Source organism: Molothrus aeneus, chromosome 2, assembly GCF_037042795.1.
Source record: "Molothrus aeneus isolate 106 chromosome 2, BPBGC_Maene_1.0, whole genome shotgun sequence".
Taxonomy (NCBI): domain Eukaryota; kingdom Metazoa; phylum Chordata; class Aves; order Passeriformes; family Icteridae; genus Molothrus; species Molothrus aeneus.
In genome coordinates, this window is record NC_089647.1 from 22,510,997 (window position 1) to 22,583,085 (window position 72,089).

At 40.2% G+C, this 72,089-nt stretch overlaps 1 long non-coding RNA gene across 2 annotated transcripts; it reads right to left on the reverse strand.

Annotated features, from left to right (window-relative positions):
• Positions 1-43,122: 43,122 nt before the first annotated feature.
• On the reverse strand, positions 43,123-48,150 carry LOC136571592 (uncharacterized). 2 transcript variants are annotated; one of them, XR_010785719.1, is made up of 4 exons: positions 47,527-48,150; positions 46,681-46,842; positions 44,798-44,971; positions 43,123-44,407 (listed from the first exon to the last, which is right to left on the reverse strand). It is a non-coding gene; the product is annotated as an uncharacterized lncRNA (long non-coding RNA). The 2 variants fall into 2 exon arrangements; XR_010785718.1 differs by having other exon boundaries at positions 43,123-44,971.
• Between the last annotated feature and the right edge of the window lie 23,939 nt (positions 48,151-72,089).

A 72,089-nucleotide genomic window follows, 5' to 3' on the forward strand; every position in this document is an offset into this window, starting at 1 on the left:
GATTTATCTTAATTCAGTATTCAGCTCTCTTCTGTGGCTTTTAGAGGCCTCTTCTCTGGTCATTTCAAACTTCTTTGAATGAAACTGAAGGCAGTTGGCTCTGTTGTTGGATAAGTTCTGCTAACGTAGGAGGGCTGTCTCCTGAGTGCTAAAAAGACCACTTGCAAATCTTCAGCGTCTCTTCCTTGACTGCAGAAATTACTATGCAGAATGGTTTAGATGATGCTGAAATTAAATTTTATAGGAGATCCACAGTATTCCAAGAGGAGGCATTGTAGGGAATGGCAGTGACTTGAGGGGACCTAATAGAAATTTCCCCACCTTTTACTTCTGGAAAGTGACTCTGTAATAAGCACCACACCAGTGTCTGAACTCAATATTTTTTCTTATCAGAAAAGAAATTCTGTGAGGAGGTGATTTGAGTTTTTGACTGTAGACAATCTGGCAGCTACCTTACTCCTGCTATTTTGTGACAGAAAATCTTATAAGAAAATGGCCCAGATGAACAAAATTATCAGGGCTCTTGCAGATATTCTGATTTCTGCCATGATCGGCAAGAAGTACCATAGGAGATGGATCAGGAATCTTAGCTGTAGGGGAGCTTAGAGCTATTCTAGTTCAATCAGATTTCACAATTTGCTCTAATGAAGAGTGCTGGCAGAAGTTCAAAGCTACTCCAGGTCTCAACTCTCCCTCCACATTACTATAAAAATGTCTATAGAAGTGTTAACTGCAGAGGAGCCAAAAGTTGTTTTGGTTCCAGTCTTTCCCAGCAGGAGTAACTGAGAAAATAGAGTAGGAGTGCTAGTTCTGCTCACAGCTCCCTCAGCCTCCTGCAGAACACCAGAGACGTTATGGGGAACATGGCAAAGTGTGCCCAATGCTGTCACCCCCTCACAGCTCCTGCAGCCTCAACCACGCCCTGCAAACACCATCAGTACAGATGTACTGGTTCAGTAACTCCAGAACTCTTTGGAATTAGCATCAGCCTCCACAGCTGATAACCTGAAGTCTGTTTGCAAGCAGAAGGTATCAGGAGGATGGCTGTGTTCAGCCAGCATTGATTTCTTTGGCCTTCTGTCTGTGTCTGCTTTCTGTCTCCTTTGGAGGTGGCTACTGTTACTACAAGTAGCACGAATCATGTCTCTGTTAAAAAACAGAGCTCCAATTGTCTTACATAACCTCTGGTAACTGCATGTCTAATAATAGCAAGCCATTCCCAGGTAGGGACTCTGTGTCCCAGACCCAGGCACATCCACATGCGCACACACACATATTCCTATTACTTTCTGTGCCTTGTTTCTGGTAAGGAGTGAGATTTTCACATGCAGTATGACAGTTCTGAGCTGCAGGACATGGCAACTATTATTTTAAAATGCCATTTTCACTTACTGCCTTGAGAAGCCAGTCTGGTATGTGCAATTTGCTTCTCAGGCCAAGCAGCAAGAAGGAGTGAAAAAAAAAGCCCAACAGTTCTGTTTGGTTTTGAGAGAACATTGAATGGTGAAGGCTATGATTGGATCCTGTCCTGAAAGCTCGAGTCTTTCTAGGTGTTAACTCTCCTTCTGTCTCTTAGGGAAGGCCCAAATTTTAATAAAGTACTTCTCATAGTTCTCAGAAACCCTTGTTTTTACACTTCTCAGTTTCCCCCTTGGAAAAGTAAATGACAACGTGCAACTCCCTCATTACTTCAAGGCTAATAGATAATGCTGCAAATCAGTAATGAGGTCTTCAGATGGAACTTCTCTATAAATTGAAAATATTATTCTTTTCATAATCCATGAGTGGTCTAGAGACAGAAGGAATTTCTGAAGATTACTCTGGTGTCACAAGGTTCTGAACTTTCATTCAGTAGGAGGTCATCCTTGCATGACTATCTACAACTAAATCATATAACTGAGCACTGTCCAGACACTTCCTGAACTCTGATGGGATTGGTGTCGGACGACTTCCCTCGGGAGCTTCTTTGCAAATGGAGTGGTTCTAGACTGTTTCACAAGGTTTGCCAAAGAAACCAGTTCCTTCTGACCTCTCTTACCATCAATCAGCATTTCTGGGCATCTAAACTTGAATTATATGCTATTACCAACGTAAGAGCGAGATTTCAGTCATCCCAAACCCCTGTATTCTCTCATTTTAAGAGATGTCTTGGAACCAGGGATTTGGAAAGTCAGTTCACTTCTGAATTTGTTCAGCTTTGAGAGTTCAGTTTAGGTTCATCTTTTCACATGGCGTGAATAGAGCACGTGTGAAGAAACAGCAAAAAACTTAGGTGACATAATAAAAAATATTCCTCGGCTTTTATTTATAAATCTATTATCTTTCTTAGTTCAGATAATCTTTCTTGAAAGTTTTTTGAGAGTACTTGAAAACATCAAAACTCAGTGGATCAGATGTTCAGACTCTGGTTCTATGCCTACCTCTGACCAAGGCATGTCATGCTGCATGCCAGGCAGTATCTTTGGAGAAATCCTACTTTCTGTTTTCTCGGGATCTATGGACAACAACTGACAATTTGGTATTGTTATTATAGGATCAAGTGTCTTACTTCTTATGAATCCCTGTATCTACAAATCACCTTATAGTAAAGTCAGACCTAAACTAAACCTAGACTGTGTTTGAACTCACAAAGTGACTGTTCTGGCCAACAACTGCAGATCAACTTTCATGGCTGCCCTCCCACTAAGTTAGTCTACAATACTCATCTGATCTCCCACAGATTTTTGTGGGTGCAATGGGGAAAAAATTGGACTGATACTTTTATTTGTTATCAAATAAAGGCTATAGTTCAGCAGCAATAAGACTGTAGTGAAAAGTCCAAAGACCTGAGCAAGTGAAAAAAAACTAAATCAAACAAGAAACCTACTGAGTTGTAAACTGTAGTTTATCAGTATCATGCAGTCATGAGCTGACTGTGTTACTGCCCTAGGGTAAGAAGTTCTTACCTTCTCTGTAGGAAGTCAAATTAATTTGCCTTCACTATCTAGTAATCCCTTTGTCAAGCAGTAAGAAATTCAGATATTGGCCTCTCTGTGTTACAGTGCATTCTTTGGAAAGTTGAAAGAGAGAAATGAATGGAAACCATAGAACATGCATCAGATGCTGAACTTGCAGCATTCTTGCTAGAAGAGCAGTATTAATATTTTAATTGCTGACTATAACACCATGTCCCAGATTCCAGCTAAGCATCTGAGAACACAATGGATCTTGTGCAGTCAGGCTATTTTTATTAGGACTGAAACTCCAGTAGGAAGCAATTTAACTGGTTACCCAGTGAAGGGTTAAGCAAAAGTTAGACTCAGGTTTCCAAAGTTCCATCTGAACTGGCTTCAAGAAGACATGAAACATCTATGCATCTGGAAAATGGAACTTGCAATTGACTTTTCTGTACCATCTGCTCTCAAGAACATTTTCTGCTTGGGAGATGCATAAGCAATGAAAAAAAAGCACACAAACAACTTCCTGTGCCATGTTTTTGGTCACTTGTAATGACGCATTACAAAGCAAACCAGCTAAATATGCACAACTGTGCCTCACTCCAGATGACAACATGTATTATATAAGAGCAATGCCTGACAGAAAGACACTTATTTCAAGATATTGCAACACAAAGAGCACCCAAGGGGAGATATTCACTACATGTGAGAATTGGGGGCAAAAGCCAGGGAGTGTTTTGCCTCCATCTCAAAAGGCCAAGAGTAGTTCAGAAAAATCAAAAAGCAGACATTTTTCAGTTTACAAAGTAAAATGATGGAACTTGTTGCGCCTCTTTCTGTAAAGGGGAGTTTAACTTGTAATGAATGGGTTTTTTTATTATTTAATGTCACTTTAATGCATTTTAGATTCAAAATTATTCTTATTCCAAAAGCTTTCAAAAACATAATTTGTTTAGACTCACTTTGTTTGTCTGTTGGGAAGCCACGGCCTGATTTAATCGTGTATTGTGGCATAAATAAAACAATATCCCCAGGAATTAAGAGCAGTTTAATCAGAATAAAAACATCTACCTCTCCAAATGAGTCCCAAGCTTTTAAAACTGTGCATGTATGTATGTGTTGGCCTTTCTCTTTCCAGTGACTGCACTAATGGAATTGGATGGAGACATATGGGGAAATCCCAGTACCTGTGCAAATGCAGGGAACTGCTAAGAGGGGCTCTAGCCTTGACTGAAGCAGGCTGTGCGGCTAAAGGAGGTAGTTTGCCTCCGCTTGGGGGTGTTTCTGAAACTGAAGTTGAGATGAGTTTCCTCACTAATGAACAGACTCAGCTCAGTCGTCAGCATAGATCTGACCTGGTTTGGGCACGGACACACAATCACGTTACTGTTGAATGATCAGGAGTTTGTGTTGCTGCAGGAGAGCAGACGATACCTAATCCAGCCTGAAGTCACAGTGGCGCAGACAGGTGACACTTGATCTGACATCCAGCCTGCGACATAAAGATAATCCATTTGTTCTGAAAACATTCAAATCAGTGTGTGAATTTATCCTAGATCAACATTTTCTGTTACACAACTATAGTGATTTTGATATGGTTTTATGACTGAGTTCCACTATGCAGTCAACCTACAGCTTCAGAAACTGATTTTGCATAGAAACAAACAATTCTATCAATCTACAGGGTAAATCTGGGGGCGCAAACAGCTCCAGGGGAGACAAAATCCCCCAACTAGGAAGCACATTGTCTTTGTAAAGACTAGCCATGGAAGAATAAAGGAGTTCACTTCCAAATCAGTATAGTATCTATTGCTTTTCATGGGCCAAGAGGACTTAGAACACCAAATTTTCTTCCTGCTTTCAAAATACAGTGGTTTTATTGTTAATATATGGTTTCTCTAGATAATGAACTCTGTAGTCTAGAATCTGCAAGATTAGATAATTCTCAGGAGACTAGTCTGTCTCCAAGAAAATATCTCAGCCTGTGGCAACAAATTCTCAGGTTAATGAAAACTTCCATGATTTCAACTGAATTAAGGAGGTGCACAGTTCATACCAGTCACCTCTGCACGGGAGGGAACATCAATATGTTTTCTGTGTCTGCTGTTCATTAACAGCAAAACCTGCATATCCTCTTTACTACAGCATTCTTCCCTTCCTGCCTAGCCCCCTTCCTGAGTTTAATGCCTTACACCTCCATCCATCAGAAGGACAGCATATAAAATTTTGTTCATAATTACATTGGCAAGTCTCCTCTGGTTTTCATGGAAGTTACATCCTCATAAATGAGAGCAGAATTTGGCCCTCTGTCTTTTCAAAAGGAAGACTAACGATCAAATAATTTTCTCACATCTCTGTTTGCACTTTCACAGTCTGGTCACATTGATTTGTGTCCTATAAGTAGACATTTCCTTTGTTGGTTACAAATCAATGTTATAGACCTAGCCTGCCTGCACATTTTTCTCTTCCCTCTTACAGTGAGAAAAACAAAGTGCAGCTTCAATTCCTCTTGCTTTATAAATGTGAACTTCCTTGATGAAGCATGAGAGAAACGCAGATAAAATTCCAGCTCTCCCTCAAAAAACAGGAAACGTCTGTGCTTAAATTTCTAATTACCAAGATGCTTTATGGTATGATAAACACTTTTATCATTCCAGTCCTGCCACTGCTTTGTTAACCTAGCTATAATCCTCTCCTTCAGATATCACAAGACTTCCCAGGGCAGCCCACTGTGATATCACAGACAGCTATGACTTCATGGCATGAGTAAGGAAAAAAGAGGCAAAGGTTTTAATCTGCAGTAGGACTGACCCGCCGTACAAATCTCCAGGAAAGGATGGAAAAGAAAAGGGTTTGCAATTGGTGCCTGAGAGGCAATGAGATTTTTGACTGCAGTGTGAAAATACAACAGTGAAGATAGATGGGTATTTCACTGCAAATGGATATACGTGATAATAGAAAAGGAGTAGTAAGGAACAGAGCCATCAATCATACCAAGTAAAAGAAGGTATAGGTGTAAATGTGGAACGTATCAGTTTGATTTTCCTTTATTAAAAGAGAAATAATAAAGTTAAAAAAGAAGAGCCAAAGCAGCCTCAACTCAATCTCATCAATTGTAATGCTATGAAGAAATTTAGCAAGTGATAGTTCCACCAATTTGATGGAAAACTCGTGACTGCCAAAATGGAAATAGAAATTCTTTAGAGCTGTCAACAACAACAACAACAACAACAACCACCATCACTACCACCACTAATAATAATAATAATAATAATAGTAGTAGTAGTAGTAGTAATAATAACAATAACGATAAGAATAATAATAGAATGTGAGATCAAAAAGTAAAAGAAAAAATTTATATATATGAACACAGATGCCATCACCATCAAAGAACATCCTCACAAGTTAAAAGGGAATTCTATTTATTTTAAAGAACAGAATTAGGAATCAAAAAATCTGGGTCCTACTTACACCTCTTCTGGGGAATCTATGCTTGGCCTTGAGAAAGATATTTCTGTGCTCTGTGCTTCAGTTTCTATGTAAGACCAATCAAGATAATAATAGATCAACTTCCCATGCATCTTAATTTATGCATGTTGAGCAAACACTTTAAGTTTTTTATGTAGAAACCAATAAATGGCAGGAAAGACAAAAAGGAATGTGAAGACTTGGGGAACATTCAAAAAAGAAATTCCACAACTCAACCACCTCCTCAAATCACAGGAACAGAACAAATAAGGTCCTTTTTAGCATTTTATTTCCAAAGGAAGAGTTAAGCTTCCCAGCCAGCTGAGCACAGAAGTTGCCCTTGCAAACATAATAATCTAGATGGTGAGAGGGAGCCCTGGCTGGCCGCAGCCTTGCAATGCTGTGTACATGTGCCCATTCCCTGTGAGATAACACCACACTGCTGGCCTGATGGGAAGGGAGATGAGGAGTTACAACTACTTGTAGAGTTGTTTATTCACACAGACTCTTGACACAGTTCAGGCAAGAAACCACATCGCTCTAAGACTTTGGGCACCAACCATTTGGTCTCTCTGTTCCACCAATCCACAGCCTCAGGCACCAACCTGTTTTGCTTGTGTTTAAAATAGGCCTGGCTTTCTAAAAATTTTGAGTTTTGTAATAGTAGATATGGTAGAATAGGCCTTGATGGAGTGAACTAGGCATTAGAAAGAAAGAGAGATACAAAATAAGAACACTAAAATGAAGAGAATTATAAAAACAAAACAATTATTCTGATTTAATATAACTTTGATACAACTTTGATAAACTTTTCCAAACTCTTTTATTTAGACATAAATGACAAATAGAAAATACTAAGATGTCACAAATCAGACGTGCAGAATCAAATATATTCATCAATGTCTGCTGCAACTTCTGTCTCTAGTAAAAGTTAAGAAAGAACTCAGAAAACAGAACAGCTAAAATCAATTCACTGACTAGGAATATATCTACCAAAATCCCTAAGCAGTGATGTGTTACCAGCCCAAAAAGACTAGCACAGCTACAGGACAGAGAGAACTCAATATGCATTTCAACACAAATATATTTATAGCAGCTTGTTTACAGCTCATGGTGCCTTCCACTGTATTCTGCATATTTTTCTTATCTTGCACTATCAAAGTTACCAGACAGTGGAGAGGTATGCATCTTTTTCTTATCTTATCCTGAACAGGATTCACTAGCAAGGACATAAATTCTGTCTTTACAATACCAAGCTACAATTAGCATAGAGGTCAGGACACTGCAGTGAGCACAAAGGTCACAAGTAGTGCTGCTACCCAGAGCTAAACATGAACCCAAAGCACTCTGGGTATATGAAAGTGCTAAAGTTTTTTTTTATATCTGCATATATGCATGTCAGGGGTAAATATTTAAGGAATGAGCAACATGATAACAAAGAAACACCCCCACATCTGTAAGCATAACAAAGATCAAAATATACAACTGACAGGTGGACAAAGTAGGTTTACCTGGTGGAGAGCACTGGAGAGAAATGAAGCCTTGCCTTTTACATTTTATACATTTTAAGAAGCTGCTCAGATTATTTGTTTACTTTAACCTGACATCCGTTCTTTTAACAGAAAGTGCCAAAGCAAAATTTGTACTGGAATATAAACACCTTCAAAATTCCAGAGTATCTCAACATGGCATTTCTTTTTGGTTCTTTCTATATAGTTGTATAGATAAACATCAGAAGTGAAATATTTAGGCTCAAGTCACCCAAAGACTGGGAAGTGCTCACACTGAGTGTGCATGTTACTTTAAAACCTAGTCTCATGAAGATTTATTACTGGCATGAAAATTTTCAGAGAAGGCTTGCATAAACTTAACTAGCTAAAGGTGAGTGCCAGCATTTCCTACACATTGGAGCAAGCTGCCTCAGAAATCCTGGCCCCACAGGATTGGCTCCAAAATCAGGTGGAACTGAACTGTTAACTAAAGTATTTGAAACACACCAGCCCTGAGAGGATTATACTGAGCTTTGTGACAGATACACTTGAGGAAAAAGAGGGAGGAAAGGGGCTTGAAGGAGCCTGAAAGGAAAATGAACAATTCAGATCAATGGAACAGGCCTGGAGGCATCTAAAGAGAATCTTTTAAAGAACCACAGACAATGGCCACAGTCTAGACTGAACACACAGAGAAAAGTCAAGACAAATCATCACCATTAAAAGCTAAGTAATCACATCACATAACAGCAAGATACAGCAATAGTCTCTCTGTCTCTGCTCTGAGGTGAAAGCACCTGGAATGTGACATTTGTTTCTGGGCACCTCCTCATCAGTGTGATTGGAGACAGTTCAGAGAAGAGCCTCATAAGCAACCAGTGTGTGGAAAAACTGAGCTATTAGGGAAAGAAATTAAGAGCTACATCTCCAATAGCCTGGTTACATGCCAGTGACTATCAGATGAGGGCAAAGGGATGAAAACAAGCTGCATATAATTGAACGGTGTGAATGACAAACTAAAAAAAAAAAAAAAGAAGGTACATGGAAAAAATTAAGACCAGTAACATGAAGCTGAAATTCCAAGGAGAAAAATATTATAAACCTGAAAAATAGTCTCCTTAGGGAAGGAACTGAAGTTTGACTGTGTATTTAAAACTGACCTAGACAAAACACTAGACATGCAATGCACACATCCTTCGTTGGCCCTGGGGAGATGGGCTGAGCAGGTTTTGATTGTTTTTCCAGTTTGATGATGATGATGACTCCAAGGTACACTGTTTTTCTGGTCTAAAAACCATCCATAAAAATATGGAAACTCATGAAATGCATTTTGGTAGGTTAGAAGATGATTAACCAGAAGGAGACTTAATTCATGTTCATTGGATAAGCCTGTGAATTAGGCAGAGTTGTATATGAAGAAAGAAGTAAAACAGCGAGGAGTAAAACCTACCACACTGAGGAAATGGCTTTTACCATCAGGTTCCCAAAGAGGAATAGCCACATAGCGTGGATTATCCAATGCATAAAAACAGAGCATTAAATATGGATCAGGCAACAAGATGTGATAATGGAGTTGGGGAAATGACTTTAAAGCATATGTGACCTCCTGAATCATGAGTTGGCTAGTCTGTGGAAAGGTTAAATGCTTGTGTCAAAAATCTAGAAACCTGAGTGTGCAAAAAAGGAGCTTGTCTCTCGAGAAAGTATCCTAAGAAAGTAAACAACAGACAGAGTGAGCTTTGCACTCCTCCATACTATTGAACCATGGATTTAAGCCTATAAAAGAAAAAAATAACACTCCACTTACCTGAGTATTGAAACACTGCAAAAAGCTGCACACACAAACAGAAAGTACGACAGAGACATGCAGGGGATGGCAGTGAAGGGAGTGCAAGTGTCTGGACACAGTGAGATGTAACATAGCTGTTGCTTCCTATCCGTAACCTCCCCAGCAGCAAGGAGTGCAGACAGGAAAACCACCAGCTAAACCCAAGACATCAAAGTTACTACATCAAATAAATCAGATCCTGACTGATTTTTCCCTGCATTGGAAATAATCCTTAGTTTTTTTTTTTTAACTGGAAAGTAAAGACCTTATGGATGAGAAGCAAGGGGAAAATAGAGACAAAGAAATAAACTTTTTATTGACAGTTTTCAGCAAGAAGAACAAAGTCTGTCTTTGCGGCAGTCCTGTTATCAAAGGAAAATTAGGTTAGTGATATCTTCATTTGAGTGGCGTCTGGTTTTATATTTTCTGGAAGCAAGGGGAAAAAAGACAACCTTCTTTGAGTCAGAGACACTAAGTGATTTAACTCCTCTCTGGCCTTACGTAGGAGGGGCTACTTCAGATTTTATGCTGCCATGTAGTCCTGACAAGGCAACACCTTCCTGACACTGCAGCATCTTCCTGACACTTCACTCAGCCCAAGGTCTCACGAGTACAGCACTGCTGACTGTTGGTTCCTCCCATGGTGTGAAGGGAGAACATCTCACAAGGTTTCAGGTGACACTATACAAAGATCACATTGGCATCTGAGTTATACTTCTGCTAACTCTCCTCACTGGTCAAGACATACAGGAAACTTTCCCTTTGCTCTACCTTCAGGTACCCAAATCCAAATTCAGCGTTAAGATACACTTATGAAGAAGTTAAGCTGGTTGTACCAGCAATGGTGCTTCCTGCACAAAATGATAAACGTAAATCCAGTACTGATTGCATTGCAAATCATACCCCAAGGCTGAAGGTCCAATGAAACAGTGATTCAGAAGCAATATCAGATAAGGTATTCTCATTACTATCCAGGCCATTGCTTGGGTAAAAAATGACTAGAAAATTACTCCCCGATCGCTCCAAAAATTCATGATTTAAAGAAAGATTGGTGATCACGATTTGTAGCTTGACTCTACAAACATCTGTGCTGAGTGGGAGAGTTGTACAATATGTTGGCAAATCTGAGCAGCCAAAGAGGGAAATTTATTCAACTCTGAAGCCCATGTATTGACCAACCACAGCCTGTGCTCTTATTAGCTTTCTGCAGGTCCCTGATAAGAGGATAATAGTAACCTGTCCATCTGCAGAGCCAAATATAGGTTCTTTTAAAGAACAGAAGGAATTCCTGCTGAGCCTGACAGAAGACAAGCCCACCATGCATCTGCCTAGTGCTGAGGAGTCTTGTGACAAAGGTGGATGCGGGCTGGGTGTTTATTTTCCAGCTGATGCGCATGGATAACCTGACATCTACACTTACAAGATTCCTGTAGAAATTCATGGCTTACCCCAGCTTCCCAAGGCCCAGCATCCTGAAGCCCCATGTATGCCACAGAGGACCTTCCAAGCAGCTGATAGACACTTCCAACATCATTCTGGCTAGGAAAATACTTAAATATGAGGATGAAATACAATGTTGCTCACTCCCCTAAGTGTGAGCTAATTTTAGAGTTCATCATGTGAGTCCTTATCGAGGGGATGTTTTAATTACCTCCAGCCTGTCCAAACCAGCACTCCTACCCCTATGTGTATTGCTGATATGACTGACAGTTGAGAGCTTTTCTAAACACCAAGAATAACATTGCAGTCGCTAGCGACTCAAACTGCCTAAAGTGGTGTGATTTTTATCACTTTGACAATACTTATGACAACTTTCTTTAAGTGTATAGGGATTGTTAAAATTTGCTAAGATTTATAAAATAAGCCTACCTAGAAGTTTCATGTGTGTATGCAAATGTTGCCTAAAATCATGTACTAGGAACAGTCTGACTTTGCCTCATACCAACATTAAAAAAGGCCTCTCAGCTCACAGAAACAATCTTGGCTCTCCTCTCCTCAGTTTACACAGCCTTCCACCCAAGCCTGGGAAAATAGATAGGGCTCTGCCCCCCAGGAAAACAATATTGGACTTTCCCCAAGGAAGGGTGCACCACTGTAACCAATGAGACAAGGCATGGAAGAGAATCAATGGCAGAGCTAATCAGACTAATTCAGATGTTAAGAAGGCAACCAAACCCCATAAAGTCCCTCAAAGGTCAAAAAGTATCTCTGAGATTATGCCTGAGGATGACCTAGAAGTCAGTGTTATCCAAAGAGCACAAAAATATTAAATTCTATGCAAGCAAGCACTTGCTTTGTATATGAGCTGAAGTTTTCAAACCATCCCCCACAGGGATAATCATAGTGGGATCCACAATAAGAACGATCTCATTACGATACCTCCCAAATACTAATGCAAACAACACCATGCTTCTATATTCAGAAAGCATCTACATCTCTGACAAGTTTAAGATTTCTTAGACCAGAGCAGTAAAAGACAGTCAAATGCAAGTAGATCCTAATTTCAAAATACAGCTATCTTAACATCCAAAAGGTGCAAAGAATTTTTTTTCTGGCTCAGAATGTATTAGGTACTAGAAACCTAATCTCTATTTTATGTCTGATTCAGCTCCTGCTAAAATAAGAAATGCTGGTGGACTCAAATGGGAGTCTAGGACATTTTAAAAAAATGTTAGCCCTTACTGGGCTTGGCTGGACATGATATATTAAGATGATTTTTGAGGCAGAAGCAATGAGCGTGGCTCCACCCAACACAAACTGTGGCTCTGCTACAACAGTCCCTTCAGCAGAAATCTGCAGACCCTCCCCTGTATACCTGACCGTCTGCATATTGCCAGGGTAGGTGCACCTACTGCTGGTGCAACACATGTTAAAGCAGGCAAACCTGACTCCCAGAGCAGAGGGATTAATGGGGCATTAACATCAAGGCCCCAGCAGTCGTGGCCATTTAAATGCTAGCAGCTTTAAGTAAGTATGCAGAAATCTCGAGTTTACTGTGTGAGCCACTAGCACTTAATTATAGAACATTTAGGGGCCAAAACTTGCCCCAGGGTATGTATGAAGTCATCTCAACGATGCTAATGGAAATCCATGTACTATATATTAGAAAAGCAACTGGTTCTAAATAGGGTTAACTTAAAGGTTTTATTTTAGTGAACATCCTTTTATTACTTACATTTACAAAAACAAATCATATGACAGTTGCCAGGATTCATCAGCTGGGCTTCAGTTTACATTCCCACAAAATCAATTAAAGAAAAGCTTGGTTTTAAAGCCTAGCAGATTGAATTAATGTTCTGTTAAATCTGACAGATTTTGTCCATGGTTCTTTATTGACCCTTGTACTTTTTTGACAGCCTTGTGATGCACCTTTTCCCAGCCAAAGTGTATTTCATGGTCTGGGGATGGTTTCTGACTGAGGGAAGAGTATTTTCACCTCCTCTTCACCTCCCAGAGCAGTATTTCAGTGCTCATCAAGAGGTGTGCCATTAAACCTAAAGCATGCTCATGGCTCCTCTGCATTGCAGCAAACAGATCTGTCAGACTTCAAATCTACTGAGCAGCAGTAGGTAAACACAGCTTTTGTTTTAGCAGCTCAGTTACAGCTAAGTGAGCATCTGCCCTGGCTGTACACAATAAACCTTCTATTTCAGAAGAGTATAATTGTCATTGTATTCTCTTGTCCTTTGAAACTTCGAGCAGGAGGCTTGAGCCTGAGGGGCCACTGCAATCTTTAGGACATCAAAACCCCCATATTCTTTGCCACTGACTATAATGTGCAATTACAGATACCTGTGTAAATGAAAGGAATATATCCTACTATGGAAAGCCTCAAACGATCACTTGGCTTGGGATTCATCTACAAGAGGCAAAGCCATACAAGTTCAGTATTTTTACATGGCTGTGGTACTTGCTATGTGCAGTATACTGTGTAAAACTCTTTAGAGTTGCTTTAAAGATTTTCCTATTCTTGTTAACAGGTTAGGGGGCTCTAGAGAAGTGTCTTATTAGATGCTGCTTTTCAGCTCTAATGAAACTTTTTGCTAAGTGGGAGCTGAGCTGACTCCATTTGCCATTTCTCTTGTAAGAATTTCACTAATGGAAATTATGGGCCTGTGTTCTTACATGCAGCCCTTTGCTTCCTCCAAAAAAGACATCTATATCACAATTTCTTTAAGAAATGCATCAGAACGTCTTTCTGGTTTAAGTCTCAAGGAATGGCATAGATGCAACTTTGAAAGCAAATCTGTGGTGAAATTCAGGACAGGAATGCAGCATATATGTGTTCAGAACAGTCTCTCCATGGTATGAAGACTGTAAAGTAAGTGGCAACTCATCCACAATCTTAGAATGAGTAATTTGTGGCAATTTCATCTATATGAAGTTATCTATAGCATGTAGGGAACAAACACATACATGCTTTTGAGAAAAAATACCCAACCTATTGCAATATACTGACATTGCATAGTATATGCATAGGAGTTTAATGAAGTGTTTGGGGCCCATGCTAGCTTTGATTTGTAGGGCTCTAAGTCATTCAGCTTATGCTGATGTTACTGAATGCTGCTATGAATACACAGAAGAATATTTAAGACCATCTTGTTGTGTTTCACTCACAACCCTCATTTTATTTTAATGTAAATTGTGTGTTTAATCTCTTTAGAAGGTTTCAAAGATCCTATCACCTCTATTTTTTTGGGCACAGAATCTCACGAGAGGATGCAGTATAAATGATACCCATCCATTCTATAGCATTTTTTCCTTTTCCACACTTTCCTTTCTGCCTGTCCCTTTATCTGCCTTTTTGGATCTCTCTTTACTCATTTCTAGTCAGTCCCTTAGCCTGCCACTTGTTCTTCACTTCCACATATTTAGTTTGTAATACTCTGTAGTACACATCTTTTTTCTGTTTCCCCTACTTACTTCTCCTGGCACCATCAATGTTCCACGCAATCACAGTACCTGGACTTTAATTTGTGTGCTTACCTTTGTAGGATAGTAGGACTGTAGGATGTACATTTAGGAGGATAATTCTCTTGTCTGACACCCTCACCTTTCATTAACTCTGGTTTCCTATCATCTTCAGTTCCTGCCACTCCAGAAAAGGCGGGAGGGGGAATGAAGTGCTTGCGGAGGCAGTGCTGGCTGTCACAGACTGATTGACAATGAGCACGGTGCCTCCAAGTGCTGAGATGTTGCAGTTTGTGGAGTGAAGTGAGACCTCGGTGCCTGGAACACCCTCCTTGATTGAACAGACATTTTGAGTGTGGCTGCTGATCACTGTTAGCCCAGTGACTCCCTACATTCTCCTCACTTCTTTCTCCCAAGCTGTCAGACTGGCAAGGCTCAGGAGAAATCACAGGTTTCCTAATTGCATTTGTGCCTGCACAGAGGGAAAGCTTAAATACAGGCTGGTCAGATCTGTACAGATGATGGAGAATGTTTCGCTCCATTCTGTGCTAGTGAGGGCTCTTCAATTTGTGCCTGGCAGCTTCCTTGTTCCTGAGGACAGAAAGATAAACTGTGGCTTTGTATGGATGGGAATATGACAAAGCAAAAGTAGAGAAAAGGAAATTCATTACATTTATCTGTGCAAACATATTCTCAAATGATTCCTGCAATTTCACATATCAAGCTCCCTCCATGAGCACATCTATCCTGGGTGGCTGTATCTTGGATTTATAGAAAAAGCTTGTTCCTATATCTACTCAGTCAGATTGGAACTCTTTATTGGTGCTGATCAGTCTATTCAGACTCTTCTGACTGTTTTTTGCTCAGAGCCACGACATCATGCACTGTTTTCAATGGCTGTTTAAGCATCAAGTGGGCTCTGGTAGCTAAGGAATCCAGAAAGAAAAGCACAGCAGCAGCCAATCTGGACTGTGACTCCGACTCAAAAGTGGTCAAGTTTTCCTTTGACTACACAGGATAGGGCTCATTTTTAAGAGGTCATTTTCTTGTCAAACAAAACACAAAAGTTGGCTAAATCAAGATGGCCCAGTGACTCCTGAGAATTCCAGTGCCTTTAGTGATGGAAGAGAAAGCAGGAGCCACAGACAGTCCTTCCCCCAGGTTAAGGGTGGCTCTATGGGCAGCCTTAGTTTATTTGGCTCAGTGGCTCATGATTACTGAAATAACAAGAAGCTTTCTTCTATTTTATTGCAAAGTCTCACGGGAAGCTTCATTTGCATACAGTGACTCAGAAAGCTGCCTGCTGAGCTGCACGTACTGGATGGCTGTCTGGAACAAGTCAGAGTAATTTGTCCTCTTGTTTACAGCAGCCTATTTATAACAGCACAGAGATGACCCATGGATACACCAAGTCTATCCCCCAAACACCCAGAAAGGGACTTTTCACACTCATCACAAAGCCCTGAATACTATAGCTCCCTCAACTCCTCCTTCCAGTGAAGATGATCTCCAAGGGCTACAGGGAGCACAGTGGATTAGAGCAGGTTTGGATGAAATACATGAGCAAGAACTTCTGTTGCATCATGATCTCAGTAAGAATCCATCTGCTTCAAGATGATACAAGGACCAAAGGATGGAGGACAGGTGTCCCTGAATACCTGTGGACTATGGTATCCATTATTACTGTTTTCCCCAAAAGAAGTTGTTCACAGCCACTCCAAGATGATCTGCAGATTTCAGGATTTTTTTTAATGGCTTCCAAGGCTGAAAACTCCTAGAATGGAGTCTATAAAGCCACCACCTTTCTCAATCAGATACTTTCAGCTCTTCACCAGACCAAGTTTCAGAAAGCACCATATGTCATGTGTGTAAAAGAAATAGCTCTGTAATGAATCATATACATGTATTCTAAATTAATTTTTCCCAGGAGTAATTTGAGTGTCCTACATTAGCATCTCTTGCTGGCTAAGGCTTCCCCCTAAGAATTAGATAAAGAATTCTCCAACCCATGCACCTTCAAACAACTTCTGCTTCTTCCCAGACAAGGAAACAGGTTTTTCCTCTGCTACAGATATAATATTCTTCATTAGAACCACAGAAACCTAAGGTCCAGTCTTTATCCAAAATTCTGTCTCATGTGCAATTTCTATTTTGCATTAGAAGAAGATCAATGTCACTGCTTTGGAAAAGAGAGTAGGTTTCTTAATCAGACATGCCAAGCTTATTTTTGACCCTGTTACTAGACTGAAATTAGTGACTATATGAATATATCTCACATATTTAACATATATAATATATATATGTCTGCACACACACCCACCAAACCTCAACAGTTATACATATTCATGCATGCATATATGCAAGCAACTATTTATTTTTTACATATATATATATATATTTACAGGCATGTTTGTATGCATATTTACACATGACATTTACACTGACATATGCAACTTGGAAGCATCTGACAGTCATTGAGCACTCCCTGAGCTTTGTGATGTCTTTTTTGTGATACCTGAAGAATTTGGCTGAAGATGAAGGGATAAGGTCAATTACTTTTGCAAGTATAGAAGAGAGACCCATTATGCCCAAAGCTTACCTAAAGCACTTTTCTGTTATATATATATGTATGTATGTATGTATGTATGTATACTCCAGGACTCCAAGGACTCCAAGGACTCCAAGGACTCCAAGGACTCCAAAACTTCTCCCTGCATCCTCTTTTATGTGGGCTGAGCAGCACCACTTGGAAATGGAGATTATGTGTATCCCAAGCTCATATCAGCAAAACCATCTCTATCTTATAATGAGTATGCCTGCCATTCCTACCACAGCACTCTCCCAAAACAGAACTACAGGAGGTAGTGATTTTCCTGCCTTCACTCACAAGTTTCTCTTCCACAGTACAATTTCTAATATCTCAAGTTTTAATGCTTACAAAGAAAACAACCTCTTCTCCTGCTCCCTAATTAATTTTTCTTCTTTCTTTCTTTCCTTATTTATATCTTACCAATATCACAGGACATAAACTAAAATGGTCCAAAATTGCCTTAGTGGCAATTTTGATTCCGGGAGCAATGACAAATACAAGGTGTGAATTTTGCAATTCATGATGAAAAGAAAGAAAAGAATTCTCTATTGAAGGAATACAATTCCTTTGATTTTCAATGAGGATATGCAGAATGGGGTTAAAGGTGGCTTGTAAGGTCCTGAGAGATCAGCAATGCTATTTATAGCAATGCTATGTACAGAAAAGCCATATATGCAATTATTCAATTTTTCTGACATATGTTTACAGCTGTTCCCTATCTCCAAGGCTGGTCAAGAAGGATTAGTAGAGTTGACTGTACAACTGATTCAGAATGGAAAAATTTACCCCCTTTTTATTTTTGGTAGCCGAGTCTTTATTTTTCAAGTGATGTTTTTGTTCAGTTGCATGAGCTCAGCAGTCTGGATAAATAGTATGTATCCCTTTGGCAATATACGAAAGAGTCTTTTTTTACCATTTGTTATTTTTATGATGAGTCTGGTCATCTAATTCATATACTTCCTGTTTTTAAATAAATGACAAACTTTTCAAGCAGAAGGACAGATTCCAAATGATGCATAAGTACTCAGAATCACAAAAATCTTCACCTGAACATTTTGAAAATGTTCATTAGGAGAGAAATATGGCAGAATAAAATAGAATATGGACAAGTATGCACGGATGCCATTTTGTGGCATCTTGCCAGGCCTAAGATTAAAGACTCAAAATATAAAAAGGTAAAATAAGGAACTCTTAATATTTTTTGCAAATGGTTTTACTTCACGAAGAATTGCATGTCATGAGTTAGAGAGTGAAATAGGGTGGGATTAAGGCTTTCTGACACTAATATGGGCAGATTTACAATACTAACTGATCGAAGACCTTACTTTCCAGGAAAATTTCCCAAAATTTAAATGTGTTATGCCAGGAGTCAAACATTCTCTAGCTATATCACAGCAGTGAGAACAGAAGCCTTCCAACTAATCACTCAGTGTAACCTGTGGCTGCACTTTGTTGTTTTCTGGCAATCCCACTTCAGGTCCTTGAGCCTTCTCAATCCAGAAGGAGTGGGAGAGAACTGGAGATTGTTGAAAGCAATATACAGCTCTCGCTTCCCAGAGCAAAGATGTATACAGCAGTATGTGACAGTAGTGTCAGCAGGGAAATACATCTTGGAGTGCAGGGAGTTTAAATGATTATTCCTTGGCCTTGTAAGAAGCAGCCTTGGGGCCCATTTGTGCTATGCTCCCTGAGCATTTCAAAGAGCCGTTTTCCCTCAAAGACCTCAGCAGGATGAAAAAGAGCAGTTTGTGGGGAAAACACTTCCCAGAGTGGGTATGGGAGGGGTGGGCAGAGGCAGCTGGCTCTGGTGCTTTGGACAGAGGAGTCAAGAGGGTTTCTGCTGAAGGGAAGCAACACCACTGCATCCATCATAAATGAAACCTGTTTCTTTATAGTTATGTAGAGTGATCAGATCATTTCCTTGTGCTGCTAATGCATCAGTGGATATTCTCAACAGAGCCTGTCTTAGACACTATGGCTTGGAAGGAAAATTAGGGAGAAAAATACAGAACATAAAGTCCAGCCTGTCAACAATGATTTCTTCTGTTTATGAGCAGTGCTAAGATCATATGCTACTGACATCAGGGGAATTTTACTTATGCCTCAATATCCATTAGATTCCAACATTCAATTGTCTGTTTAATGCATTCTGATATAAGTCAAATCCTTTGAAAACAATGCCTGAGATTGGGAGGAGAGCTGGACATCACCTTACACCTTATCATCATTCTCTTATGATGGAAGAGCATTTTGTACAACCAAATCTACATTCCACTGCTCTCAAGTTAGGTCTCACTTGTGATGTGAATTTTCAATATTTCTTTCTTCTCTAGAAGAAGAAAGGTTCACATACTTATGTGAGCCATACAGCTGAAGCCTCATCTTCACCTTCATGAAGACCTTTTTTGAGACATGATCTTCAAAATATTTTGTCTCCTAAAGTCCTTGTAGGTTACTGAAGTACAGACATTCCTAACTTCCAGGCTAGAAACTAAGGCTTGGAGATGATGTTACTTGCCAGGCTCACAGAAGAAAGCAATAAGCAAAAATCTGAAAATCAGGCTTTACAATTCCAAGCTAATGATTTAACTCTTGGAATAGTTTCACTGTCCACTTTGTGATTGAAGGCCCTGAAGACCCTTTTCCTCCTGCCCTCCCACATAATTAAATTTGATCTTGAAGCTTTTCCATTTCTCATTAGATTTTGTCCTGTGCTTTTACTTAACAAATATTTTGCTTTGAACACTACTTTTTTTTTCCTCCCAGCCACTTCCATTATTCCTGTTCTGCCTTTGCTTTTCCTTTTGCATCCACTTGTTGCAACTGAGATCGGTAGAAGGTGCTGTGTTACAAGTCCCAGGAGCCAGAAAAACTACACACGAGATTTTTAAACTTCTGGCCCTATCTTCTCCCTTTGCTTCATTGCAAAGTTGATTAAAATTTCATGCAACATGCAAAGCAAGTCTAGTTTTTCTGTAGGCAGCATAGACTATAGTTTGTTATGGCAGCATTTTCTGGGGCTGTTAAGGGGAGATGCAGACTTCTTGCTATGGAATTGCATATTTTTGATTTGCTTCTGAATGCTTAGAGGGCACAGGATATTTATTGAGTCTTTCATAAACCTGAACTCTTTTGGCTACATCAAGATCAGTTTCACAGACCAGTTTGGAACATGACTGTTCCCAGTTCTGTGTCTCCTTTTCCCCCTTCTCTGCCATTCAGTCTTCAAGAGGTCTCACTATGTTGTGTTTTCCCCTCTGCTCTACTGTTTTCTGCTTGGTGGCAGACTGTCTCATGCAGCTGAGATCACTCTGACCCCATAACTGAGCACTCTTGTTTGTCAGCAGCAAGAGCAGACTGGGAACATCTCAGTTCAGGTGTTGTAAAGTGTGTCTGGCAGCCCCAAACTTTGTTACACCCCTAGCAAAGGCCTTATACAAAAAGCCTCCTGATGCAAGAACCTAGACTTCCCAAATTTCTTTACAACTTCAAGTACAATCCTAGAGACAAATTCATAGCAAGTGAAAAGTATGCTGAAGGCTCTTTTCCTGATGGAAAGAAATTGTGAATGCTAGCTACTTTCAATACCATGCACACTGTGCCTTGGCATTTGGAGACATCTTTAAGCATGGTTTTCTTGGTTTCTATTGTTTGTATGTTCTGCCCCAATGCTATTTCAGTGTATATTTTAATGAGTGAATTTATTATATAGCTCACTGCACAAAAATTCCAGTTACATTATTAAAAAATCCCTAGTACTGATTTTTAGATCAGATATTTCCTGCATGTATTTTGAATCCACTGTTGGTTATTGAGCAGCTTTTCTCTCTATTTTTTTTTTTTCGTTTGGTCCTGTCTAGGAATAAAGCCTAATATGGGTCTGCCCTCAGCACTACTACCTTTTTTTCCTCCCCTGTATCCCAGACTACAGCATAGACCTCTCTTAAACCCAGTGAGACAAGATAAGCCTTTTCTGCCTGGCAGCATTTCAGAGACATTAAGTGTAAGAGAGAAGGTAAGTAATTCACCATGCCTCCCCATTTCTGTAATGGGGGAGGACATCTTGATACATTTACAATACTCCTCTGGGGATATTTCATCAGTTATGCCTAACTCTAATGGACAAGAATTGATTTGAACTTTCTACTTAGCACAGAGCTGTAAACAGTTTCATTCCAGGTCGCAGCAATGAACTGGTGTTTTGTAAAATTGAGAGAATTTTGGAAAACTTCTGTGTCAATCTATTAAGTAAGCTATCACTGAATGATGCAGGGTTTGCTAAATTGTCTTTTCAATTTTTTTAAAAACAGAAAGAGCAATTACTAACCTAGGTTATACATTTTTTTTATTCTAACATCTCTCCTCAATTTTTGTCAGGGTATTGGCATGAGCTATCTAGCTGAGATTTGTCAAATCATGATACACTTCGGGAAGGTATTTTATTGTTCTATTTAATGTCAGACACTTCTTTTTGTAGTTCTCAGAGCAAAAAGTCCAGAAAACTCTTTTCCTAATGTAATAATATCTGTTAATGTCTAAAGTCTTTCTATCAAAAAATAGCATACAAAGCTCCTGGGGTATTCCCCTACTATCAAGTTTTCTATTGGTGGTACCTTAGGCAGTTTTAATCCTGGGCACGAAAGCAAAATTCCGTAATTTAAAAAAAAAAATTGGCATATACAATATTATATCTTTGCCAAGGTTTGCAAAGTGAAAATACAGAGCTCTTCATAGCTCTGCTATGGAGCAAATAAGCAGCTCCTGTTATCACATGCTCTATTTTTAAAAGCCTGTTATATTAGAGATTATCTAGAAAGGTTGTAGCTGGGGCAAATGATCACATTAGTAATCCATATTTTAAGATCCCTATTTCCAACATACTCCATCATCATGGTAAGCTATGAAAGCATTTTGTAAGGCATTAACAATTTTTTACAGATAATACAAATAGTCACAGAAAACAGATGAGCCAAAGGAGATATGTTTCATATTAATTCTAAAGTTAGAAATCAGGCAAGCATAAGCAAGAAAAGACAAAACAGTGACCTTCCCAGCTCAGCCTTTTGTTCCTCTTAACTAAAGATGTCATTCTGCAAGACTGTGTTTCTGTGCTGTTCCTTTGCACTGAAGACAGAAAACTGCCCTTTTTTTGTGCATCATCATCTGGAACTGGTGCTGGAATGAGACACTAGCCTGGAAAGCTGTGCTCTGGGGCCACAGAATTGCCTCTAACACAGGCAGGGCAGAAGATGTCAGGTTTCAAAATCAAGCAGCACTAGCTGCCACCACCATCTGACATTTGAATGGGATCCCAACCTATTTCCAGCTGGTATGAACACTGAAGCCTAATCCTCACAAGATTCTATTATTTTGGTACTCTTACTGACATCAGTGAAACTGGCCTTTTGTTAACAATTTTTCTAGTTTCTAGCAAGAGATGACTTAGAGATAAATTGAAACAAAATGGCAAAAGGCAAGACTGTCACCAGACTACTGTAACTTTGATACTGATTGGAATAAATAATGGAAAAACAGCCTATATGCCTTCAGGAAGTTGAGAACCACAGTAGTGGATGTGTAACTTCTATATCTCTGGCATTTTAAGAGAGAAAAGCTTTTAATTTCCCGTTGGTCCCATGTTTGAACAGAGTTCTTGGCATTCATCCAGCACAGCTTTAAGGAGTTAGCAGCAAAACCTCGACGCAAGTCTAAATTTTACTCCCTGGTTTGTACTGGTACATGTTACAAACATGGCAATAGGGAAACTGGACTACTGCTGTTAACAGGTTGTGCTCTTGTCTTCAGTTTTCAAATACCTGGTTAATTTGGGTATTTCCATATCATGAGGGCCATGTGAGCTAATGTTGAATGCCAATATATTTCTGCTTATTACTTTGATGCTTTTGTTCTCTTAGAGTTTTTGTTATAGTCCAGTTTGATTTGATTTTATAACAAGAGGCGCAGCTGTATATTAAGTGTTTTGTAACAAGTTGCTCCAAGAAACACATTTCTTGACCCACTACCTCAATTTAGCATCTTTCTTGAGACAAATTTGCAATTTGGGAATGGCAGAAGATGAAGAGAGAGAGGTGCTAGCACAAAGGATTTCATCTGAACACTTCTCATTCCAGCACATTTCAGGGAGAAACTGCTAAAAGGAACTGGCTCTTCTAATACACTCCTTATCGTGAAACCACAAAGACAGACTGGAATAAATTTTTAACTTCTGTAGTGATAACATTTGCCCCATCTCTTCTATCCTCATGGATATCCTGGGAAATGGATCCTGGATGCAACACAACATTGGCTGCCAATTACTGCTTCACAGACCAGCATCGAGCTGGTAGCAGGAAGCGACAGAACCTCCTGGCATTTACTGCTTCAAAAGGTGCCCATGCACAGAGATGGCACCTGGGACCAGAGGGATGGGCTGTTCAGCACAGGAGGCACTCAGGCATTGAGGCACTCAGGCATGGACAGATTCTTCCAGCCACGTGGAGTCATTAAAGACTAACCAGCCTACAAAAAAATGTTTATGGTTTTAACTGTAATGGTAAACAATTTATAAACCACCGAAACAGGGTCTGCCAAATTAATTCATAAGATAATCGCTTGGTTTTTCAAAGTAATTGAGCAATTTTTGAATCTCCTTGTTTCTCTGTCTAACTTTCAGAACAGATTGTGTTATTTGGTTTGTTTGTTTGGAGGTGTTTAGTTTTGTTTTGGTTTTTTGTTTGTTTTGTTTTGGTTTGGTTTGTTTGTTTGTTTTTTGTTTTGATTTTTTGTTTTGTTTTTTTTGGTTTTTGTTAGCAGCACCAACACCACTCATCCCGGCTTCCTGCATGCTCTAGAATTCATACACAACATGATCCTAGACAATATGCCACTACACCCTCTGTGGAAGGTGTCCACAAAGACTCTTAAGTGGCTGAAAATCATAAAGGTCTTCAATACAAACAATGATGACAAATGAAAATAAATTCTTTACAATGCTTTAGTATTCCTGTTCTTATATCCTTCTTCTTTTCTTTGATAATGTCCCCATCTATTCCCCTTCAAACTCAAGTTAAAGCACAGAACCTTTTCTTTTTATGGGATTGCTTTTTGCTTTTCCAAACACTGTACCATTGTACCCTTTTCTCTGTAATTTTTATCGGAGATTCATAAACTTTTCTTAAGGATCTCCTTGTCCTAGACTTGAGCTCAGTGAAAAGTGCTTTTTTGACTTAAACAACCTCTCCCACTTTTGCCCATTTAAGCACACTCACCTTTCTGCTTTCCTTCTTGCACTTTGCAATACCATGTCTCTGGTATGTGTAAGAAGTCTTTGTGAACCTTTCAATTTTGTCACCTGAGTTTTGTGATCTTTCTTGTATTATCTTTCTTTCCTTCCTTTCTTTTCTTTAAGCCAAAATAAAATAGGCTACCACTATGAATCTGTTCTGGTATTCAGAAACATCAGAAGTATTCTTGAAGCAATTCTTGAACACTGCAGAGTGGCCTGGGCCAAAGAGCAGTTCTTAAAAGGCATATCATAAATGAAAACCCTCTCCATAATAAATGCTATTTGCACAACCACTTGACTTCTTCCTTCCAGCCATTCACTAATGAAAACAATAATATTTCTAATTTAACAAAATAAATAAATAAATATAGGTGCAACTTCTAGTTTCTGGCGATATTTCCATTCTTACTAAATCATATTAAAGGAATGTACTGAAATGCAGTGTGATGAATTCATTTTCATGAAAACACGGATGAGGACAATGAATCTGGTAGGAGAAGATGCCAGCCTCTTTATACACAACGTCCTTGAAAACTTATCTCTTCTCGTTCTGTATCATATACAAATTCTGCATTGTTATGGCTTAACCCAAGGTGCTATAAGCTTTGGAATTGAAACTAGATTACTACTTTTTCAAATAATACTTAGATACAAAAAAATCTTATGTATGGCTCCTAATCATGGACTCCAATATAACATCGCTAAAGAAAGCTATAACTTTTATTGCTCTCACTTCAAACCTTTTCCCAAGAGGCAACCCACACATCTGATCCTGATATTTTTCACTTGTGATTCTGGATACATGCAACAATTGTCTGGGAAATATTGCAAGGTCCCTTTACACAGGGTGAATTGGGTAAAGACTCAAAATAAGTGGTGCCAATCCCTTATCCATCTGGTTTATGACTGTTCCAGATGGAAGGAAGCTATTAGAACACCACTCTTAACTCCCAGCAAAGGCGGAATATGGTCTCCAAAATAATGATTTACCATATGAGCGACCTAAGCTTCGTCAGAAGGCCAAGAAAATATTTGGCCCACTCAAAAATTTTCACATCCATCTTGAAACAGAAAAGACCAGATTAACAGCTCCTGAAATTTAGTAGCAGAAGAAGCTAGGATATCTTGACAATGGCTGACAAAAGCAGGACAGAAGTCAGCCCTTCCACTGTTACGCAAGCTGAAAATGCAGCTCTTCAGCCTACAACATACTGTAGGACGACCATCCTCTCCTGTGGCAGAGTTTCCAATTCAATAATGCAGGGGCAGCCTCTGACATCCAGCTTTGCTGGAAATGAGAAAAGCTACCAAAATGAATTACTTTCCTTTTCATTCAACCTAATGTTGTGCAACTCGCGTGGACAAGCAATGTAACCACAAAACAAGGGAAGCAGTCGCTGGGGGGTGACCAGGGGACCCCCAAGCTGCTGGGGCAATTGAATGGCAGGGCAGGGCTCAGCACACAAAGGCATGGAGGAACAGGAGGAACCCAAAGCTTCTAGTGACACCTAAAGGCAGCTGGAATAATAGAGACCTTTAAAGCGGTCTTTGAAAGTGGAATGTGGAGCGGGGATAGCAGGGGTACAGAAAAGGCATTGCTGAGGATTTTTCTCTTCGTTAAGTGAAGCAAAATGCAGCCCTCGCTCATTATGGAGGCAGGCAGCCTCGCCAGGCTGATACATCTCATCAGCCTATTAATAAAGCTCTGCTCGAATCTAGTTTCACAAGGCAACCCATCAGAGTCTGTGCTTCCAACGTGTGCTACAGACACAGGGCTATGGAAAATCTCACCCTCCAGAGAGACCTGAGTGAGGCAGTCTTTTTCATTAATACCAAGTCTGCACAATGAATCAACAACAGATTCAATAAGGCCAGGAAGAGCAAAAATAGAGCTTCTGACCAAATAAAAGACATGTAATGAGATCAGAGTGAATTTAATGGGAACCTCTATTCCACTGAATAGGCAAGGTCCCAGACATCCTCTTTCCTGGGTCTCAGGAGCTAAGCCAATAGACTTCAAGTTGCATCATTAAGTTCAAAATCAGACGAACTGTAATTGAAATAAAAGTCTTATTTTTGGCTTGTTGATCAAAATGGAGCTCAGATGTGCCTGAGGGCATGATTTTCATCAGGACCTCAATGCAATCCTTGATTTCCCAAGCACTGCACCTGCAATGAATCATGGGCTCAACTAGTAGCATATTAATACCCAGTTACCTGGTGTGCAGGTGGAAATAGAAAATGCAATATTTAAATGCTTTAAAAGCACCTGCCATTTATAATGAACACAATTCTTTCCAGGCACAAAATTGCATCTTAACACACATATGCCATTACTGAAAATCATGCCCAGTGATTTTGAAATACTATATTCACATTTGTGCCTACATCCTGATAGCCTTTCATTTCCCCTCCCTCCAATAATTAGTCTAAAAGACCCTCTTCCTGACTAAGGAAGTTAGTAGAGTCTCCATATAGTGTTCATAGCAGGTCCCTGAACCTTCTGGGAGAGTATCACAAAGCACACAAGAGCCAAGCAATGATCCTTCACTACAGCTCATCGTTAGAGACCACTAGTTAAAAACAGCATGTGGGCTCTCCTTTAATATGTGATACAGCAGGTGATGGAGGACTGAGAGAAATGAAAAATCTCGTTCTCATGGGTGAAAGGACAGCCTGTCATCTGTCCAATTTTCCCCACACATGAGTAGGTAATAAATACCAATTAGCATCCATTGTCCTAATGTCTTGAAGCTTGGCCTCCAACTTGGTGTCACACACAGATTCAGCAAGTCCTGTGAGATATTGTGGTACCTAGGCAGAAGAGAAGGTAATTTGGGAGTTTGGAGAACTGGGGCAGACAAATGAAAGAAATAAATGGCTTCTATGTTTTGCTTGTTTCCTGCAGAAGAAAGCATCTGCATCAAAATGAGTTTAAACATAAGGGAATACATTCTCAATGTGTTGCACAGGGATTTAGCCACATGACTCCCATTGATGTTTATGGGAAATGAGTGGCTAAATCCCCATGTAATACGTTGAAATTTTAGCCCAAGGAGACTGACTGTGGAGGAACTCATCAAGGTCTCTGCTTACAAAAATTGTGAGCATATCAACCATTCTCAAATGCCATCTCTTTTTACTGGTATATAATCAAGTGGACCCCTTGAAAGGGACCAGTGAAATTAACTCTGTAAAAGGTTACTGAGAAACCTATAAAACTGCTCTACAAGCAACTGCATGAACATGATCTATGGGTGCAAGGGCATGTCAGAGGATGACTTTTGTGTTGATCATATTGCTTTTTACAAGCTTATACTCTCCTGGAAGACAACAAGGGGTTATTGAATAATTTAATGCTTCAGACTTCAGCAACAAAAGGTATCTAGCAGCTACCTGGACATCCTGCTACAAAATGCATGAAGAAGAGCTTCTAACCATAGTTAATCTCTGTTGGTCGCAAGAAAACAAGGAAGATGCTAAATCCCTTGGCTGTTCTCCTGCCTTAAGGAAGATGGAGATAAGCATCAGATTAAAGTTAGAGAATCTCTTCTGTCTTCCAATTACACAGACACAGGCCTACTGCAAGCCAGAAAATTTTCAGTAGCCAAAATTTACAACCAAATTTGCTGTATGAATATCAGATTAGAGGTTTAACCAGAAAATACATGTCTAATTCTTTCCTCAACTGCATGACAGCTACTGCTCAGGGTAAATTAGCAAAGGACTAGCCTATTTCTGACGAAAATATAAAGTCTGAGTAAGAGTGCTCCGTGAGACCTGCATCCTTTCTGCAGCAACGCCAATGGAATTCTGCAGATATTTCCCCTCCCTGCCCTCCTGTCTGCCCACACCCAATAGGGTTTTATGGAGATAATATGGACAAAAATGAAGGGTTTTAATGTCGCAGACTTATAGATTTTATTCTATCATCCAAGTGCAAGTTTAAAGGAAAACTAGTTCAAGTACAGTTATTATAGAAAGCAGGTTCTTCACAGATGTGCAGTCAGAAAAATAATTGTTGCATGTCTTTAGTTTTTTTTATATAGCAACTAAAAACCCCTTCCTAGAGAGGCAAGTATTCATGATTATTAACATAGACTTGAAAAATCTCTGAAGGTTGTGATTACACAATAGATTTTTTTTTAAACAATTATAACCATCAGTCAGTGTCGTTCCATGAAGTTTGAGCAATACACACCTATTCTTCTCTGGCCATCACACTACAATTTCAAAAGATAAACTGTATTCCTCTGTGCATTTCAACTCTGAAATACTCTATATGTGAAAATTAATCTGGCAGACTCTTCTGAAATCACAGGCTTCTGAGATGAGCAAATGGGTACAGTTTTCTTTTAACTGTTTTTTGAACCCCATGTGTTGAGAGAAAACAACAGAATGGAAATTGCTCATCAAAATGTTAACTTGTGGCACGGCAGAGCCCCAAGCAGGTGTGTGGCATGCCGTTCCCTGCGCTGACATGCCTACCACATGGCACCCAGTTCTGCCACCTCCGTCCCTTCCCTCTGGAATTCCTCCTGTGAGCACTGAAACGTGGCTTGACTCTGAGCTGCACAGAAGTGATGTGACCTTTCAGAAAGCAGGCGCTTTGGGAAAACCTTCCTTTAGGATAATCTGTCATGGAATAATCCTTTGGATTAACTGAGGCAGCCATGGATCTCCCAGCCCAAACAGAACTGTCTCAGTGAATGTGTTTGCTGTTAGGAGCACAGCTAGTCAGGAAAAGAACATGATCTTGCTAATTCAAGGGGAACAGCGAGGATGCTGACCTATCACAAATAACTGAATTTTTCAAATTAACAAGCAGTTCAACAGACAATTCAAAATATAAATACATAAAGTTTCACAGAGCATACTTTGTTCATTTATTTTGACAACTCCGTAGGTTTAAATTGTGAAAATACTTTGCAGTGTACAAGTAAATGTGCTATGATGAACTTTCTAAAAATAATGAAGGCTTCTTCATCTTTGAATGAATGTCTATCCCTGTAGCTTATAGCTGGAACTGAGAGCTAATGGAGAAATTACTGTGCAAAAGTGGCTTTTTTAGAGAAATTATGGGAGCAGAAATGTTCCTTTTGACTTGTTCTTCATTCTTCACACTGTTGTGTGTATTTCAACATCACAGACCTCAAGAAGCCAAAAGATATTCTGTGTCCCTTGGATTCTTTAACTCTCTACTAAACCATGGGGGAGGCTCACTCAGATTTCACCAACATCTCTAATGAAGAACACAGTATTGTGTCCTGGTATCTTATCCACCCCTATTTGCCTTGTGTAGTCTTGCTGGACTTTCACAATCTGATATGCTAAATTTCACATACTTGCTCCCAACCAGGTTTTGGACAAAGAAATTGATTTGAAATAAAACTCCTCATGAGCCTAGAATAAGATTTCACTTGCTCCAGAATTCCACATTTCTAAACATAGTACTCACAATTTTAGAAGTCACTTTTGAAATATAAGCTTAAGGGTATAAAGTGTTTATCTTCACGCTTTATTTCACCTCTCTTAAAATGCAAGAAAATGTTATATTTTTCTAAGACACAAAGACAATGTAGCTCCATAAACGAAAGAGCTATATTCTTCTTCCAGCCACATCTTTGTCTTTTTCTCCCAGTAAATACAATGGAAGTAGAGGATACCTTATTGATGTTTGGAAAGATGCTGTAAAACCAGTGCTATGTGAATAGTTGTCTCAGGGCTTAAACTATCCAGGAATTTTAAGAAAATCCAGATAATGTCAACTGGCTGCAAGAAAGTCTGTGGGCTACAGCAGCCCTTCTTTGGTGGCCCTGGTATATTTGCTGAATTTGTGTTTTCTCTTAGTTGTCAGTATGAACAACTACTGTTTCAGGTGGCAAAGAGTTACCATGCCAGGGCACACATGTGTGACACTCTTTCCTAATCTTCAAGAGGAAAAAAAAAACAAAAACCAAAAGTGTTTGGAGCAAAAATCCTCACAGATTCTGCCTTTAAAGAAATATGAACTCTCAACTGTTTCAGCTGCTGGGTTCCAGCAACTGCTGTTTATTCCTTTCACCCACAGAGTGAGAACTGAATAATAAAAGGTTAAGAGATGGAGTTTTGTGAGTGAGATGGTTTGAGTCAAAGAATTACACTGAATGTAAACAGACTAGAAATGAAGAGGGGAGTTGGTGGGACACCTTATGCTGGTAGAATGTTTATTTACCACAGTACAGGGCTGACTGAACAGGTAGCTGTCAGGGGAAGCATTCATTCATGGGACTGGGCTGGAGAATGATAGAGGGCCTGATCCAAATTTATTAGGAAAAGCATTGCTAGTAAAACATAATGCAGCAGTGACCATTGTTATAATAGTTATTAGAGAGTTAGTGTAGTTTGCTACTCAGATGTGACAATATTAAGAGGTGAAAAGGGGGCAGTTCTTGCTACATGGACAGCACTGATGGGATTTTTAAGTTTGCCATTTTCCTGTGGCCAGAGAGGTAAATAACTCAGAGACATAGCTTGATTTTAGCCATGGGATGGCAAAGGGAAAACCAAGTCATAGCTCTGTAGATACTCAGTTGCTCCACTGGCAGCCTCAGCCTTTCCTATCTTCTCAGGATGGAATTTTTTATGATAGTTCTGAGCTTTGACTTCATTCTTAGTGGCTGAATTTGTGTCCAAATGCCTCTTTTCTGCCTGCTTAGACTAGGTGGGGGAGGTATTGCCCTAGAGGATCATGCTGTTTGAGGACAATAAACAGCTCTAAAAATTCATTACTTTCTTTAACCCCCACCTTCTCATTATCATTTTGCAGTGATAAATACAAAGTGCAGATAAGCAGCGAAAATAGAAGATGTGAAATACCCATGACAAAATACAGCAGCATTAAAATGACACTTCCTCTGCCTTTACTTGGAACAGCAGCTAGCTGACATGACAGAGATCATAAAACTGAAAAGCAAAAATATTTTCAGCAAAAAAGGGTGATTTGATAATTTTTAAAGATTATTCATAGCCTGTACTTCACTGGAGAACCAAAGTCCCCAGGATTTGTTAGGATACATCCTGTGTGGCTTTCAGGATGGGTACCAACATCATACTGTCAGCTGAGCTGCACTAGGAGCCATATGATGCCCCATGGTCTAACAGCAGGGTTTGCAATGCAGATCAACCATTCCTAAATTTGGTGGGCATTATCTTCTCAGGGCAAAGCTCACTCACACCCACAGCATTATCCAAGACAAAGCTCAAGAGTCTTTTCTTCCCTATGACTTTTTAAAGAGAGATGCGTCCTTAGAGGAAATGTTGGGATGAAAATGTTTAAGTATTATTCAGTATGTTCCTGAAATTTTCCAGTGCTGCTCTTATTCAGGATTAAGTTCTACTTTATTGTGTTGTACCAACAAACAAATAACAAATCCAACCCCAAGGCATTTAGTCTTAATCCACTGGATTTTTACTGCACTACTGCTTAAGTGGGAACAGACCTCAAATGCTGCTACTCCTTTTCTGAAGGCAGAAGACCGTAGCACTTGAGCTCAGAAGCTTGACCATTAATTGTTTGTATTGCAGAGCCTATGACATACTTAAGTAGCTGAGCACAACAATAAACACAATAGCCAGTTCATTAAATCATTCTTTGTTAAGACTTTCCAAAGCTTTGGGCTTAAGCCTCTTAAAATTGAAATCATTATGCTATTTTTTTTAACAAATGAGCAAACATAACTCACATAAAAAGGGGAAAACACAACAGAGTCTTTGATGTATGCATCATCACTGTGATGTCTTACTGAGATTAAACTATATGTCTAACACTGCTAAGAGGTTTCAACAGCTCTTTCCAAGGAGAAGCTGAAATCAGGAAGGGCTATAAAGTGCTGCCACTGCTGTCACCTCTCCTGCAACAGCTTTCCTTGGCCTGTCACATCATGAGAGAGGCTATCAATAAACTTTGTAGAGTGGTGTTTGTGGTCCCTCTTGTGTCTGTAAGTTCCTGTCAAAACCTTGAATGTTGACACACCCTGACAGGCTCTGAGGATGACTAGAAATGACAAAAGGTGGAAGCAGGAATGGAGGTTTGCTGCCTTGGGTGAGTTTGTTCTTTTAACACCATATACTAATATTCAGGCTTAGAAAAACAGCCAAACTATTCACAGCCATGAGGTATTAGGCAGACATTTTAAACAAGGCTATTTAGATATGGATAAAATACCTTAATAAAACGCTACTGTGATGAGTGCACCAAGTTATGCTCCTTTTAAAATTAAATCATAAACCTCACCCTTTCTTTTGCTACACAGCTCTGGCTGCCTACAGCTCGTTTCTTTCTGTGCCAACATTATAGTCACACTGCTAAAGAACTTGGTTTATCTTTCTCCATAAAACAATCCTGCCCCTTTACTCACATCATATGCCATGTGCAGAATCTCTGCCTTTCCCATCCTGTAAACACTGTTAGTATGTGAAATCACATGCTATTTGCATGAGAACATATTCTAAGGAAAGCAGCAGAGATATGCAGAGCTAAGCAAAGACTAAAAAGAAGAAATTGCCATTCCCCCCCCCCCCCCACTGTTGCTACTATCTGCTTTTTCTCTTCCCTCACTTGAGATGGTTATGACCTTTGTTGTTAGGACCATGTCAGACTAAGGGCCAGCCTCTGATGGGTGCTGAGTGCTCCCTGGTTTTGATGGGTTACTCAAAGCTTCTAGGGCCCAGTTTCCTTTCCACAGGTATCCCTAAGCAGTTTTGGCCTGGGGAGTGTTGCTTACAGGCTTGAGAAGTGACATGTTCCTCTCTGGGAACAATGAAGACAAACAATAATGGGTGTGTTGAACATCCTACTCTATCAGGCCATTTTTTAATTGCTTTTTCACTTTTTTCATAATTTCTTACAATTGTTGCTAATACAAATTTCAAGACAGAGCTTACCCTGATATGGAAGTTACAGAATCATAGCCAAGGATTCTTTCTCTGTGAATTACCAGCCCCCAAGGCAGTTCTTCCTGACAAGATGAGGGTGAAGAAAAAAGGTGGGAGGGGGAGGAGGCAAAGTCCAGCTTCTTTTTTCCTATGTAAGGTACCTCAGCCTGAGCATAGGGCTGCAAACTACCTGCCTAGGACAGTCGTGGCCTCAGATCTAAAACTAGGGTCTCCTTTCTGTGCAGACACAAAGCACTTACAGCTTTAAAATACATGTATAAATGAATTGAGAGTTAAAAACTACTAGAGAATACTCCATGGGATTATCTGTACTATCAAGACAGGAAAACTTTGCAGATGCTACTGTCTCTCTAGAGGAATAAATGCTTGCATTTTAATATTCTCAGCAGCTGGTTCCTGTTGAATGCCATCAGGATGATTCAGCCACCCACCAGGAACACCAGTAGCAAGTGCACACACAGACAAATCTGCAAAACTTTCTGCTCCTGATGCCACTGTTGTTATTTTGGCAGAGTCTGATCTGTATTAGCTGTTCATTACTACCAGTGGCAGGTTTAACTTCACCCCAGGATGGTGAAAGAAAAACAACTAGTCCCTGGGGCTGACCTAATCAATCCAACTGTCTGCTTCCTATCAGTAGTGCTTCCCACAATCCACATCATTAGCAGCTTACTCTGTGGTTACCTCACTCACTTTCAGCCTCGCCACAAGTCACATGTGCCCTGCGAGCTCAAAGTGATGGCCCAGGCAGTCTGATGTCCTTCCCCCTACCGTGGTCCACATCTGATGAAAGGGACACAACCTTATAACACACTTGGTTTCTGCATGAGACTCAACTGCAATAGATTGCTTCCTCATCCCTGCTGATGAACAATTTATGTCTAAAAATACAAGGTCTGCTATCTCTCCCCATTTAAAAGGAAAAAAAAAAAATCAACCTCAGTGACGTTCTGTCTGTGGTCTGTGGACCACTTCCAGGTGTTTTATGGAGGTGCATCTGTCTAGCAGCAATAATGAGGCATTTACTTTTCCTCAAGCGGCAATGCTTCCTGACAGTTGTTGACTGGGTCAAATCACTCAATGCTTCCTCTAATCCTACTGGGACAAATTTCTGCCTCACTTTTGTCTGGCACTTCTTGGAAGTAGAGTAAACTGTGATGCCAATCTGCAGAGCCCTACCTGGACAGGCGAAACACCAGAGAAGACAGAACTAAAGAGCACAGACACTCCAGCAGACTTGTGGACCCATGACTATAGATCTTGCAGTAGAGACAGAGTCTCTCAGTGGTAATTCATGTGATGACTGACAGCCAGAGAGTGAAAATAAACAGCTCAAATGCAAAATGGTGGGAATGTAACAGAACAGCTGCATCCATCTGGTCAATAACACCCGCTTAAGTTTTCTTCCTTAATGCTACTGCCATTTCACTTGGCTTAATAGGAAAGATGCTACAGGTGGACAACAATGCTGTATCAACATCTATTCTAAAATTATGGGGTTTAATTCCATCATTACAGAGAATACTAATTTCAGCATTATTCAGTGCTTTGAAAAAAAATCATGCTTTCATGGAGATAAATATTAGCAATGAAAAAATCAGTGGTGTGTTGGCCTTCCAACAGGAATGACCTCAAATACTGGTGCCATACATATAGATAACTCCTCAAGTAGTCTGTCAGAAAAATGTTAGAAATTTAGGTTTGTCACCTGTACCAAGTTATGCTGACATGGAAAACAGGCCAAAATAGATAAGTCAGAAATTGTTCATTGGGTAAGTGACAGAAACATTATGAACACAAGTGTTCTCGTGTCAGATCCCTGATGTACCCATACAGCTTGTGACACCTACTGCTGACTGCAGTGATATTCATCCTGGTTAGAAGAGATGCTATAATATTCCTTACTTGCTTTCCAAAGCATATCTTCAAGGATTGATATAATTTCCAGAGTCCAGAGTCATCCCTACCATGATCTCAACTTAAATCAATGAAGTTATGGAACCACCACTTGTTCTCTCTAATAAGTGAACAGTTAAGAGCCATTCAGAGTCAGCCAGGAGTGTGCAGGAATATGGAAAAGAGAGACAGGAGGGCAGCAGAAACCGAGAGAATAATCTTTCATACCAAAACCAAACCAAACCGAAACAATGAATGAAAATTTTAACGGCCTGACAGTTTCCTGGTATTTCATCTCATGTAAAAAACAAGAACTAAAATTCACAGAAAGCAAAATCACTGAAAATGGGGATTTAATTTAATTAAACAATAAAAACCAGTGTTTTGCATTTTTTTTCTCCTTTGAAAAAAGAATGAGAGGAAGGAAAAAGAGAACATTCAAATTTTTGTTACTTTTCTTTTTTTTCCTCAATCAATATTGAGGTTTTTTGACCAGTTCTTCCAGTAAGCTATCTCACTGGATGCGATGTGGCAACAAGGATCTGTAACTGATTGTGGTTTCAGGGCTGAGAATGCATTGGATTGCCTTCTCTGTCATTTTAGTCCCAAAGTATGTTTTAAATAGCCTTAAAGAGAATGAAAATTCTTCTCATACCAGTGACAAGGAGAAATGGCTTTAGAAAGGACTTTCATGTTTCTAACAGTTTTTGGGTTTTTGCCCTTTCGAATATTTTTTCTTTGCTTGCACAGATTCAACAGGATAGCTTTTTAAAAAAAGAATTTGGGGTACGACACTCAGTAATCCATCCATCAACAAGAATATCCAGATATGTGTTTCTTTCAAGTGGTGAGTGTCATGGCATTTCCTTACATGCACTTTGTTCGCATCAGAGACAAGTCAACCTCACAAAACCAGTTTGAAAGGATGGTGCTTTTTTTTTTTAGATATTTTAAAAAGGATGTTATTGTTATACAAGTGAGTCTGAATGATCCAGACTGACCCCATTTCAGTGCTTGGCCTACAATGGCCAGTTTTGAAATCATCATTTCTCTTACTCTATTTTGCCAGATTGGTTAGGACCAGTCATGCGTTTTCACAAGCAAATCAATATCCTTGAGAAAAATATTTTTTCTTTCTTAATAAAAACTAACCAGATTTTACCTTGGCCAGAGGATTTATCAAAAGTTTTAAGAGGAAAACATTAATATCTTCCAAGCATGAAACCCTCATTACACTCACACTCAATAATAAGCATTACCAGAGATATTTCACAGGTGAAGGAGGACAGGAGAGAAATGCTACAATATTTGAAGATGCAAGAATTCTTCATACTGAACTGTGTGAAATCCAGAGACAACCTTGCTAATCGCACCTAATTATTTTGCAAGCATTTCACAGGCCATGCTGCTGCCATCTTCTCAGCTGCCCCTGAGAAAGGAAACCACCAGCTGGTTTTAGAGTTGGCTGGAGTAATTTGAAGCCAGGGGCTAAGTGACCTGTTCCAGGCTGCACCATGAGTGGGCAGCGGGTGAGGAATGATTCCATTCCGTGGTGTTCCAGCCACCAGAGCAAAGAAAGGTGCTGCCCTGGAGAGGGCTGGAAGAGAAACAACTGGAGAAAACGAACAGTACACTTACCGTAATAAAGTGTTACCCTATTCTTTGTTCCTTTGTTGGTAGGAAAAAAAAAAAAAAGAAGCAAAAGCTATGTGTGAGAGAAGAGCTTTCTCTTGCCTAATTAGGCCTCCCTTTCGTTATGCCCTGAACATTGGAGTTTTAATCCTGAGCACAGAGAGGCCTTGGGCAGAAAATTTGGCCAGTCTTTTTCACAAAGTTTGAATGTGTTCAGACCTTTCAAAACTGTACCAACCCCTCTCTAACCTTCAGATTAAGTAGTGTGTTTTCAATGCCATAATGAGCTAAACCCGCTGGCCTCCTGTGAGATGGGAAAGTACCCGCTGCTTGAGAACCCCTAATCCAAGGTGAATTATTGCTACTTTTTGTTACATTCATAACATACTCTGATATTTTACCATTTGTTTTGACCTTATTGACCGCTGCAGACTAAATTTGTTTCTTTTTCCTGTCTTTAACAGCTTTATGATACTCCTCTTTTCACATTACTTTCTGTGTGTATTCTCAAGACGTTTTCTCCTTTGTTCCCATCTCTTTCCCTCTTTATGACTGGATCTTTGACTTTAGCCACATATTTCTTTCATTTCTGCCTATATATTCAAGTACAAAAAGAAACCCAATCTGCATACTGTTTCTCTTCTCTATTCACCCACTTCTTCTGCCACCAGTACCTCCTCACCTCTCACTTCAAATTCCATTACTCACGTCCCTATTCCCTCTAACTCTATTCTGGGTGTCAAAAATTTACCACCTGTTAGCCAGACCAGCAAAGTTTATTAATCCAAGCATGGGGAGAAGATTTCTGACAGTAGAGGGCTCCTTAATACATCAGACAAAGGCATAGCTGAAGTTAAGTCAAATTCAGACTCAAAACAAGTAGAACAGACTTTAAAATCTTCAGAATAATTGTCTTAAATATGTGGTCATTCCTGATAACCACATGTCCTGATTAGTTAAAAACTTTAGGATTATCTGTTTCAGTCTCTGAAAGATATGTTCCAGCTCAGCTGAACAAAAGTGCTTCCAGAAATTCAGTAGGCTTTATCTCGTAAAAGTAACTGGTTACGACTATTGAAAGTGCCCTTCCCGCCTGACCATCTTCAGAGATGAAAAGGCATCAGTGTCCAGTCTGTCTCCGACTCTTCCTGGCAGTGTCCCTGTTTTTCCACCTGCTGGCAGCCATTGGATAGTTTAGGACAATTCTTTCCCTCTTCAGCTACAAGGCTATTTCCCCCTGTTTGCAGGGGTTACCCCTTCTCAAGCCTGGGCATCACAGCTCTTTTAAAAAGGGTGACTGTGAGGATCTGAATGGATGTATTTTCCTAGCAGCCACCTGTACACTGAGAGAAAAAGCAACTTCTACTTTTCAAAAGCCTTTTCTCATTTTAAAACTCCAGTCCCCACCCCAGCTCCTGCTCAGGGCTTTTCCAGACTGCCTCCAATACACCTGCCTAGTTCTCCTTGGCTCACTGAGGTCCCCAGAAGCATCACTAAGAGCCCAAGATTAATACATTTTTCCAACTACATGTTCAAAGGACCGTAGCAGCCACAGAGCTATTAGGCCCAAGATACATAAAGTTATCAAGCAATCAATTTACTTTAAATTACCATTTGGATATTTATGTTCTTAATCATATCAATGAGAATATACAGTCATATCTTAACTGAAGTACAACTGACAGACATGGAACCAATCGGCATCGAATACATGGATTTTTCAAGGTCTGTTTAAATTCAGTCTAAACTGTGGGTTTATGGCATCGCAAAAATTTACTGAAAAAACATGAGTTAATATTTGTCCAGTTCTTTCACATGAGAAGCGCTGTTACTGTTGTCAAAAAGTCTACTGTGGGCTTAAGTAGCTGTGAGAATGCAAAACAGTTTAAAATTTGAATAGCTTTCATAACTAATAGCAAGTAGGCAATATAACAGATGGCGACTCACAAAAAAGATAAACCACATCTTAATAACAATAACTTACATTCAGAGGGGTAGTATTTCCTAGTGCTCAGAGCATGAGACTGAGAACCAGGATTCCCAAATTATTCTTCTGGCTCTGTCACTGATTTGCTGTGTGCATTTAGAAAAGTCACTTAAACATTTCTGTGCCTCAGTTTCCTCATCTGCAAAATAGAGATAGTTCTTACAAACATCACCAGACCATTGAGGGGAAGAGATCCAAGCTGTCAAATTTTATAACAAGCATTTTAGACAAATGAAGGTATGGATGAGAGGTATTGACTGTTGTCATTGTTGAGTCAGTCATTGATCAAATTGCAAAGTGATTACTTTGAGCTGAGCTAATACAGCCATCCCAAGAGTGGGAGGTGGCAGCTGCTTAACTGTGCTCCATACCCCTATGGTGTGGTTGAGGTCTGGAACTGAACATTGCTCTGCACAACCGACACTTCAGAGGGAATGCAAGGAGGCCAAATACAATTGCCTTCACTGAAATTTAACCAGGACATTATGTAATCTTTAGCAGCAATCTGAATCTCTATATCTCTGATAAAAAGGAGCACCTTAAGCTCTGCAGGTTTCTGTTGTCATTAGTTGGCAGATTACTTCCTTTTGATCAGAAACAAGATTGCTTCTCACTGACTTTGCTTGGTGCAGTTCTACAGAGTTTCACAAAGGTTCTCCAAAGCAAGCACCAGAAAAGTCTTATGGTGTCTGACATGAGCATAAAACAAAATGAATAGGCTGAAAATCAATGTTCCCCTTAACTTTTTACTATATATGTTCTTTTGATGTAGTAGTTGTTGGTGTTATTTTTGTTGTTTATGAGGGATGGAAATTTTAACTGTATGAGAAGTAGAGTCTACTTAGAGAGGGTCCATTTTTGCAGAGAATTTAATGAAAGTAGAAGTTGAAGAATTGGATCAGGATGTTAAAAATGATTACAGAGAGGAAGGTTCCTTGTAGGGTACACCCAGGTGCTTCAGAAGTGTGCAGGCAATGGCACAAACTAAAGCCTGAAACCAGCTTGGTGGCTTCTCTCATTAGCAGGGATGTCTGCCTCAGATCTGCCCTGCTTAGCACTCTCAAGCTGTACAAGGTTATTGTGGCACTGATAATTTTCTGTGCCCTCTGAAAATTGTGGGGATATATTTCAACAAGAAAAAAAAAAGATTATATCTATCTATCTATCTATCTATCTATCTATCTATCTATCTATCTATCTATATCTATCTATCTATCTACCTATCACAGTTGATCTCACTGAAGAAGACTCTGGCATCTTCATTTCAAAGAGCTTTCACTGGTATTTCCTGATTCTCCAGCCAAAGAAATTATTACTAAACCCTTTTCTCTGGGAGCACGAACAAAAATTATTTATCACGCTGGCTTGATGGGATATGTAGTTGAGATTAACAGGTCAAAGAGTTTTAGGAGTCCTGTTCAGAGGGCTGCCTAAAGAATATTCCATGTAACTAACTTAAATGCTCTCCAGATGGTCAAAACTGAAAAGGCCATCTGAGCAAAAATCAAGTTTTGGAAAGTGCCATGAGAAATTTTAGCCAGAGGATGTGGATTCTGCTTGGGCTGGCTTCAATGGAAACAGACTCACTCTAAATATTAATTTTTTTTTTGTTTATTTTATACCCTTAATTTCTTACAAAGAAATGTCTGGAAATTCCATGTTGTTATTTTCAAAAATGATGAGCTCAAATCACAAATTCTGGATCTGGATGCCTGGCAGTGCCAGAAGTTCAGGAGAGTTTGGACCAAGAAGGCTGGCTCAGGCAAGTGTTGAGTGTTTTCCCAGGATTTTTTGAAGGCCAAGACAAGGGTTTCAAAGAGGAGAGAGGCATGCGCAACATGGCAGAGTTACAAAAAAACATCGCTTGGAATTTCCTGGGTTTTGTGAGATTAAAATTGTGAGTCTAATTAGTTTAAGGAAATTAGCTCTTTATAATTTTCATTTTGTATTGACGAAGTAAGAAAAATTAAAAATAGAAAGAGAAAGGAAAAATTAATGGGTTTCAGTAATTAGTTAATCAGAAAATGCTCCTGTCTTAGTGTGGCTGCCCAACACATTAAAAAAGAAAAAAGAGAAAAAAAGTAACCATGACTTTCCTCATACTTTCCAAAACAGTATAAGCTTCACCTCTGAGCTTGGAACAACTACTTGACATTTCAACTCAGCTAATTTTCTAGCGGTAAGCCACTGAAATTGGTGTTTAGGTTGAAATACCATCGCACCATAACATTAATACAGACATAGAGCAAATACATATATCCTGGCAAAAAGTAAGCCAGAATTTGTTGCTCCTACTGGCCACATCACATTTACATGACTTGCATGCACTAATGAAATGTTAAATGGAAGGGAAACCTCTTCTGAGAGCAGACCTTTTCACCAAGTGCTGAACTGGGGATCTCTGACATCTGAAAGCAGCAGGACAACTTATTACGCTGTAGGAAAACACATTTCTCTTGACAGTGGTGATCCAGTCTGAGGCCTCACAAGCCACACACTGGTGCACTAAAGAGACATGTGTTAGACAAGCTGTTTTGTCCCTTGGCTATCACCCTCCTGAGCGCTGAACAGATCTGGATTGGGCTGGCTCAGAAAAAAAGTCAGATGAAAGCAGTGAAGTTAAGCCAAGTCAAAACACAACTTTGGTGCAATTCCACCAAGTCCAAGTTATGCTAACAAAACTTCAGCAACGGAGAGCCTGTCCTCCTCTGCCCAGCCCAGAGCACTTTCAGGCATTAGCTGCAGCACTTCACTTTCAGCTCTCTGCACCTCTTTGCTATATTTATTTTGTGAGGTAGCTAAATATGTCTTTTGTAATTATTTAAGCTTTTAACATCTTTGAAATGAAAGAATCCACTCTGCAGAGATGATGTTGAAGAAGTCTGAAGAGCGTGGGGTTTTTTGTCCTATAAATAAATATGCTGAGCAACAATCCATTGAAATGGCCAAAAACTTGAAAGAAGCCTTTTAGTTCCCACTTACATTGCTCTCAAACTTCATCATTATCATGGAGCTGTTTACTGATTGTCAAGTCAACTAAATTCATGGGCAGGTACCAGAATGAGCTGACAAATAAATACAATACCCACAGCAAGGACTGCTCAGAGTACTGGAGCACGCGTAGAGTACCAGGGAACATCATGTACCATGCACACAGAGCACACAATTCTTAAACATTCATAACATTTACTTCAAAACTAGATTTCTTCCAACAAAGTCTGTAATTGCTTCCTCGGGACGATGAATGTGCCTAAGCATGAAACGTTACAATGAAGCTGGTTTTAAGTTGGTCAAGGAAGAGAGAAAAGGAAAGAAGCCTGAAAATGTTGCTGTCAAAGAGTCTCTTATTCTTCATTGGGACAACTGGCAGAAACTAAATAAAAAGAAACGGTGTGCTGTTAAAAGCAAAGCAGACACTGATATTTATCTGGAAGAACTGGAGGCATATACAAATAAAGTTTCAGACTGCAGGAGTCATCTCAACTCAGCTCTAGCCCCTCCACTAAAGTGAGTGCACCCTGCAGGCTCCAGAGGGATGCTGTGCTGTGCAAGCACACACTAGGTTTCTGGTTTCCAACACTGATTCAAGGGGACCACCCTAAATCCTGATCTTCTAGCTCTGTTTTTCATTACCTTTTCTCAGGAAAACCTGCACTGACTTCAGTGGGAAGGTGTCTTAGATGAGAAGTAAGAAACATCACCAACTAGCCAGGCAACTTCAATTTACACACCTACAGTACAGCTGAAATGCAGTTGTTTCTGGATTCTTAACAAAAAACCCTCTGGTCTGTATTTGCCTCACTTAAAAGATCGCTTTTGTACACTGGCCTAAGTATACACTGGAGAGGAAGGGCTAAAACTTACAGTTCTTCAGCTGTGTTAACAGGAATATCAGCCCAAAATGCATATAAATCACACCCCAAAATCTGTCCATACTTTTCCCCGGAGCGTGGCGATCAGCCCGCACACAGTCACCGCTGAACAGCACAACTTGGTAGAAGGACTGGCTGGCCAAAGCACCTACCTCTGACAGAAAGTATCAGTAACTCCTTTGTGTCTCTACAGAGCAAACAGGATTTCGGCTTTGCTGATCTTACCAAATTCGGACAAATAAACCACCAAGTTCCATAAAAATACAGCAATAATTACAGAGGGAGCAAAATTGTGAAAAAAGCTCATTTACTGGTTTGCTTGACAAAGTATATTACAATTCAGATTGCAAAAAACTGAAGCAAACGAACAAAAACCCGAACGCTTTAAATTCCTCTGATAAAACTTAAATCTCCTTCCTTCAAAACCTCTCACTTTGGAATATTTTAAGGATTTTCCTTCCCCCCCAGCTTTAAAAACCAATTCTTAACAATTCTCAACAGAAATCCTTAGTTCATTAAGAGAAATTAAAACATTGCATAGGAAAGTATCAAAACAAAACATTACCTCTCATTTGGAAAGACAGACCTTTTTCCTTGCAACGATTTAGTAAATTTGATTTCAATTCAGTGTTTCTGTTGACATGACTTATCATTTTCAGACAAAAAAGTTTTGCAGCAGTGTTTGTCTAAATAACACAGTACTAAAGACAGCACAAACAGGGAAAAATATCATCTTAACTAAATGTGACTCGGTATCAGAAATGCTGCTGCCACAAGGCTACTTTGCTACACACCTTCAATTGTTGGCTGCTGTCTGGCTCCCCCCATCCTATTATTAGGCACCAGAGTTCTGATGCAGGAAACTTTTATGGGCGGCGTACACAAAGCATGTCTAATTTCTAACTCGCGCTTCATCCTCTCTTCCTCCAGCACAACGTTTCATTTTCTCACAGCCTAACTTCCCCCATTTGCTCACCTAAATACAGAAAACCCCAGTACAGGGATTGCTGCCTGACAGCTTTTCAAACTCGGTGTGGAGAAGGTGCCCAGATGAAATAAATAAACAAACAGAGGGAAGTTTATGAAAGTGAAAGGAACGGCACGGAGCAGCAGCAGGCAGCTCTGTACTCCTCCTTAGACTGACACAGGTGTATCCCAACTTCACCCATGCAGGCAGGAGACACAGGGAGACACGTACGGGTACATATGGACACACCAAGAAATGCCAGAAAGGGCACAGGAAGAAGCAAAAGAGAGAAATAAAGCCAAAAGGTGTTATTTATTTTTACAACTCGACAATGAACTTCAATTTTGGCAGAGGATTAAAAACAGCCCTGGGAAATGATTAAGTTTTTTTTTTCTTTTCTGTAAAGCTTCAGCACAAAAAGAGAGATTATAAAGGGGATACGCTCACACGGGCACACATAAAATAGGGGGAAACTAAGGAGAAGGAAATGAAAGGAAAAGAAAACAAACAGCCTCCTAACAGGCCCATACTGCTAACGGGAGTCCAAATAAAGAGTCATATGATATCTGATAGTGCAGGACACGTCGCCAGGAGCTGGAGCGGATTGCCTGCAGGAAGAAAGAGCCAGTGTGTTACTGCTCAAAGAGCTTTTCTTTCCCCATTTTCTAAATATTTTTCCCCCTCTCTCTCTTTTCTCCTATACTGTGAATGTGTTAGTCTCAGGTTAGGTCCATGAAGTGCCCAAAAGAAAGCTATCATCCTCCCTACTTCTGGATGCAGTGACAGTCACTGGAAGATGCCTTATAGAGACTGGGGGGGGCTAAATCTAGGTTTCAGCTCTGTTCTGACCTCTCTCGTATATTACCATTTCCAGGGTTGCAGATACAAAATTCTCACCAAAAAAATTGTGAGATTAAAAAAAAAATAAAGAGGGGATGGAGAGGTCGGATAGGGGGAGAAGAAAAAATATTCACGCAGAAAAACTCGAGACTGCTTACCCTATGGAAAACTTCAAAGGCCAAGTCCCATTTCTGCTCTCTTTTGCTTACTTTTCCTGTGATTTCTTTTTTTTTTTTTCTTTTTTGGAGAGAGCAAGAGAGGAAAGTCACATATTCAGAGAGGAAAGTCAAAATATTCAGACCATGAAAAACATCAGCAGTTGGGAAAACTCTCTGGAGGAATGAGGAAAGCAAGGATTTTAAGTAAAATAAAGGCATTTGGAATTTGCCAAAAGTTTTTCTATTTGTTATCGTAGTCCATCCCTCTCGGCCAAACATTCCACATTAAACTGGGGAGCCCGCTAAGTACTTTTAGCTTGGCATCACTATTGCTGCTGCCCATGGAAAGGCAGAACACCTGGGTTACCTGCAGCAAAGGAACCTGTACTCAGAGCGGGGGACTTCAGCCTGTGATGAGTCCCCAACTTCTGCTGGGAGAGCTGTGCCCACCGCAGCTTTGGAGAGGGAAGAGTCCCAGCTAATGGAGCTGTGGGGATGCAAGCCCTCAGTCTAGATAATGGTATGAAAACAAAACTGTGTTTAACTGGTGGTTTCACTTGTCATGGACAGTTTCCCTGTTCCCTAGTTTCTGCACGGGACAGGCTGTATCCTGCAGGATGTTTTGGCACTGTAGGGTGCTGAGATTTCTAAAGCGGTGCAAGCAGAGCCCAAGGATGGATTTTTCTCCCCCTCATCACATGAGAAAATGTAAATGGACTAATTTCCTGTGTACACTTACACAATGCATAGGTGTTGCTTAAAAGCAGTGTTACAACAGATATGTGATGCCTACGAAGCTGTAACAGACAACCTCTTCTGAGGAAAGCCTGCAGCATGAAAATAAAAATCAAGGTATTGTAGTAGTAGTGCAGCCAGAAAGAGCATCGTAACTCTCTAATTATTTTCTCTAGTTTTGTGTTTTGTGTGCTGAGGATTTTTAGGGGGGATATAACATGCAGTTTCCTCTCTTGTTTTCTGTACCTCTGCTATATGATGCTGCTCTTAGATTGTCAATTTGTCAAAGCCAGGAAAATACAAATCAATATAGGAAGGAAGGCAGAATTTGGCTAAAGAAGGCACCTCCTTAAGCTACTGAATTTGCAACAGTATATATTCTCAAACATTCTAAGCACTGCACAGGAGATGCTGTAGAGAAGATCCTGTGTGCTATACACTGTATGCAACAAAATTCAAATCAAACATCTCCTTAAACGTGATGCGCTATTCCCTTGTAAATGACATGTGCCTTTTTCATGTACAAATAGACAAAGAGTGTATCTATAAGAAACACATTCAGAAGAACAAAAAATCTACAGTGCAAGAAAGTCTATCCTGAAACCCTCAATCTGGGGCTCGACTGAAGAAGTAATCTCAGAAGGTGAAATGGAGCCATTTAAAAGAAGGTCCACCTAACAAGAGGAACAAGGAAACAAACAAATAAACAGCAACAAAAAAACCCAAAACAAAACAACAAAAAAAAATTCCCTGAGCTCCTACTAATCATTTGAGCTGCCAATGAGAGGTGACTTTTAGACAGATGGTCAGGGGAAAGCTGGGTCCGTGGACACAGACGTTAGTGCCCCATCTGTATTTTAGGATCCTAGCTTCAACAAGCCATTACCAACTTTTTTTCTAAGTGACAGAAAGTGAAAGATTTCTGTTCCCGCTAATTTGCTTCTTTTTTACTGAAACCACCCCACTTTCCTCTTTTTTTTTCTCCCGGTAAAAATTTGTTGGTTGATTTTTTAAGTAATCAGAAACTGTTTGCAGTGTAACTTTCATGCCAAAAAAAAGGAAAAAAAAAAAAGATGCTAGGTAAGTTGGCAAAACAGCAATTGGAATTTAAAGAGAGAGTTTAAAAAAGGGAGAAAAGAACGACATACCAAACTCACTTCTTCTTGTCCCCCTTCCATTCCTGTTCTTATTATTTCCAAATTATAATTTGGAGGTAAGGGAACTGCATTTCCTTTCAATCTATTTTGTTGCTGCCACACATTCTGTGCTTTGCTTCTCTCTCATTCTTTTTAGGAGGGAGAAAAAAATCCCTAATAAAAATAGAAAAACATATCTCAGGCGTTAAGCTCGCTCTCCCCCTTCCTTTGTAAAGAACTCTTTGTTCTCTAGTGAAAATGCTGAAAAAAATCCCCGGGCTCCCTGAAACAAGTGCAAAACACTTAGAGGCTTTTGGGCTGGCGAGGAGCCAGAAACCCTCCCGCTGTCTGGTTAGGAAGAGAGGAAAGAGAGAGAGAGAAGAGAGAGGGAAAAAATTGGAGCTTCCTTTAATAGACATAGGAAGCAGGTCTTTTTTTTTTTTTCCCCTTTTTTTCCTTTTTTTCAAAACTGGCGGTCAAGCGTTAAGTAACTCCCTGTCTAAATCCACCTGCTGGAAATGAACTTGGGTAACCCCCCCCAGGGGTGCACAAAGAGGAGACACAGTAACACACTCCCGGCTCTTCTCCCACCCGCCCCCTCCCCGCTGCCCTGCTTCCATTCTCCCTGCTCCCAGCACACAAATGCCCACAGCTCGCACTCCCCCTGCCACCACCAACCACCGTACCAAAATAAACGCTCGCTCCATCTACTTAAAGAGCAGAGACGGCTGAGGGGGTGGGGGGAAAGAAGGGAAAAAAAAAACCAAAACAAACAACCAAAAAAAAAACCGGGGGGGAGTAAAGCGCTTTTTTCCATCTCGGTTGCGACAGTGATAAGGGGTAGGGAACATCTCATACCTGGTGTGAATGCTAATCAGCCAGGAGTTCTCCTTTTTTCCCAAGACAGGGAACTGTTTCCTTCCAAATTTATTAGAACCTCCTCCACTGCCTCTTTGAAAAACCTTCTTTGTCACCCTCTTCCCAAGTCCTGATACTTCTTTAAAAAAAAAAAAATGGCTTCGGAGCTCCTTCTATTCTTGATATTGATTCTCTCTCTCTCTCCCTCTCTCTCTCTCTCTCTCTCTTTCTCCCTCTCTCTTTCTCTCCCCCCCCACCCCTCCTCCTTTCTCCTGTCTCTGTCTCTTCTGAGTGGTCTATTGATAAGTCCCTAGAGGCACTGGGTCAGCCTGCCCGTAGGAAACCAGACACAATGCACAAATCTCCGAGTGCCATTCTGCCATCAGCAAGCAGACCACGTTTAGGAGAGAGGAAAAAAAAAACACACACACACACACACACACACAGTAGAGCAAAAGACAGAGAGAGAGAGAGAGAGAGAGAGAGAGAGAGAGGGAGAGAGAGAGAGAGGGAGAGTGTGAGAAAAAGACTGATTGGAACAGGAGGGAGGGAGGGAGGGAGGGAGCGAGAGAGCGAGGGAGAGAGAGCGACACTGCCAGTCAGGTTAATCATCCCTACTTTAATTAGCTGTTCGGCTTAGACATAAAACAATTGAATTTGAATGATCTGTCAGTGGGCTCGGCTGAACCAAAGGGGAAATGCGAATATTACAAAAAAGACTGTTGGTGTATTCAGATAAGCTCGCAGGGAAAATCCTCAAAGGATAACTATTAAAACTTACCACCAAACAAAAAGTAAGATTCAAATGGCATTATACACAGGCTATCTCCAAAAAGCTGGGAGATCCCTTCCCTCTCTTTTTTTACACATCACTTCAGCTTTTGCCAAAATAAACACCTGCACCTTCTCACAGTCTTCAAAGACTACCTGTCCTGCGGGGTGGGGAAGGGAGTGCAGGTTTGCCTGCTACCTTGGCTTGCTTAAGGGAAGACCATGCTGCCCTTCAGTCAAATTTTCCTGATGGATCACCGGAATGTTATGATTCTGGAACTGCACAAGCTCTGGGAGCACATCCTTGCCATGCATGTCTGCACAAATACAGACAAATCGAGCACCGACAGGGTACAGACGGAGATGTTGTGAAAAGGCAGTGCTAGGTATTGGGGTAAGACAAGTCTCAGGCACCAAGGAGGTGGAGAAATTATCCCCCCAAATAGGTGGCAAAGTAATATATTTCTTCTACCCTGGGCTGCAAAATGAAGTACAGTTCAAATGGATGGTTCCTGGTGATACCCAGTGCAGTGGCAGCACTGTGTAGCAGGCAAGGCAGAGATTTATGACCCTTGTGCAAAGTCTGCTTCTTAAAAGGTGTGGGCCAATTGGCCTCTCCCTCTGAGAAGGAAGGCAGCAGATAACACCCTGCTCTGGGAGGGAGCTGTCAGCATGTTCAGCCCCTGGACATCACACCCCTGCCCTGCCAGAACATTCCCTTGTCAGAAGGAAGGGAACTGCTTTGGGTTTCAGGACACTGAATGTCCCCTCATCAGGGGCTCAGATGTCCCCTCCTGAGCAAATAGCACCAAGGGAGGTGTTTGAATTTATTGTGCAAGGTAAGTATATTCTCTGTGTTCCAAATACATTTTCTGTATTTCATACAGGGCTGCAGCTACAACAGCAAATCCATAATTCCTGATCAGCTCCGTGAACATCTGCTTTATATAAACTTTTAAATGGGCATGACTAACCTGCCAGTGCCACTCAAAAGCATGGGAAGAAAGTAGAGAAAGGACTCACAATGCAGCTGACTGCTGGCCTTTCAGAGGGAGTGCTGGGATTCTCCCCTCACTCTGTATTTTAGGTATAAATGCTTAAGGAAGGAAGAAACAAAAGACAGAAGTTCTATCAATGTCTCTATATTAATTTTATCATTTTTTTGACATAGGTCTCCAGGCAAATCTGGCACCAGCTTTTATGTGTTTTGCTTTTAATGGAGAGCTGATGGGAGATGTCACTATTATTCATTCCTTCTATCAACTTCTGCTATGGGAAAAGGTGGGCTCCTGCCCTTTTTCACCTTTTTAAATGTTACATGCTGGCTGGCTGCATCCCATCTGCCTACCAGCCCCTTTGGGGCCCATTGACTCAGCACAGTTTACAGAAGACCCAAACAGTCAATAAGAGAGGGATGCATTGTAGAAACAATTGGGACATTGGGCTTAATGAGGTTATGTAGGAGTTCTCCCCTCAGCCTCCCCAAAATATGCATTTTTCACAAATATTAAGGAAGATAGATATCCCAAGGAACAGAAAAGGAGATTTCAGAGAAATACAGCACCATCAAAAGCCTTGACTCCTTTTCAGATGAGATTTTGTAGAGCACAGTGACACAGACAAGTCTCTTCCCTGGGTCAGTACCAAAGAAATAATCCAACAGAGTGCAAAACAGCTCTGGGCTACATTTCTAATAAAATATGCAGAGGACCTGACCACCTTATACAGGGATTCACTGAAGAAACAGTGCTGTCATGTAATTACCAAGCATGGTAATGGTACACGGGGCCCTCCCTAAGGTTGCACAGACAACATTAGCTGTGGCATTTCCTAACTTTTAAGTATTTGACTTAGTAACATTAGCATTACAGTAATGCATTTTCAGTATAATTTCTCAGCGTTTTCTTTAAAAGTCAACTTAGAAGCTGTTCCATGCTGCTGCGGAGGCTGGGGCGGGTTGGCACCTGTGGAGTTGTAATACAGGACTCCACCACTTCAGCCGGCAGCGCCAGCAGCAGCTCGACTAAAACGGCGCTGATGAGGGGATCAACCACTGGAAGACTGTGAGGACACTTCATTCAGTGATTTGACAGTGTCTTCCTGACTAAGAAAGTTCTGAGAAACAGGAGCCCTAAGCTGACCTTCAAGGAGGAGAGCAAAGTTCACTGCCACAGACTTTGGACTCTTTGGACCCTGGCTCCCCAAACCCGCACATCTTCTGTTGCTGTTGGATTTGCTTCCATTCAGTTGACTCCATGGACTGCTGCCCCTCTTGCTTTGTAGCTTACTTTCTCTCATGTTATTTCTCCCTCCCCAGACTACTCCTTGTCACAGTCTGTTCCTTATCCCATTGCCCTAAAAGAGGCATTTCCTCAAATATCCCTTCCCCTCTGCTCTACCCCAGGCATGAATATACCCTGAGCACAGAGGAAAGCAAACTGCTTAGCATGGTAAATTAGGCCACGTGGTGTTTCAGGCTGCCTTAACTAGACCACTCCTTGCAAGACTGTTTAAAACTAACTCGGGTATCATAATTTGCAATCCACAGTGTAGACATATCAAAATGTCCTTGTTCTCATTTCCACTGCTTGCTGCCATAGCAACCCCTGGTCAAAAGGAAATTTCCATTGATATCAGAAGGAGCAGCATTTCACCCAGGTGAGTTTTTTCTATGTGGCACATATTTTATTAGCATGTGTTCCTGATGCAGAGATCCTCAAATCTCCTATAGCACCTAATGTAGAAAACACTACTGCTAAGTCCTGCTCTTAGCTGGTCCTCTTCTACTGGAAGCTACAGAAGTAAAGGACCTCCTGCTATCTACATGAATATCATCCAAGAGCTGATTTGTAGTCTAAATAAATGCAAAAGGCCAGGAGGAGCTCCAGAAAATGTACATCACCTTGCCCTCCTGAGATTATTATCACAGATTTAACGCAGATACATGATGATGATTTCTAGCTTTGCATGGTACCCTCTTGCTTGCTCTTCTTTCATATAAATTATTCCATGTATCAGGGAGATTTAGCAAAAGGATCAACAACTGAAAGCTTAGTCTGTCTGATCAGTTGAAAAAAGTTTGCTGTTTGCTATGGAAAAGGCAATCAGTGCTGCAACAAGTTTTCAGACTCATATGTATGGCAACCATTCCATATGTTGCTACAGAATTGGAAGAGATCTTTATGAGAACTGTACCTGGATTTGCCATTGGCAAATGGCAGGATTCATTAAAGGAAAAGCTACCAGAACTGCTCCTCACCTTCTGACTTATACATGTATTACTTAAGGGCAGCCAAAAGCAGGACAGAGAAGTGGCAGAGTACTTACTCCTTTAAAGTATATAAAGTATTCTACGATGCAACTTGTAGCACTCAGTACAGCTGACAAGAGCTGACATTAATGGCAAATCAACAGATCTGGGTGGCATGGAGAGGAACTTGGTTCCTTTGCAGAGAAGGAGCTCTTGTCTATTAAGAAGCTCTGTCTATTTGAAAAAATGGAATTTAACTATGTAATCTCAGGATGAGTTGTATAAATATATTCCTCTAGATTTATTGGCTTGTCTTCATAAACAGCTGTGAGTCTGTGCTTTTTGTTCAGAGATGTAAACCAGCACAGCATGTTGGAGAGGGTGAATACACAGTTATTATTCAGTATGTAAGAAATTAGAGAAAGAGACTGGGAAGTCCACTTGTTACAGAAATCAACTCCTTACTTATCTTTTGGGAAAGCATCCTTCCTAACTTGCACCACTGTGCTCAGTAGGTGCCTCTGCATGCTAAAGGGAGAAAGGTACCATGCCTTGCATCTGGGTCATTTCTGTCATATATGGCATTTGATTTTCTGGGGCAAAACAAACAAGCTTGTTCCTTCCTGCACTGATTACCAGAATCAGCCCTCCTCAACCCTCACTTCTCCCCACCCTCCTCCTGCCCCAACTATATGGAATGTCCAGGATTGGTTCCTAAAGCACCTTTTACCTACAAAATACAGCTCTCAGTTCTCAAGGCAGTTACTTTCAGAGATTTGTTGACAACAGGGAAATGTAAAGGGAAACATCAGAGGGTCTCCATTTTTTTACTCTCTCAGACACTCCGAATATAATGGCCTAATTTGTGGAAGAGCTTCTCTTTTTAAAAAGGGAGAAAATACTGCAAACTGGTCTATGAGAGACATGCTTCTTCTTTTGTTTTAGTGCACTACCACTGCAGTAAGATGTGCTGAAAAGTGAGCCATACCCTCCTGGGCACCAGTGCAATCCCCTTGCCTTCACTGGAAAAGCAACAGTGCAACCTAGGGGAACTCCATAAAACATCTGGTTGAGAAGACATGAGAAGAGCAGGACTCTGCTTTTCTCGCTCCTCAGAGGGAGAAATGCATACTTTTTGCATTGGGTCAAAAAGTAACGTTTTGAAAGTGTGATTTTACAAAAAATTAAGGAAATCTGATCACTGGTTAAAAAGCAGATCAATGAGGACATGATTTTTGCAGGTAACATGTCTTCTGTACATTTATAAGGAAGTTTATTGTGAAGGCTCACAAAGATTTTTCAACGCTTGAAAACATTAACTCTCTACCCTCTATCATGATCCATACTATTGTTACCAATTGCATCTCTGCTCCAAAATTAAAATTATTTAAACAGCATCTTGTGTTATATTCAGCCTATTCTGCTCTGTTCTATTATATTTTATTCTATGATTTTTGAAAGAAGCATAAGTATCTCAGGATGTCAGGAGGTTTAATTTTCTCTCATACCTTCATGGGTAGACAATTATAATTCTGATTTGAAGAACTTTAAAGCGGACGCCTGCCCCACTTCTGTTCTAACGCTGACGGGAAACATGCTGCATATCCCTCTTGCTAACTTTGGTGCTGTCACATAGTCACAAATCTTATTTCCTGCATTTGGAGGTGACAGGTATTGTGCCTCTGCTACCAGCCTTTCTTATCTAAAGATGCCTTGTTTCAGGAGGCTTTTCCATGGGCTCAACGGTGAGGAAAAATTGTAATTATTTTCATATTCCTCATTCTAGACAAAACCTTTGTAAGAACAACAACATTGCTTGCAATGTGGGGAGCTGTACAGCCACAGCATGCCAAAAACATGAGATTGCCACCAAAATAACCCCACTGAGGCCTTTTCTTTTCTCTGTCCAACCATTAGTTTTGTCTCAGGGACAGCTGCAGAAGGGTGTCTATCTGCACATACCACTTCATCTCTTAGACTTGGATATAAATAGAGTGGGAAGACAAAAACCCAGAGGAGGGTGTAGAGTTCTGACTCTTTTCTGCAGCAGATATAACCGTCCATCACGTTCTTCACATGGGTGAAGCCATAAGGGAAGAGGACACAGATAGGGTTTATTTCCATCTCCAGTCTCTCCACAGACAGAGCTGCAGCTTGCACAGTGACTGGAACATGACTGGCTCAGGAAATGAAGAGTAGCACATCACTCATTTTTCCTGCCTGTTTGCTCCTAATTATCTTGCAATACATCTCACTGGTAGTTTTATCATACAGAAAGACAGAAGGTCTTTCTTCTGGTTACAGCACATAATGAATACTTTTAAAATGGCTTGCTATTCATTCCTGGGAAAACCTCAATCTCTTTCTCCCTTCCTCAAGCTCACTGCCTCTTCTTCTGGGGTTATTGTTTTGGTTTTGAGTTTTTTTGGGGAGAGGTAGGATGTCAATTCCCTGATAATGTATCCTGATTAAAGGACAAGAAGGGCCAGCAGAGGTGGCTTTCCCTTTCTTTTGATGACTGTGGCCACACTGAAAGAAATGTCAACAATCTCCATAATTTAATTTTGTCTAATACAACACCTCTTACAGGCTTGAGCTATGCAGCTCCTGTGTACCCCTTAGCACAAATCAACAGAACCACTTTTATACTTGTCTTCCAATATTTCTCTCCAACCTCAGAGAAACAGAGAATTGCTAGAGGGCAATGAACTCTCATTTTGCCATTGACATTTCTGCAATCCATCTCCTTCAGTTGGGAGACCCTTTCACAGATCCGGAACCTCACTAGCATAAGAAAGAATTAGCATAATTAAGAATTAGACTCAGGGTCTCTAAAATGGGAATCATAACAATGACTAACGTCACAAGAGTGTTTTCAGAATTAATTCATGTAAGTAAAGCACTTACAAGATAAAAATGTAGGAGCTGCCACATCAGATTAGACCACTGCTTCTTCTAGTAGAACATCCCATGTGCAACAAACAGCAGCAATTTATGCAGGGTAGCAGATCTGGGGTTCCCCCTCTGTGCAGGAAAAGGGTTCAGTCTAAGAATAGTCAATGGTGGTAGTCCTTGGTAACAGTATTATTTTATCACTTAGGTGAGATATTTAAGCCCCTACAACTGATTTTCACTAAAAAATAGTTGTCTTGCAATGAAAGGAAGGAATCAGGCTTATCAAGAGTTAGGTACAGTGGCTGCACATTCATTTCTGTGCAGGCCAGTTTCTGAACAAGAGTTCCTGCTTATCAGTGAGAGAACCTAAAATTATTCTAAATTATTCTAAAAATCTCAAGTTTCAGAAGGAGTTATTGAAAAAATGGACAGTAGTATATAAGTACTTCTAAAATTGGTATAGAGAAAGATGTATACATACATGCATAGATGAACAAGCTGGTTAAAAAAGTAACGTCATCCTCACTGGCTCTGCTTTGAGCAGGGCCAGGGTTGGAGCCAGATTACTTAAGAAGGTTCTTTCTGATTTTTATTATTCCAGGATTCTGTGAATCCACAATTTTCCATGGCAGAGCTCTGTCATTGAACATGAAACAAATTGTGATAAACATAATTTTCAAGGCAAATATTTTCAGGGAAGTTTCTTGGGTTGAGGATAGAAACTAGTTCAAAGTTAAGAGGCTCCCATGCTCCCTCATCCACTGGTGGGGTCCTAGTCTTAGTCTTTTAAAAGCTAGTTTTTTATGAAAAAGTTTCATAAGGTTTCATTCTCATACTCCAAAACTGCAAATATTTTCACCGTCTTCTGACCAGCTCACCTATATAACTCTGCATTCTGCAAGTTATCTCCAGACCTTACATCACTGCCAACATTTGTTGCGTCAAGGGCAATGACAATCTTTCTATGATATTTCACTATCTTAGATGGTTTGACAACTTTATTTTAATTCTTACAGATTTTTCACTTTATGAAACAGCCTTATCTTAAAAGTAAATGGATGGGCTCAGATGAATTTGTCCTAATCTAAGAGCTAGATTTTAAAATTTAGTTTTACTTTTGTATTATTCATTCAGTGTTTAATAGAAACAATCTATACTATGCAAAGCCCTCCTGACAGACAAAGCCACAATATGTTTCTGTTCATGATTCTATTCTATTCTATTCTATTCTTGCTATGCTATGCTATGCTATGCTATGCTATGCTATGCTATGCTATGCTATGCTATGCTATATTCTGCTTCTGGACAGTGTAATGAAAAAACAAACAAATTAGAAGATAATCTGTGAAAAAACAATATCCCTCATAACTGACCGAACCATAAATGAGTCTTACATTACAGGGACTGGATAAAGTATCATCAGTGCCAGATTATTACATAAGAATATGTTAGTAATGTAGCAGCAGTCTAGTCTTTTAAGATGTGAAAGAGCGTTATCTAACCTCTCTGCAAAGTTCAGGAAGAGGAGCCATATGTCCAAATAATAATTTTCTTGCTGGTGTTTAACATGTCAGTTTTTTCAAGGGGCCTATTTCAAGTTAAAAAAAAAAAAGGCGTGAAATGCATTTTGATTTTTTTTCCTTTGGCAAAAGCAGCTCATTTTCAAGCTTGCAAGGAAACAAGAAAAACAAAATCAAATGTCAAGTAGATTTGCTCTTTGTTGTAATTAATACGCAAGCAGTTCCTTGTAGATGGTCCTGAGCCTGAAAACAAGTGTTGCCAGTTGTGATGCTATTAAAAGTAGTTCTCAGGGCTTTAAAGGGCCAAATGTAGAAGGAGTGAAAATCACGACTCCAACCAGTGGCCCTAGGCCAGTGTCCATCAGCTGAGGGTATGACCACAAAAGAAGGACAGCACAAAGCCCTGTGGCTGAGGATGTGCCATGGGCTTGCAGCACCAGACTCTACGTGCGATGAGACAACAAAGAAAAGTAGGGCAGACTTCTTCAGAGCAGGAGGAGGGGAATGACTACCTGAAAATAAGGAAATTCCAAAGCCCCACGCGGCAGACTATATGTATGCTCAGTTTCTGGTCGAGGAAGTTACGTGAGATTTCTCTTTGAGTCAGAGCAATGTAGTGGATAAAAAGGCCCTGTCTAGCCAGGGGGATTTCCTGAGGCCATCACAGACCAGCTCCACACGCTGTTAAGAGGCTCGTTTTCATAAGAGTTCTTGTTGCATTTGTATCGCTGGCTCCAGGCCCCTAGAGCTTCAAGTGTCACATCACAGTGCTACAAGCCCAGTGCTGAATGCTTGGCACACAACCAGGCATCTTCCCTTCCCTCTCTCTGTTCCCTCAAGTCAGCAGGTGGGGCTCCAGGGCTCCATCTTGTTTTGATTTGTGTGTGGAATTTTTTTTTGAGAAGAAAAAAATAAAGACAAAATTTCCCATTGAATATTTGCTATTCTTCTTTCCCCCAAGTTTTTCTGTAGAGGGGTTTGGAGAGAGAGAGAGAAAAAAAAAACATTTTTTTTTTCTTCCTCAACAAAGGAGCTTGGTATTTTTCCTGAAACGGGATGCTGGAAACACTTCATCACTGAGGGCTACTGGCCTGAGATCTGCTCATCTTCACATCAGGATGAATCAGTAGCAATTCCAGTGAGGTCACCAGGAGTGCTCTGGCAGGCAGCTCCCCTTGCCGCATGCAGGGTCAGCTCTGCCGAGCCAAACTCTTCCACAGGACCAGCCAGGGCCCAAGCCCCGTGCCAGGTCACAGAATGGGTGTAATTGGATGCAGGGCAAAGAAAACATAAACCTCTACCAGCTTATTCCCAGTGAAATAATCATAAAAGTGCTGGAACTCAAATGCTGGAGGGAGGAATTGGACAAAGCCAGCACCACCAAAAGACCCTACCAACAAAAGTGTGTGATACTGGCCAGGATAATAGAGAACAGGGCAACATATATTATTTTGTTACTTGCTTTCCCACACACTGATGTCCAATGTGTAATTCTCTCCTATCAGTTAGGTCACTGCTGGATTTAGCCTTATGGGTTTGAACAATTAATTATTTTCAGCGATAGAACTATTCAATTTTCAAAACTGGTTTAACAGTAGATTAGTTCTAGATTAAATAATTTAACTACAGATCCGTAGTAGGTGTTTATTGTACATTAAGTTGGCAAATCATTGAACAGATATTACTTTTTAAGGTTTAAATACACTTAATAATTTATGATACTACATTGTAAGCTGGCTGAATAACCATCACCTTGGAACACAACAGCCAACACCTCCAAATTTAATCTCTTCTCCAAAAAGCCTTGTTCAATCTTTTAAATGGTCAGCTACATGGAGAAAGGAAGGAATGTAACCACAAAGACTAAGAAAAGAAAGCTGCTTAACTCTGTGAGCGAAATCTCTCAGGTTGCTTGACCTTAAAAAAATTGCAGTGCCTTGGTTTCTCCATCTCTACGTAACAGTGGTACCTAATTAATTGATTGCTATAAACACCATGCAGTTATTTATAAGATGCTTTTCAGCAAACAACTTAAAGCAGATATTTCAAATGACTTCTCAAAAAATCTTATGAAATGACCCTTAAATTCAAAGAACTATGTGCTCGGGTATTCTGTTAAATCCAGATTCATTCTATGTCTCAGTTTCCCCTACAGATAAGTGCTGAATATATGACCTTCCTACTTCACAGAAATCCAGGGAAAGCTAAGTCATTAGTACTTGCAAATCCTTGGGCAGAAAGTCTTGGAGAATGCCTTAACATTAGATACCATGGATAATTGAGGCAGAAGAGGCCCAGAGCTCTCATCATAGGAAGTTTTGGGGTTCATCACATCAGAACCAAAAAGATCTGAAGTCAGTTTTGTACAGAGCATCTGGGAGCCATGAAGATGAGTTATGCTCCACTTTCAGGGGAGAGAGAAGGGCTTCAGGCTGCTCCCTCCCATTCAATTTTTCACTCACAGTGAGAAGGGCAGGCTGCTTCTGCTCTGCTGTAAACAGGGACACCACACAGATACCTCCTTTCCAAAAGGAAATGCAAGAGTGAGAAGAAGAAGTACATGGACAAGGGATGAAGGAAGGGCAGATTTTCAGTTTTCATCATAATTTCAGAAGTGGCAAAATTACTTTCCAGAAAAGGAGAATACTGGAGATACATAAACTAAATGGGCTGCTCAAATGCCATATTTAAGTTCAACCAATCATATTATTAAGGGCTAGGAATGATCAGAAGTGTGCAATTGGACAGCTGCACTAAATATGGCCTTTACCCTCCTGCAGTGCTTAGGTGGGGACAAACCGAAATCAAGGCATTGAAGGTTAAGTTCTGAAAGAGAGCAGAGAAACTTGTCCTCCCTCTTATTATTATTATGAGGTCTGAAAGGCTGCAGACAGAGCACTCATCCTTGGAGAAGCCACGGTGTACATTATGGAAATAAACTGGAAACCCAGTTAAAGGTTAGCACATCTTTTTCCCTCCAGTTGTCATTGATATGAATGAAGCCCATTCTTGCACTGGCAAAGGGAAAGAAAAGATGAGTTAATGTCACCCTCCCTTCTCTAAGTTCTCAGATTTGATGACTAACAGGCTACCACATTTCACTATGAAAAAGGCCTGGTTTTTACTTAAGAGCCCCAAAAGTATACAGAGAAAGTAATTTTCAAGGTCAGAGGGTTATTTTGACATTTAAGAAATACTAAAACAGAATTTGGCTTTTAAATTTGTAAACCAAAACTACTTCCTGACCTGAGAGACAATCTGCCAAATTTCTAGCTGACCCTAGGCTCTACAGACTAAGCCAAAATTATCAGATATATTGTGTTGTCCAGTTACATGCCTCTGATTTTAAAACTAAATTTTGATCAGCCTTAAAAGAACACAGTTTCTGAGGCCCTTTATAGCAGTAACACTCAGTTCTTGTCACAGTAACTGAAGAAGCTTTCTTTAATAACTGCTTTAGTAGAGTTTTTTGCTTACTATTGGAGAATTCAATTGCTTAATATACACTAATAAAAAAATAAGGGAAATAGAAGCATTTCAGCACACCGAAACCAAAAACCTCCTTTTATTTTACACCAAGCCTTTGATCCTCCCACCAATCCTGTTGCAATACAAACCAATTTCATTTAATATTACATCTGACGAGCCAGACTTCTGTGAGATTTCAAAACTCTCCTAAATCCCTGGGCAAACTGTAAGTGGGCAGAGGGGAAGGTTCACAAATTCACAAACAGCACATACATACAGGTGGACTGTGCAAACAAAGGTAGTACAACCTTGCTGTGCCAGCTCAACAAAACTTTGTGCACATATATAGTATCAAAGGGTCATCCTGTTGCTTAAGATGTGCAAGAGATTGCATTGCTTCTCCTTGCAGCCTCTTTCTGTCACAACCCATCCTGCCTGCCTTCCTGGCTCACTTGTGTAAAGTGGGCTGTAAAGCAGTGATTTTATTTTAAATGGAGGCACTGTGCTTTCTGCTTTGCTCTTACACCAAAACAGTCAAACTAATTTTGCTGTTTCAATTAGGCAAGAGAAATGAAACTTTTACTTGTCTTTTCTGTCTCCTTTTTTTTCAGCAAAGTTTTCAGACTGAAAACTTTCAGCCCAAACTGGTAACACCTTAAGATGCAGTCCTGCAAAGGCAGCTGAGCTGAAGAACATAAACGTGTTGGAGTGGAGTGGGAGCAAAGAGGATTCTGTAAAGCGTCTGCTGCTTCCTAAATGCATCCCTTATGCACCCATGCTATTTAAATTATGCCAGTTCTTTTATGGACTACAATGGGAAATTCTAACACTGTTTATTACATTTGTTTCTCCTACCTCAATCATAGTTGAAATGTAAATGTAATAAATCTCCTGTTTGTTGGGGTTTTTTTTGTTTGTTTGGTTTTTTTTTTTTGTAAGTTCTGTTCATAATAGTTAGTAGGAAAGCAGAAAATTTGTCAGCCTGCAATGCTGTTATATCCAACTGACCTGGGCATTACAGGATGCAACTTTTCTCTAGGAAAGGATATCTTCAACAGACTACCCAACTCACTGGCTTCTGCCTTTTGGTAGTTCTTCTCCTCTTTTCTCTATGCAATCATCTTAACATATCATCCTCTAGCCAACAAATATTTAAAATTCATACAATCTAAAAGATGACTCAGAAAGCAAGAACTGATGAGTTCTAACAAAAAGACCCATGAACCTGGCACTTCCTGGTGCTTAGGGTATTCACATACAAGAAGAAGAGATACACATAACAACACTACTCAGCCTTTGAATTTTTTTAGGTGTAAGACTCACAAAACACTTAAACACAATAGTGGAGAAGTTTTGGATCAGATAATGTATTTGTGAAGCTGAGGAGGTGATACTGCTAGCAAAATGAGAAGAGTGTCATTTTCTTTTAATGACCAGTTAAAGGCTGGCTTAGGCTGTGATTCTGGTTTTGGCAGTAATACAGGGACAGCTTCTTGTGAGAACTACTGCAACACTAGACAGCTCAAAGTGGAAATGATAAAGGGAAAACAAAATTGAGGCCCTTCACAAGCAAAATGGTCAATATATAGGGCATGCTGCCAAAACTTTTGAAAAGCGGAGAAAAGACTGATGACACCTGGTTTTGTTGAGGGAAATCTGTGGACTTAGGTGCTCCTACCTGGCTAAATTCAAGTTTTTCCTCATGTAAATTAATAGTTTAGGTAAGAGATTAAATCTAACCAAATCTAGGGCTACTGCAAATGTGCCTGCAAAGATGGCAATGCCTCATGATTACCATTTCTCAAGAAGCTCAGACCAACTGTGGTAAGAAAATGAAATTATGTCCTACTGAAAATATCAAAACCAAAGTCTTAATCTGAGGTTGCTACTGGAAATCTGCATAATGCACAAGGCAGCACTGAATCTTCACTCCCAGAACTGGTGACTTTGCCAAGTTAAAAAAGTGAAAGCCATAAAAAGCCTGTTTAATTGGGAAAGTAAGACAATGACAAGGAGTGGGCTTGTTGAAAAAGTTAGAAAAGTATCTCTACAAAACCTCTGCTAATATCCAAACTTCAAGAGGAGTGGTATTCTGGTGAGCTGGGTCGTGGTTCACACCATGAAGATGAAATGAGGCGCAACAACAGGACATCAAGTGATTTCCCCACCATGGGGAGGGAGTTTTACAGCTGGGGTTAAAGGGAAAAATTCATGTTCTTGCTCCCGTTAGCAAACCACAAGCTTATATTGCTTTTACTACAGATTTCCCTTCACCATACTGTACTTTTCTTCTTGCTGACTGCTCAGTGTGACCATCCAAAAACACTCCTATTTGTGTTATTTTTCACACACACCACCCTGAAAAAAAATTCAGTACGAAAGTAGAGCAGTTTCCTCCAATACAGTTCAACATCCAAACTAAGCAGCAGTAAAATCATATTTATTCAGTGACTGAGGTTTCAAACAGTAAAGTTATTGTTAGAGAGTTATAGACTGAACCATGCACTGAAAAAGACCCCAGAAGAGGTTTCTAGTGACAGGTCTCTCACCTTGACAGTCCTTGAGAACAGGGGGAGAAGGAGGAGTGTATGCACACTTGAAATGGGGGTGATATTTGAATGCAGTCAAGTTTCATGATCACAGCAGCCAGAATTTGGCAGACTTTGCCTTTGGGAACAAAGTGTGGAGACAGAAAGAAGGGAGCTGGGTACCTGAGCCCAGCCCATGTGTGTGAGAGAGGCTGTTCACCTACAAGCCGGGTGTGCCTGAAGCGGGAGTCAGAGGGAGAGAGAAGCCAGGAGCTCCCTGATGCCAAGCGTGCTCCCACACTGCCAAGCTGAGCAATCCAAAGGCACGGGTGCTAAATGTGGTCTTCTCTTTCTGTGCAGACTCTAGCAAACCCTCCACCTTTCTCTATGTCTTTGTTTTCCTGTTTGAATATGAGATATTCCAATGAAATATAAATATTAATATTTGATTAGTGCTCAGCTACAAAGCTTAATTCCTTAAAGTCTAGTATAGATCTTTGAAATCCTTGAAAAACTATATAAATATGAATCCTTTTATTTTTATAGCATTACATTAACGACTGTACAGTGGAAGTTGATGAATTAAATAATCTCTGTCCATATTTGCTCATACCTTTGTGAAACCGTTACCTTTTCAGCTGCTATTTCTCATGCCTTGTCTCAATCCAGAAATGTCATTTTTGGTAAAGTTTTGCAAAAACCCATTCAGCTGCTTTTGAGTCATCCAAGTATGCAAAAAACAGTTTCCAGCTGTTAAGTTTTCCATAAGCCTTTTTTTCTCAAACATGCTTGTATAATTATAACACAGCTTTGTTTTAAAACATCAAACTTGACACGTACATAGTCCTGAAAGAGGAGTAGCAGCACCGACATGTTTGAAACCATTTGGTTTTGGAATAACAAGGTTTCTACCATATCAAAATATCTTTATTTTCTTAAAAATTCTTCCAGACACTGGACTACACATTTATAACTGTAGACAGCCAATTGTGTAAATGACTGGTAAAAAAAAGAAAAAAAAGAAAAAGGATAAAAAATAGATACTATTCTTGCAATCTTTGACTGAGCTGTAGCAGGAAGACTAGGGGACAGTTTTAATTACTGCATATTTGCATTTTGGTATAGAATGGCATCAAATCAGACTGGAGGCAATCCTCCCTTGTATTCTGCCTAGATAGAAATGCACTGACCTGATATCAAGCAGTGAAGAATCAGCACTTTCACAGAATCACGGGCTAGGTGGGAAGGGGCCACGGTGGATCATCTGGTCCAACCTCCCTGCTCAAGCAGGGTCATCTCAGAGGACATGGCATAAGAGTGTGTCCAGATGGGTTTGGAATATCTCCAGTGAGGGAGACACCACAGCATCTCTAGACAACCTGTTCCAGTGCTTGGTCACCTGCACAGTGAAGAAGTTGTTCCTCATGTCCAGGTGGAGCTTTCTGTGCATCAGTTTCTGCCCGTTGTCTCTTGTCCCATTGCTCAGCACCACTGAGCAGAGCCTGGCTCCATCCCCCGCCACCCTCCCTTCAGATACTGACAGACATTGGTGAGATCCCCTCTCAGTCATCTTCTCTGGAGGCTGAACAGGCCCAGCTCCCTCAGCCTTTCCTAAGAGGGATGCTCCAGCCCCTTAATCATCTTTGTCATTCTGCTACCCTGGCTCCAGGAGCTCCATATCCCTGCTGGACTGAGGAGCCCCGAACTGCACACAGCAGATGTGCCTCACCAGGGCTGACAGAGGGGCAGGATCACCTCCCTTGACCTGCTGACAATGCTCTTGCTAATGCACCCCAGGATCCCATTGGCCTTCTTGGCCACAAGGACACACTGTTATACCTTTATAAGATTCCCTCTCAGCCATCTCTTCCCAAGGCTGAACAGGCCCAGCTCCCTCAACCTTTCCACATAAGAGGGATCCCCCAGTCCACTAATCATCTTTCTATCCCACTTTATTTAATCTGGAATATTTCAGGTTCTAATGTCTTAGGGAAGTAAGTGTTGGTTTTGAGAATATTAATGATGGCTGAAACAGTAGCTGTAGTCTGAGGGATTATTGGATTACATGGGTTTCACTCTCAGAACTGTGTTCTATATATGAGAATATAAAGGCATATGCAGCTTTTGTGCCTTGCATGAACTACTGGCCTCAGCATGAACTCTTCTGTCAGACTGGAGGAATTCTTTCTAAGGATCAAAAAATAAAATCATTGCATGTGTAGGTTTTTATATGGGTCTCTACAGTGATGATTTGTATAGAAAACAAGAGACTTCATAGTTCTTTCTTATTCAAAGTAAATAGCAGCATCTCCTGCCCCTGCCTTTCCTGGGACACATCCTCCTACCATGCAGGTGTGAGTCCACAGAAACCACCAATGTCAGTGACATGACAGTGAATCTGAGAGGACAGCCTGACTCATTCTCATCTGGAGGCAAAAGAGACAACTCTGGCAAAAGCGTGTGTGTGTGCATACACTCTTCCTTACCTTACACTATTTGTGCTGCTATCAGTACACCTATAAATCAGTTGTATGTCCACTACTTAGAGAGGTTTTCTCGATGGGTTTCAAACCACATCAAACATACAAGCGGTGCTCAACAAACAAATGCCACTGGAATACAGTTACAGGGAAAAAGCCTCATGCAGTTCTCCCTGTTCTCCCTGTCTTCTCTCTGTACTGTCTGCCTTGGAAAGCCAAGGGATCAGTAAGAGACCTTATCATAAGCAAGGGGCAGAGGCAAGGTTGCTCTGGGACCCTTCACTCTAAATTTTCCGAGTTTAGGGAGATTAACATTGCAGTCGTCACATCCATTAGTGTGCTTTTTTGTGCATACAGAACATGGCCCAGGCAAGTGCATCGTTCCTAAAGGAAAAAATGTACTATTGGGTAAATAGTCTGTGCACATTTTGGTAGCTCTAAGTTACATCATTCAGCCCTAATCAATGCTACTGGATTTTGAAACTCACCAGTGTAACAATGAAGTGGAAAAAGCCATAGAAAAAGTCCAAACAAACTCCCAAGTTATGCTGTATGCTCTACTATTCTGAGTTTCAGTGTTGAGACAAAAGAAGAGTAAGAGTTTGCCATTCTCTAGTTGTTAATAATCAAGAGATCTGCCAGACATACTCTTTGAGGGCTCTCTCTGTCTGGACCAGGTAGATGCTGCAATACACAAAGAGCTTCAGACACAGAGAAAAAAAGAGTGTTCATGGACAATGATGCAGTGTTCTTAATTAAGATTTTCATTACTGATACATACATTAGGGTTTTTCTAATGCAAGTGTCCAAGCACTCTAATGTGCAGGTAGATGTCTCTGATCCTATCTCTAGAAACCCTTTTGCACATCATTGCAAACATTCGCCAGCCAAGGCTCAAAATCAGCCCACCTGCCCTTTGCTATAATGACAACGAAAAATAAAATTGATGTTTTACTTGTCTGCCAGATGAGAATGTAGCTTTTTGCAGTCATGAGAATGAATAGGCTTTTGCAAGGCTGTACTACAGTGTATTGAAACTGATTCTGATCTCACTTACATCTGTTTGATGTTGATGTAACATCAGGAGCTTCAACAGCATGAATGCAACAAATGTTGAAGGAAAAATAATGGAAAAGACATGTAGGTAAATGGAAAATAGGATGAAACAAAACATGAGTTTGCCAAAGGTAGTTTGTAGTAGACTAACCTGATAACTTTCTTTGATAACGTAACTGATTATCCAAAGGAAATGCAGTAAATTTAATTTATCAGTAGAAGATTTGATACAGTATCACAAGGGAAATGATGAGTTTAGATCAAGATTTGCAAAAGGACTGTAAGGTGAGCCACTGCTTACCTGAAGGAGAGATTGAGCAGTGGTGAAGAAAGAATTATTGGGCAATGTGAAGGCTGTACTTCCACAATTGTTTAGGTAAATAAAATAGCTTTTTCTATTTAATAAGATTTTGGTGGACCAGGTAGCATTTCTTTACATGGCCCCTCAAAGGTAGGGGGCACAGATTAGAAAAAAATGGGGGCATGCTTAACAGCTATAAAAGGATCAATCAATACCAGTAAATTGCTCATTAACAATATTTAGCTCTCATTTACCTGTAATGTTCAAGTGTTATTTTTCTGTCTCAGTTCTTTGGGATGTTCCGAGATGCTGCAACTCTTTCAGCAGTTTACTTGTACATTTTAATTAAATATCTAGTTCAGTTTTGTGCTTTTAAAATATTCTTATTCCCAGAACAGGATGCCCATTCATCTATAAAATCTTGCTGAATGCCTTTGAATTCTGGACCCTGCCTCCCAAGAAAACACTGCTGGAGTAAGATATGGAAGAGAAATATTTGGTCATCAGAAGCACTTACAAAAGCATTGCTTCTCCCTGAACACACTACGCACTTTTCTAAATCCAGTTAGGCTATGACACTTCGGAAATACCTGCAGTAGAAAAAGCTGGGCTGTCCACTAGCAGAGTGGCAATGTTGCACTGGCACAAGGCAGGATAGAAGGTGAAGACATTGCCACAGAAGTCACAATATCAACGTGAGATTAAATTGCAGGCTCCACAATAAAAGATTTACCCAACTATTTTCAACAAGTTAAGAAAAAACAGGATTTTTGACACTCTTCCCTGAGGCATTTTTCAGTCTGCAGGTATTTGAGTGACTAAAATTGCTACCTTTCCATTAAAGTTCACTGGAAGAGAAGCTGCATTTTTGTTTTAGCCTTCTGTGGCAGAATTTAAGTATTTAATGTCATGACTGGACCACATTAAGGATGCCAGACATTCACTTAAGAAATTTGCCCTAAACCCCAAAATGTAAAAGATTTTTTATGTGCAAAAATTGAAAAACTGTTGGAAAACCTTCATTCTTCAGAGCTGGTTATATGCTGATCACACATAGTAGTTCTCCTTTACAACCTTCAGTGCATATTGCAGAGCATCCAGAATGCTGCAAATTATTTTTGGTCTTTTATGTAGAAGTGGATTTACTGCAAAAATTGAAAAGCAATTAATCTCTTTACAGACATCCAGGATAAGTGAAGATGGACAAATATGAAATTTAAATACACACCCAGATCCAAATGTTGCAACTGATCCTTACTTTGGTGATTGGGTGAAGCACGAATACTTCTAAATTGCATGCTATTTGAAGTTGGGATTTCAATTTTGTCCTTTAAAATTCAAGCTGTTTAGAGTATGCTTAAGAAGCTAAAACATTAGAAAACATAATTCAGAAAACTGATACAGCTATTCTATTAAAATTAAAACTCAGTATGATGGAATGGGAGAGAGCAAGATCTATTCAGATCCAAAAGCATTTGTTTTTGGTGGTGCACAAAAATCTAATATTTTGGGCATGCAAACACATGAAATGAAAGTATTAGCTGGGGGGCTGAATTTGTGAACCATATGCAGCATGATATTATCCAAAATGATGGAAAGCTTCAAGCTGAACAAGAACTTCAGAGGAAGGAATCATTATTTTTCAATACACTGTGATCTTTAATGTCTAAGAGTTCCCGTTCCCACCAAGAAGCAAAACAGCCTTCACAAAGCACAGCCTGAAGATTACTCACATGTGTTTTGACATGTGCACCTGTGTAATGGCACACAAACGAGCTACCTGGCAGATGATTTGCTTCTTTTTTTAAGTGGGAGTGGTAGAGAGGAAAAGAAGATGGAGGACATCCTCTTACAAGCTCATTTTCCATTGTGGCGTCTCACACATAGGACATTCAGCATGAACATGGGCACATAGGCAGGCATTTGGACCTCCCTGAGTATCCATATCTCACTGCCAGCTTCAATAGACAAATTTACAATGCCTTGATCAGAAGGTGAATTTTGGGAAACATCCTATTTCTGTTGTTTTGTAACAACCACTCCTCCTGCCCAACATGTTCTTGGTACCATTTTTACCCAATATCTGGGGTATACACTGGATGGAGGCAGATGCATAACATGATGATAAAGCAGGGTGCAGAGAGGATTTCTGCACTAGGAGAAGGACTCACAAGAAAGCTCAGACAAGAAAAAGACATTTGGTTATACAGCTGTAGAAGAGCAATGGGCTTGCCAAAGTTGGAAGATAATTTACCATAACTACAAAGGGAATATTCTGAGAAACTCTGCCACACTCTGTGGTTGTTTCCATTTTGCACAGTGATTTTGACCTAACAAACCGGTCTGTCTAAATATTTTGATGGTTGACATTCAAACTGCTGCAGGAAATGCTGCTACTGCTTCAGAAAGGTGGTCTTTTCCATCCAAATATATTAAATTATGCCAGTGTGGGGTAAAAGTGCATTGAACAACTCAATTTCCTCTCTGTCTCCTTTTTTTTAGTTAAACCAAAAATATGCCTACAACTGTCTAGTTAAAGCCCATTATTTTTCCTGCTGTACTGTGCAATATTTCAAAAATAGTTAACACTCAATGCATTATATCACACTAAGTAAATGAAAAATAACTCAGAACAAAGAGATTGCTAGTATGCATAATGGCAGAAAGGTGTGACGTTTTCAGCTGTCATGCTGTCCAATCTTGAGTTCAATCTCATCCAGCACCAGTGGATATATTGTAGGTATTGCAATTAGAAGGCAGGTTGCACACACGCCTCTACTGTAATCCACACACCAACTTCACAGCTATGTGCAGTCTTTATTACTTGCTAAAAAATTTGAATGCCAACACTTAAACTAATTCTTGAATGAAAAACTGGGACCAAATTTTGCCCCTTTTTATAAATCTGGCTACGTCTTGAGTTTTCTGGACATTTGGTCTATTTTTATGACAGATGTTTTAAAACAAACCTGTGAACTTTGACAGATTTGTTTTAAAAAATTAGGGTCTTTCCCCATGCACATCTATTGCTTAAGTTTATTTGATGGCTACATCTTCAGATAAAGAGTAAAGCTTAAAATTGTGGCACTGCTCAAGGACATTCATCCCAAGGTGTAGTCTTGCTTGTACGGTTTCATTTCTATAAATACACCAGGGTATAATTTCAGCTCTGCTGCCATTTTGAGGCTGTTTCACCATTTCTCTCATTTGCCTCTGCCCATGTTGTTTTCTTTTTTGGAACATTCCCTTCCCTTCAGGAGACACGTAATAGCTGGGGGAAAAATATTCCTTTCCTGTCTTAGATTGCTGTTTAGGTGACCATTCCTTTCCTAAACCTCCTTATTTTCAGAAGCAGATCAACTGATTCTTCTGGATAATTTACATGCCTATTTATTACATTAATTATGATAATTCTTGAAAAATGCTAACTCTTGAAAGCTGTTGTAAACATAAGGCTTATTACATGTAGACTTTTTTGGCCTTTTGCAAATGTTCATTTCTGATTCATGAATAAGCTTGACCTGGAGGTTATTATCCTCTTCTCAAGTAAGGGAGAGCTTCTTAAGAAACCTGAGAACAGAAAAAGATGCCTCCTCCGTGTTCCTGATGTAGCAATCACTGTTGTTGTTCCTCATCTGCAAAGCAATACTAAGCACAGAACCAGAAAACGGGATTCAGAGGCAGCTAATTAGCTGCTATTTGACGATAATGGTTCAGAGTGGTAACAGATGACAGTTTGGTGGTGAACAAGTACCAAAGCAGGGACATATACATAGATATCAAAGTCTATTTGAGCATCATCATGTCTGATAAAGTCAATAAGGATTCTCAGAAACCAGCTACTGGCAGGCTGGAATACTGCTGGGTGTCTTTTGACATACAAATCACTGACCACATGATGGATGGTTCTCATAACTATGATGAGATCAGTAAGATGCCTCTCAGCTTCCCTTAGGTCATCATTACTTGACCAAATACGTCTTCATGAAGCTGGGGAATAAATTGCACTTTTTCCCTTCTTTTCTTTTTCCTTTTTTTTTTTTTTGGTTTCTTTTTAAAACCAGGATGTCAAGTAACAAGAGTTAGAATCAGTGCTCACTTTGATAGGAATGATGCTGGATTTCAGTACAACCTAGTTACACCAGAAATCTATTTAAACAAGATGAACAGATATCCATGGAATTATGTGAACATGTCCTGCAACTTCCTTGTATCTGGATGACTTTGGCACACTTTTGATTTGCATTTACCAATGCTAACAGCAGGTAACTTTTCAATTTTGTATGGGTTCCATCTGAACAGGTAGTGCTCTGCACTAGGACACAAGAAGTGTCCTGCTGTTGCTATTTATCCTCTGTAGCTATCTCTCCCACTTAAAGCACCTCAGTAATGTCCATTCTGCTACAGGCTGCTTGGAAGACTTCTTCCATGAAAAGAATGATTTTGACAAAGAATATACCTGTGTCTTTCAAAGTCCTGAGGACATTCAAGGGGAGTAGAGATCAACTGTATTCCTTTTAAGTGGGAATACAGTTTGAGGGGGAGATCTATGAAATCCTTCCACCTCCAAAACCGTGATGCCATATAATTAGGCAGATGTGTATGTAACATTTGGGAGAAGGATGAATACTGAATCAGCAGCAAGTTGTGGGAAGGGATATGAAAAGAGAGCCCAGTGCTGGACACTGAGAGAGAGGGCAGAACAAATCACTTTAGATCAGAAACATGCTTGTCAGGTACCATTAACAGCTTCTAATGTAAAAACATCCCATTTACACTATTTCTGCTACCAAAAAAAACCCAGACTATCAATGGCCTGAAGGACCTGCCTTCCAGAGAGAACGGGGAAGGCCAGTACAGGAAAAGACATGCCTGAGATATGGTAGGGCTCCTATGGAGCTTGCTAATTTAGGAATAGAAGAGCATCAAGAAGACCATCTTGTCTGTGGAATAAGCCAGACCTAAAGAAGCAAGAGAGCATGTGATTCTAATCCTACATGTCAAGAAATAAAGGCAGCCAGACAGGAAACAGCAAATGCATGGTCACACAGCAAAGCACTGTTGAACAGGGATTTCAGCTCCAGGTTTCCACATGCCTACCTATCATGAAGCCAGCTTGCTGCTTCCACCTAACTGCCTTGCCCTGCAGAGGTAGAACCATGTTAAACTGGTGCCATTATGCAAATGTTGAAGGCACATGGTGTCTGCCACAGACATAACTGGTTTTGCCACTGCTGTGGGAAGTGTTAAGACAAGCTGTGTTAATGCTTCCCGTTCCTGAGTATCATTAATGCTTTTTATTGATATTATGAAGTACTGCAACAAAAGTAATAGGATTTGTCAGGGGCCGTTATAAACTGCCCCTGCTGGATAAATACATAATGCATGATGGCAAAGGTCCGATGGGCCTTTAATCAATTGCCTTTCTGAGTCAAATAAATGTCACATTAGACATAAGCCATGTTGCATTCTGTGGGGGCCTCTGCTCCCCTCATCTCGCAGGCCTGACACCGCCACGGGCAGCTATGGACACGCATAGGCTCCTACTTATTTGTAGCAAATATATCAGAGCAAACCTGGAGCAGCATGTTGTAAATTACAGATTTGGGACACCTTATAATGAAAGGCAAAGGAGAAGGGAAAGAAATATGGGGACACCATAGGCATGATAGGTCAACTCAAATACGTCTCCTTGGGAGCTGGCATTGTGATACCACCTTTTGCAGCCACTGCAGCAAATCTCTTTTTGCCCACAGGGTGGGGGAGAAGGCAGCATGCCATTTCCTTCTGCACTGCAAAAGTAGTGGGTCAACTTTAAATGTTAAAGCCACATATTTTAGGTCTAGTATTGGGAAAAGAAAGCTCTTCCATGGTTTCAGCAAGCACCTTGAAAAAATTATGAATGTCCATTTGCACATTCACATCCCTTTAAAGAAATCCCAAAAATCAAAACAAAACTTGACCATAAATTTACAGATTTGCAGGTTTAATCCCCCCAAATATGAAAGAGCTATTTCTCTTACTGTGCTGTTTTTTTTTTTTTTTTTAATTCCACCAGCATTTTAACAGTCATCTACTTTTCTCTCTGAACAGGTAGGAGACATGAATTTAAATTGCAAAGTAGAGATATGAAGTAACACAAAGTCCAGATATATTTGGACGTGGAGTTGAAAAACCTAAATATAAAAGCCCTCATTATTTTTGGCATTCACTGCATAGCTTCGGCTTGGACATCCCAAAACAGTGGCTTAAAATGCTGGTGGACATTTGGAAAACCTTGGTCTGTCTGTACTT